Source organism: Zootoca vivipara, chromosome 16 (genome assembly GCF_963506605.1).
Source record: "Zootoca vivipara chromosome 16, rZooViv1.1, whole genome shotgun sequence".
In the NCBI taxonomy this organism is placed as follows: Eukaryota; Metazoa; Chordata; class Lepidosauria; order Squamata; family Lacertidae; genus Zootoca; species Zootoca vivipara.
The window spans coordinates 27,001,717-27,072,520 of NC_083291.1; the positions used below are offsets into that span (position 1 = coordinate 27,001,717).

The 70,804-nt window shown below is 44.7% G+C and overlaps 3 protein-coding genes across 6 annotated transcripts; 1 reads left to right on the plus strand and 2 right to left on the minus strand.

Annotated features, from left to right (window-relative positions):
* The first annotated feature begins 5,264 nt into the window (after positions 1-5,264).
* On the plus strand, positions 5,265-18,054 carry ZNF697 (zinc finger protein 697). Of its 2 annotated transcripts, none has more exons than XM_060268802.1 (5): positions 5,265-9,848; positions 11,692-13,129; positions 15,207-15,289; positions 15,672-15,759; positions 16,512-18,054. In XM_060268802.1, the coding sequence occupies exons 4-5, from the start codon at positions 15,696-15,698 to the stop codon at positions 17,351-17,353; spliced, it is 906 nt and encodes a 301-aa protein (XP_060124785.1). In that variant the 5' UTR covers positions 5,265-9,848; positions 11,692-13,129; positions 15,207-15,289; positions 15,672-15,695; the 3' UTR covers positions 17,354-18,054. The 2 variants fall into 2 exon arrangements, with proteins under 2 accessions (XP_060124785.1, XP_034953009.1); XM_035097118.2 differs by having other exon boundaries at positions 11,692-11,757.
* Positions 18,055-18,505: 451 nt separating this feature from the next.
* LOC118075222 (3 beta-hydroxysteroid dehydrogenase/Delta 5-->4-isomerase) lies at positions 18,506-31,024 on the minus strand. Of its 2 annotated transcripts, none has more exons than XM_035097113.2 (4): positions 24,717-31,024; positions 23,971-24,168; positions 20,975-21,139; positions 18,506-19,662 (listed from the first exon to the last, which is right to left on the minus strand). In XM_035097113.2, exons 2-4 carry the CDS (start codon positions 24,122-24,124, stop codon positions 18,848-18,850), a joined length of 1,134 nt encoding a protein of 377 aa, XP_034953004.1. In that variant the 5' UTR covers positions 24,125-24,168; positions 24,717-31,024; the 3' UTR covers positions 18,506-18,847. The 2 variants fall into 2 exon arrangements, with proteins under 2 accessions (XP_034953004.1, XP_034953005.1); XM_035097114.2 differs by lacking the exon at positions 24,717-31,024 and adding an exon at positions 24,389-24,549.
* Positions 31,025-31,955: 931 nt separating this feature from the next.
* HAO2 (hydroxyacid oxidase 2) lies at positions 31,956-52,086 on the minus strand. Of its 2 annotated transcripts, XM_035097292.2 has the most exons (8): positions 51,963-52,086; positions 49,263-49,405; positions 45,705-45,856; positions 44,077-44,360; positions 41,563-41,778; positions 39,708-39,866; positions 36,228-36,297; positions 31,959-34,364 (listed from the first exon to the last, which is right to left on the minus strand). In XM_035097292.2, the coding sequence occupies exons 2-8, from the start codon at positions 49,391-49,393 to the stop codon at positions 34,309-34,311; spliced, it is 1,068 nt and encodes a 355-aa protein (XP_034953183.1). In that variant the 5' UTR covers positions 49,394-49,405; positions 51,963-52,086; the 3' UTR covers positions 31,959-34,308. The 2 variants fall into 2 exon arrangements, with proteins under 2 accessions (XP_034953184.1, XP_034953183.1); XM_035097293.2 differs by lacking the exons at positions 45,705-45,856; positions 51,963-52,086 and having other exon boundaries at positions 31,956-34,364; positions 49,263-49,394.
* Positions 52,087-70,804: the final 18,718 nt, after the last annotated feature.

Genomic DNA, 70,804 nt, shown 5'->3' on the forward strand with positions numbered 1-70,804 from the left:
TTCTTTTTCAGGAATTAATAAAATCCGAGGGATGAATTCATACGCTGCTACATGTGAAGTGTCACTTGTTAATGTTAAAAATGTGAAAGACATCACAGATTGACAGGCCATAATGAAAGGCTCATAATCACAGCAATTGTTTAAACTATGTGTTGAATCCATTAAAATATAGCTGCAACAATGGTACATGAATGCACTGAGTTCTTGTTTTAAAGAAGAAAAAGGATAAAAGTAATAATTAAAAATAAATACATTAGAATTAGTAGGATTTTGAAAACATTTTGTTGCTCCTGTTCTACTTTGCTTCAGACATGTTAGATTTAGTTATTTACAAGTCCTACATTCTAACAACACACAATTCCGGTTTATCCAGTATTTTTGCAACATGCTCACTTTTCTCCTCCAAACAAAATTTTAATAATGGACAACACCCATTTTCTCTGTACTAGGTTATTTATGCACATGCCTGGCAACTGATGTGTGACCTGACTCCATACTTTTTATGTGGAATGCAAAAGCTTTCTGTGGTCACATGTGCAAGTCATCACTTGCTGTTGTAGACATAAAAATGCTGAACATACAAATATTCGATTCTATACGTTTACTCACAAGTAAGTCTCACTCAGATTGCAGTGATGACTCTTCCATTGAACTCAAAGGGGCTTACGTCTGAGTAGACATGCCTATGATTCTGCCTGTGCCTATGAGTAGACATACCTACGTCTGCTGCATAGTCTTTCCCCCCTGCTAGACCAAGAACGTGTGATTTAGACTCAAATATTTTAAATTATTTTTTTAACATGGAGTACTAAAGCTCCATTTTCTGAATGAATACTCTCAATGAAGGAAAAATCCTCTAATTGACTTCAGCTGGTTGTTTTTTTTTAAATGAATATATTCTCTCAAAGATCCTGGGCTCTTTTAAACAACAACAAAATCTCTCTTTGATTGTCCACTCTAGATGTTTATACATTTACAAATATACTCCTTATATTTTTCTTCCTTGAAAATATTTGGCTGGTTGAAATAATTCATCCCACCACCTCCACAGGCAACTTTCCTATATGTTTAAAAGCCGTAAATATCTAGGGCAGAATCCTTCTAAGAGAACCAGAGCCAATCAGCAGGTTTTTTTTTTTAAGCACGGCATTTGAGCTATTTATATGATCTCTATATGCATACACTTTTGGATTGCTTGTATAGTTCAGTTTTTACACCGTTGAAAACGAGGAGATAACAAAGAACAATTCAGTTAGTGTAGGAACTGGGAACCTGTGACCTGCCAGATGTTATGACTGCAACATCCAGTTTCCCTGCCCCTTAGCATAGCTGCCAAGTTCTCCCTTTTTTAAAGGGAAATTCCCTTATGCTGAATAGGCTTCCTCGCGAGAAAAGGGAAAACTTGGCAGCTATGCCCCTTAGCTATGTTGGCTCAGCGTGAGAGTTTAGTCAGACAACATCAGGAGAGCTACTAGTTCCTTATCCCTGGGCTTCATGTATCAGGTTGGTGACCATTTTTGGCTTTTGGACTGCCATTAATACACATGAAGGGCGCTTGGCTCATTCATTATTGTGATGTCAATCTGTAGTGGTGCAATTGTTTATAACCACAGGCCTAGGGGCACCTCTGCTTGATTTCGTCAATCTACCATGAAACACTTATTCATAGTGGATGTTGGCTGTCATCCTGCCTCTTATTTCACTTTCCTAAAGTTTATATTTTTCTTCTGAAATATTAAAAAGGGCAAGAGTCAGCCTTGTGAACTGGGGAGCTTCTGGCTGTCTCTGAGCTGGCATCCTGCATATGTAATTTTTAAAAGTTTAAAAAGAATATTGTATATAAAAAATAAATAATGTCTTTAAAAGAAAGTGCTGTGAGCGTATCTTGTTTGCCTGGGAGTAAAAGAACTAGACAGCAGGTGGGATTAGCTTCATTCAGCTAATGAAGTTACTGTTATTTTGCATCCTTTTATAAGCTGCTCAAGATGTGTGAAACTCGTGGGTGCAGGGTGCTTTCTTAGTAAAAAAAAGTTCCCTTGAATCAGTTGTAGCCGCCTGGATTGCCTTTCATTGTCAGAGGGAGGAGAGCTGCATTGCACTAATGAGACTTGGCTCCTGCTAAGGAGGTAGTTGGACAGCAAGGGAGTTAAAGATGTGCTAAAGGAGGAAGATGAGATTGCAAAGAAGCTGAATGAATTATTTGCATCTGTTTTCACTGTGGGGAAATGGGCAGATCCCTGTGCCTGAACTAACTTTCCCAAGAAGGGAGTCTGGAAATTAAAAATGGGCAAATCACCAGGTCCAAATGACACCCACCCAAGAATTTTTACCTCGAATGTGAAACTGCTGATCTTCTAACAAAGAAATGTGAAATATATAAACTTATGCTGCAGGACTGGAAACTGGCCAATGTAACTGGCCAACGTAACACCAATTTTTAAAAGGGGTCCAGGGAGTATCAAGGAACTTGCAGACCAGTTAGCCTAATGTCTGTTTCAGGAAAACTGGTGGAAAGGCATTATTAAGATAGAATTACGGTACCATAGATAGTATAACAATGCCTTTTGGAAAGCATCCATTAAAAATAAGAAACAATAACATGGATTTGTTAAATTCCTTGATTCCCCATCAGGTGACACTTTAGACACAGCCAGTTAATAGATTTTTCATCATCATCATGACACCCACATGGGTCACCCAGTAACACGGCTCACTAGTTGGCTCAGAAGCACAAAATAGTAAAATACAGTATTAAAACTCCATAAACATGGCAAAACCTACAGACTAATAAAAATGCACTAACTCTTTATGGATGGCACAAATAAAGAGATGTTGAAGATGCCTCAAGCAGTCCTGAAAAAATTACCGGTATGTATGGAGGAAAAGGAGTAAAAAAAAAACTTTTAAAAAGGATACATTTCAAAGGAAGCTACAAACAAGCAGCAGCCCAAATTAGCCAGTTAAAGACAAGCTTTCATTACCACCAAGAGATTGCTTTGGGAGGGAAACTACTATGGTCGCTCACAGCCCAGTTGCACTTTCTTCCTTTCAACAAGTTTTTAGTGTTTTGCCATCTTTTCTGGTCCCTGGACAGAAAAGATGTGGAGATAAATAAATATAGATTCTCCTGTCAAATAAACTGCATCTCACTCAGAGATGTAGGTTGCACTATAACCAGACTAGCAGCACTGGCACTACAGGTGCCATATAAATAACACCCATTCCACATTTGCAAGAAACTGATGTTTTTGGTGTGGCAGCGCTACCACTTTGCCAAGCAGGCACCTTCGCCGTACTCTTTGGCAACTGCTAAAACCTATCCCTGTTTTGGACAAGTCTACCCAGATGCTTAGAAAGTTGAGGCAATTCTAATCCGCTCCAGTATTTTCAACTTTTGTTCATAGAATCAGAATTGTAGAGTTGGATGGGACCACAAGGAATATCTAATACAATCCCCCTGCAATGCAATAATCTTTTTCCCAACACAGGGCTCGAACCCACAACTCTTATGCTTTACTGACTGAGTAAAGGTAAAGGTACCCCTGACTGTTAGGTCCAGTTGCGGACGACTCTGGGTTTGCAGCGCTCATCTCACTTTAAAGGCCGAGGGAGCCAGCATTTGTCCGCAGACAGCTTCCGGGTCATGACTAAACCGCTTCTGGCGAAACCAGAGCAGTGCACAGAAACGGCGTTTACCTTCCCGCTGGAGCAGTACCTATTTATCTACTTGCACTTTTGACGTGCTTTCAAGCTGCTAGGTTGGCAGGAGCTGAGACCGAACAACCGGAGCTCACACTGTCGCAGGGATTTGAACCGCCGACCTTCTGATCAGCAAGCCTTAGGCTCAGTGGTTTAGGGTTGTGGATTTTCCCTTGGCTTTACTGCTTTATCTTTTCATAAGCCGCTTTTTATGTTTGCTTTTAAACTACCAAGCGGTGTATAAATTTCATAAAATAAAACAATATATTTTTTGTGCTGCTGCCACAGAGAGCAACTTTCGCTGTACTCTTTTGGGTGCCTGATGAAAACCATCCGTTTTAGACAAGCCTAACCAGATGTTTAGAAAGTTGAAGCAATTCTATTCCACTTTAGTACTGTATTTTCAACTTTCATTATGCCTTAAAAGTTGGGTTGAGGATTTTCCCTCGGTTTTACTTTCGTAACCTGTTTTGGGTGCTGTTGTTTTTTTAACTATCAAGCGATGTATACATTTTATGAGAGAAAAGCAGAATAAATCAGTGGTTCTTACAGGGCGTGGCAGGAGAGGATGCCAAACATGGTGGGAGGAAGATTCAAGGACAATCCAAGAAACATTTAAACGTGCAGTGCTGTAGTGCCATTTCATTTGCAGAATATGGACAGATGTCTTTTCAAAAAGAGCACCGAGGGATATTGAGGACAATCCTAGTTAGCAATAATAATAATAATAATAATAATAATAATAATTCGGTGCGGGCGCGAATAAATTTGCATTTTGAAATTGCGACGGGGGGTGTTGAGAACCCCTGAAATAAATTTCGTGCCGTCGCTGCGAGCCACTTCTTCTTCCAGGGCGCCGACACATCGTGCCCGCGCGCCAAAAATAATAAAATAAAAAATTGAGAAGGAAACCGTCGTCGAGATGCCGCCGGGAGTTGGGGGCGGCAGAGGGGAGTCTCCTTGGGTTACCTCAGGCGGAGGCGGAGCGGGGGGCGACGACAGCCGCTTCCCTCAGGGCCAGCAGTAGGCCAGCCGGGCCAAGGAGGAACCCGGCGGCAGCGGCGGTGTTGGCGAGTGGGGCAGGCGGGCCAAGGAGGCGAGGCGAGAGGCCTTTGTCTCGCCTCGGGGCCTGCGGCGTCGGGGCGGAGCCGAGGAGGAGGAAAGAGGTAGGGAGGCGCGGGCCGCCGCCGCCACGGAGAACGCGTGCGAGAAGGCGCCCGGCTCTCCGCCACAGACGGGTTTGGAGCTCGAGGAGTCCGGCTGAAGGGGATGGGCGAGGCTCGGCGGTCGCCCTGGGTGCCGGCAGAGAGAGGGATATTTCAACGTTGCCTGGAGGAGGCCCTCCCGCCGGGGCTCTTTCCAGCCCTCCGTAGCATTTCCAAGCAGGCATCTCTGCACGTGGGGGCTTCTTCCCCTACCCGCAAAACCCAGGGGGGTTGGCAGGCTTTCCCCCACCCCGGGGGGTGGGTTTCACTTCTTCATTTTAGCCCCCTAGGGTGCCCAGGGGAGAGGGCGGTGTTCTGGGGGAAGGGGGTGGTTGGTTGGTTGGTTGGTTGGTTGGTTGATTCACTCCTCTGCGCCCATTTTCCATCAAGATCCACCCTGGTTCCCTGTTGCATACCCTCCAGCATTTCTCCAATGAAAATAGGGACGTCCTGTTCAACAACAAGTGCTTTAAAAATTGTTTAGGGGCACTGTCATTTTGACTCCAGAAAAATCACCATTTTACAGTTCAAATCTGGAAAAATAATTACAGTAAATGGACAAAAGTATAAAGATTCACAAAATGTTTAGGTGTATGTGTCCCCCCCCCCCGGATAAAAGCACTGATGATAATAATAATATTTATACCCCACCCATCATACATAAAAGCTTAACATTAAGCATAAAAAAACAACAAGTTCCCCGTACAGGGCTGCCTTCAGACACCTTCTAAAGGTTGTATAAGTTACTTCTCTCCTTGGCTCAGGGGTCACATAACTCGATACTGTCCAAATTTCCATACCCTCCACAACATTTCTCCAGTGAAAATAGGGATATCCTGTTCCATAGCAATGATAATAATTCTCTGTGTGGCTTCCAACACATATAAAAACAATGAAACTATATCGGGCTGCCTTCAGATGCCTTCTACAGGTTACTTAACTCCTTGGTTGAAGAGTCACACAACTCCCTGCCGTACAACATTTCTCCAGTGAAAATAGGGACGTCCTAAGGAAAAGCGGTACATTCCAGGATCAAATCAGACACTGGGACGGCTTTTATAAATCCAGGACTGTCCCTGGAAAATAGGAACACTTGGATGGTCTGCTGTTCTCTCAGCTTGATCCAACAGGATAATGCACTACCACCACCAGCAGCCATTTAATAAGGTTTTAGGCTGCACCCCCTGTGTCTCAAGACCAGGCCATTCAAACGTTATTCATTTATGTCCCCATTTTTCCTCCAAAGGAGCTCAAGGTGGCATAATCAGGAGGAGGCCAAGCGGGGCTGGTGGTTTCTCCTCCTTCTCCAGCCATGGAGGGGAAAGAGGAGGGCAATGGCAGTAGCAGGAGAGGAGCCACCAGCCATTGAAGCTGAACTGCCACTGCGTTCAGCTCCGTCCCCTGGTTCCTCCTGATATCCCTTTATCACACACATGTCATGCGTGTATCATCACACACACCATCTTCTGCTCAGGTTGGCACCTCCGCGCTGAACTGCCTATAATTATTCAATATTTGTCCCACAAGTAACAGTATCTGGTCACTCCTGTTCTACACCACACTTGAGGCTATTGCTTTGTGGGCCCTTCCTCTACAGCAGAGCTTTCCAAACTCTGTGTTGCGACACATTAGTGTGTCGGCTGCAGTGTGTAGGTGTGTTGCACGAACACTCCCCGCACTCCTCTCAGGTGTGGAAGGGGGTTTAGTTTAACCTCCACTTTCCTAGTGATACTGAAGTAAAGGTAAAGGGACCCCTGGCCATTTGGTCCAGTCGTGACCGACTCTGGGGTTGCGGCGCTCACCTCGGCCAAGGGAGCCGGCGTACAGCTTCTAGGTCGTGTGGCCAGCATGACAAAGCCCCTTCTGGCGAACCAGAGCAGCACACAGAAACACCATTTACCTTCCCACTTGGAGTGGTACCTATTTATCTGCTTGCACTTTGATGTGCTTTCGAACTGCTAGGTTGGCAGGAGCTGGGACCGAGCAACGGGAACTCACCCCATCACTGGCATTCGAACCGCCGACCTTCTGATCGGCAAGCCCTAGGCTCTGTGATTTAATCCACAGCACCACCTGCGTTACTGAATTACTGTGTCACAAAATGATGCATGTCTGAAAAGTGAGTCACCAACATGAAAAGTTTAGAAAGCTCTGATCTACAAGGAAGAGGGATGATGATAATTTGCTTAATGCTGAAATTGCACAGTTGTGGCAGTGGGTTTGTATATACAGAAAAGAGTCTCATGGTGCTTTTAATAACACATTTATTTATGCTTTTTTTATTGTGAAAACCAACAAACAAACTAACAAACAAACAAACAAACCACAAGGTGGTTTACAAAAAGACTTAATAACCTTACAGTACTTTGAAACCACTGGAAATGACCACTGGGCACAAAGAGAAGAATTAACATCATGCATCTGCACCAGCAAAACCAGACACCGCCATGTGCCCCACCTGCAATAAAACATGTCTCTCCTGTATTTATATCTACCGTATAGCGACAGTAGGTGCTGTAACTCTCCAGTGGTTTAAATTACCTCAATTTTCTAACAATCTGAGTAGGCTTCTGAACAAGAATGTTTATCATGGCATAAATCTACCTGGACGAGTGTCCCTTTTATCAGATACATGAAATGCTATCCTTACTTGGCAGACACAGAAGAAAATATGTAAAAAGTGAGTTCTGAGGAAAAGGGAGGCAAGGACACCAGGCTGTGACAATTACATTAAAACCTAAATGGATGTAAAATAAGTACAGCAACCATTCAAAAATGAAATATCCTGGTATTGGTAGATTACAGCATAATCCATTCCTAACCATGTCTGCTCAGAAATTAAGGCTTAGTCTGAAGTAAATGAGATTATAATTGCAGTCTTAATTAGCACCTGTAATGGGATAAAAACGTGTTATCGTGATTCAGGCTGTGTGTGTGTGCGCGCACACACACACACACACACACACACAAGTACCCATATCTGTTGTAACAATGTGCATTGTGTTTTGCAGGGCAAAAAGGAGGTAAGTTGAAGGGACTGAAAATTTAATAATCAAATTTGCATTATTTCTACTAGCAGATTCAATTAGCAAAATGTCCAGGCAATTGAGTGCAGGTCTTGTTCTCTGTCCCTCTCTCACACTTTTAAAAGAAAGCAATTGTGATACAAAAACTTGTACAATTCTGCACTTGCCTACCTGGGAGTAAGTCCTATTGAATACAGTGGAACTTATTTCTGAGTACTGTAGACATGAACAGGATTCTGCTGTGAACAGGGATTTTTAAAAAGCATGCTAGTATACCAGTGAATTCATTTATGATGAAAAATACACCGGATAATTATAAAGCTGCATTGTGGCCACAGGAATACAGCTTTATATTTGACAGAATGAATAAAATACGGAATTAGTGAAGTGATGTCCACAGTATTTAATACATAAGAAATCCACAGTTTTCTTCATATTTGGACAAATGCAAGTTTCCTCCAAAGAGCTCAAGGCAGCGTACATTGTTCTCCTTCATTTTATCCTCGCCTTAAAGCTATTGCATGGGAAAATGGTGGTGTTAACCTAGGTCTCCCAGTTAAAGTAATGGATTACTTTGTGTATGAACATCAGCAGGTGAATCCATACAGTCTTTTCTCACTGCTAAGTAATTTTTGCAGCCACCTTGTGGGGAATATCTGTATTAACATACCCTTTGTTTAGCAGGAAATGGGATCTAAGTAAGGAATCGTCGACACTGTTAGGCAAATGCAGCCATAATCTTTGACTGTTGGTGATCTATCTTCATGTTCTGCTACCTACATAGTGCTGCTTCAAACAAAGAGATATATGAATCTGCCCTGAACTGAGTCAGAACATTGATCCATAGGGCGGTGTAGTATTTTCTACTCTGATGGTGGGTGGAGAGGAGACTGTAGAGAGGCCTGGGTCTACAACTGCCTTCCCACAATGGAAAAAGATTTGCATCTGTCTGTCTTGGGAGGTAAAGGTAAAGGGACCCCTGACCATTAGGTCCAGTCGTGACCGACTCTGGGGTTGCGGCACTCATCTCACATTATTGGCCGAGGGAGCCGGCGTACAGCCTCCGGGTCATGTGGCCAGCATAACAAAGCCGCTTCTGGTGAACCAGAGCAGCACACGGAAACGCCGTTTACCTTACCTATTTATCTACTTGCACTTTGACGTGCTTTCGAACTGCTAGGTGGGCAGGAGCAGGGACCGAGCAACGGGAGCTCACCCCGTCGCAGGGATTCGAACCACCGACCTTCTGATCGACAAGCCCTAGGCTCTGTGGTTTAACCCACAGCGTCACCCGCTCTTGGGAGATAAGTGGATACACACCCCACCTAAGTCCCAGTATATCCTTCAAGCTGCCAAGAATGCCCTTGGCAATAGAGGCTCTCACTTCCCTCCATTTAAATGCAGAACTCCTTAGGGCCAGACTTCAGTGGAGTAATAATAATAATAATAATAATAATTATTATTATTATTATTATTATTATTGTATTTGTTCTCAAGACATGACCTGGATGGGAATGGGATTTGAGTGAAGGGCAAAGAGCACAACAGTTTCAAGCCAAACCCCAGACAGCTTACCCTGGTTAGCCTCCTTGCCGCAGCTGCTTTCTCCTACTGAAAACTAGGAGGAAGTGCTTTTTGGTGGGTTCTTTCCTAATCAAACCACTCTCTCAAAGGCATTTCCTCTCAGTTCCAGGCATGCTGAGAGAAGGGGAAAATGCAACTGTGGGTAGCGTAGATTGGGGGGGGGGGGGAGGTGCTTCCTTCTTTCTTATGTCCCTTCCACCCTGCTGTGAATTTTTGATGGACACCACTAGTATCTCTTGATGTGCAGGGCGGCCTGTTCAATGATCCTGGAATGCAGAAGATGCACGTCGGCAGGACACCCTGACTGAAAACCTGTGTGGTTTGCAACAGCAAAGTAAGTCAACCCATAGACTGGATTAAAATTAAATTACCTGCTTATCCTGCTGCTTTTCCAGGAGACACAAGTCAGTGTCCCATAAACTTCACAAATTGAAGGGAGTTGGGTGAAGAGAAAAATACTTATTTATTGCCGTTATATCCCACCTCTATCTCTAAGGAGCTCGAGGTGGCGTGCATGATTTCCCCCCCCCCCCTTATTTAATCCCCACAGCAACCCTGTGAGGTAGGTTAGCTGAGAGGCAGTGACCAGCCTTGGGTTACCCAGTAAGCTTCATGGCCAAGTGGGGATTTGAACAATGGTCCGTCAGGTCCTAGTCTGACACTCTAACCACTACACCACACTGTGCACATTTGCACAGTGATGCTGTCGCCTGAGTGTGGATTTAAGCATTAGTATCAGATCAGCAAATGCAGCCGTCAGAGGTATAGTGTTACTTCCTTCCACATCATTAGCATTCAATAGCAATGATCAGCCCAGCTTGGAACCACATACTGAATGATGTATGACAATGAAACTGGGAGACTTGAGCACTCAGGCCTTATCATAAACAAGAGATGGCCGTGAGCTGAGAAGTGATATTGAATATTTTATTCAATAGGGGAGACCAGCAGTCCCGATACTGCTAATCTCCACAATTTCATTTTTTTTAAAAAAAATCCAACGCAATAAATCATGAGTGGTTAGAACGCAATGGTCTTCTCTTCCTTGACCTCCGGTTCCTGCATCTTTCCAGCTTAAATATGAGCTTTTATAAAGGAGATAAGTAAGACATGGTGTCCCCCATAGAGCTGTCTTTAGACTGTTGCTTTTTAATGTCTTCATAAAATGAACTGGAATTAGGGCAGAGCAGTGAAGTGGCCAGCTTTGCAGAGGACATAAAACAATTTACGTTACATAAAGCAAACAAACAATTCAGAAAGGTGACAAACAAAGTTTGCAAATAGTTAGCAGTACAGTCGTACCTCCGCTTACGTATCCCTCTGGTTACGTAAACTTCGGGATGCGAACACAGCAAACCTGGAAGTATTTTTCTGAGTTTCGCTGCATGCACAGAAGCGCTCTATGCGCCGCACACATGCGCAGAAGCGGTTCTCCAGGTTGCGAAAACCTCGGGATGCAGCCGGACCTCTGGAATGGATTCTGTTCGCAACCGGAGGTACCACTGTAATGGACTTCAGGCCAGAGAAATAATCTCTCCAGCTCAGTGAAATGAGAGCAGGAGGAGCCCCAAGCACAGGCCCAGCAGAAGCATGGCTTTCTCAGATTACAACACACAGCAAAATGCCCAAGATGCAAACACCCCCCGCAAGTACAGTAGACCCACAACTTGCATGTGATTTATTTACACGATTGCAGCTTTGTGCAGGTGGCACTGGCAGCTCACACTCACACAAACACCCTACAGCCTTTGGGACCCTTTTCCCCAGGGAGGCTTGCCAGTTTGTTGTTACTCCAAGTTCAGATCCTTCTCTCAAATATGCAAAGGTTTGAAATAACACCGAATATGATTTTGCTGAAGAAAATATGTATTTTCAGGGAAAGTCTTTTCTCTAAAGGATTTGAATGTTCGGTTCAACCTTGCGTGGCAAATTTTGATAGATGCTAAAGGGAACAACCTGGCTGATCCTCAAACAGCCATGAGCATTAATGCGTTTAGTTAGCTGGTTCCATTTCTGCCCCACCTTTTCCGAAGGATATCTGTATTTTAATAGCACATATGTGTGAAGTGGGGGGAGGATTCTGTTAGCTGTCTAGGACCATCTTGTTCTCGGCACATTTCCTAAGTTTTTCCTGAGTCATCCAGGAAAAGACTAAAACATTGCTGATTCATTTCCAGATGGCAAAAGTTGACGGCGTGATAAATGAGGACGCTGCCAGATTGGAAATTCTTTGTCACTGCTTGGTAAGATGTGTCCATTCCAACCTTGTACGCCTGCTATCATCAGATAAAGAATGTACAGCCTTGCCCTATGCATTACCCAAAGCTCTCTTGGAGTCTGGCACTTTGAAAAGGGCTTTGTGGTTTTCTAGGGTTCTAGGTGGCTAAAGGTAAAGGGACCCCTGACCATTAGGTCCGGTTGCAGACGACTCTGGGGTTGCAGCACTCATCTCGCGTTATTGGCCGAGGGAGCCGGTGTACAGCTTCCAGGTCATGTGGCCAGCATGACTAAGCTGCTTCTGGTGAACCAGAGCAGCTCACGGAAACGCCGTTTACCTTCCCGCTGGAGCGGTACCTATTTATCTACTTGCACTTTGCCGTGCTTTCGAACTGCTAGGTGGGCAAAATGAGCCCAATGTGGACAAGAATAGGCCAGAGTTTTGACCTTTGCATGTAAATAGCATTGATTATAAAACAACATTTGTGAGAGTATTGTTTTTAAAGGATAGAAAAGGGGTAATACCAGAAAAATCCAGTCTGCCTAAAAGCATCATTGTTAATTATTGTAGAAGGTTAAACAAACCTTGTCTTTGCTTCCAAGTTTAAGCTGCAGAGGATGGATAATACCTAAACAATATATCATCTCCTAGTGTCTAAATCCATTGCTACAAATGCTATTCCACCCAATGTATCTCCAGAAATGTATATCTGAGGGTAAAAGGCATACAATAATATGTATAATGTAATATGTTTTCTGTGAACCGCCCTGAGACCTCCAGGTATAGGGCGGTATATACATTCAATAAATAATAATAATAATAATAATAATAATAATAATAATTACACTTAACATTAAAAACCCATTTCCATCTTGTGAAAACAATGTGGAAAGCTATAAAAAGGGTAAAAACAGAAGTGAGGAGGAGGCAAAGAAACTCATTGTAAACCTTCTTTGAGAGTCAGGTAGCCGTGTTGGTCTGACACAGTAGAAATATATATAAAAATAATAATAATAAATTGACCAGTAGCACCTTAGAGACCAACTAAGTTTGTTCTTGGTGTGAGCTTTCGTGTGCACTTCTTTGAGAGACTGCTGTTAATTTATAATTTTGAGGCATACAATGTGGGCATGTCTTGTGTTATTTTCTTTTTGGTTACTGTCTGCATTAATTTTGTATCTAACGAATCCTTGATATTTACAGGGCCCATGACTTTAAAAATATTTTCCTGTGGTAATGGCAGGACTGAAAAAGTGGATTTTGCAAGGCCTTATGGTTTCCAAGAGCCTGGAAGGGCAAGCACCTGTTACACAATGATTCAAGGACCTTGCTACATTTGAACGTATTTCTTATAAACATCAATTTTGTTTGGATATCTGTCAGGAAATTTTGACGGGGTATGTTGACTTATGGTTGTAGCCAAGGCAGCACTAAAGTAACAATCCTGGCAGCACAAGGATATCTGCTTGTACAAAAGGATTTCCCTCTCCTCTCCCAGGCACCCCTTAATCTGTTCTAGGGGGTCTCCCAACCTTCCAGAGCAAATCTGGGGAGGGCATGGGGTGCACATGGGATGGGGGCCATTGCACAAGCAGAAATATTTGCACTAAAGGGGTGTGCTAATGGAATACTACTCATCACATATGTTCAAACTGAGATTGCTATATTGATGGTTACTAGATTAATAATATGAACTGATGTTTTCTTCTTTTCTTTTGCCTCGTTTCCCCCATTTATTTTATGTTGTTAAATTTGCTATAAAAATATCCCATTAAATATTTCATCATTAAAGAAGTAGGCTTTAATAGTATACTAAGTGATTTATTTATTTATTATTACATACTGTACCAATGTTATATTGCAGATAAGCAGCTCCATAGAGACATTAACATTAAACCAGGGTTGGCATACTGTAAACCAGGCATCCCCAAACTGCGGCCCTCCAGATGTTTTGTCCTACAACTCCCATGATCCCTAGCTAACAGGACCAGTGGTCGGGGAAGATGGGAATTGTAGTCCAAAACATCTGGAGGGCCGAAGTTTGGGGATGCCTGCTGTAAACCACTATTTCAACCTCAGATTATGGTTTGGGTTTACAGGCAGATGAAATAACCACGATTTGGAGCTGCAAGTCTTCTCTTGTTTCCATCTGTTCAACAGCCCTAGTTTAAAAGAAAAGGAAAAAAATTGGGGGTGCAGGTGCCTGTAATTAGTCTATCAGTTTCAACATGGCTGGACATATATGCACATCACACAAAGTGAAACCCATGGTTTAGTGGAAATGCACAATATATTACTTAATCCTTCAGAAAGGAGACTTCACAGGCTTTTCAGCTCAGCATTGCTTAGCTGCTTAGCAGTTAAGCAAAGGTTTTGCATCATATGTAGCTGATTGTGGTTCAGGTCTCTCTTCCTCATCACAATTGTAACTGAGCCAAAGTAGATAGGAGCTGCTCTTAAGAAGCCAGCACATTTATGTGGTCACAGTAAGCCATACTCCAGCTTATTGGCTGTGCGAACCGGGCCACAGCTAGCACCAGCTGTGGCTTGTAACTTCCTTTCAAATTGTGGTTACTGATTCTGTTTTGCTCATGCAAACCTTGACTTGTCCATTCAGACATCACAGCAAACCAGGGCCGGCGTGTCCATTAAGGCGATCTAGGCAGTTGCCTAGGGCGCCAAAATGGAGGGGGCGCTGGCCAGCCTGCTGGGGGAGGGGGAAGGAAGCCTGCTCTTGCGAGAGGCGACATCTGGGCCACTTTCCCTCCCACCGCCCCACAGTGAGCCAGAGAGGAGGGAGACGCGGCCGCCCCTGCGAGAGGTGGCGACAGGATCAGCGCCCCGAAAGCGCTACTTTCGGGGCACTCATCCCGCTGCCTCCTCTTGCAAGAGCAGGCTTCCCCCCTATTTTTCTCTCTCCTTTCTTTCTTTCTCTCCCCCCTCTCTCTCTTACCCACCCCTTCCTTCCTTCCTTCCTTTTTTCCTTTTTTCCTTCCTTCCTTCCTTCCTTCTGTCTCTCTTCCCTCCCTCCCTCTCTCTCGCTATTTCCCTCCCTCCCTCTCTCTCGCTATTTCCCTCTCACCCCCTCCTCCCTCCCTCCCGCCCCTACACTCACTCTCTCACTTTCCCTCCCTCCCTCTCACCCCCTGGGGGGCGCCAGAAGGTGATCTTGCCTAGGGCACAAAAAACCCTAGCACCGGCCTTGCAGTAAACAATTGCTTTGGTGTGCTGCCTGAATATAGTTACAATAAAACCAGTTATATCATGTATTGTTTGGTCTAGCTGTGTACATAAATCCACATGCATTTCCATACTTCTCAAGTAGAACATTGACAGGTTGGGGGGGGGGGAGTGGCAGGAAAAGTATTTCTGAGGAGATTCTTGCAATCTATTCCCAAGGTTCTGCTGCTACGAAATGTAAAGATGCATAATAACATTGTTCCCCCCCTTGTCCCTGTATTTTGTTTTAAACAGACTTTGGGGCAAAGTGGAAGAGATTCGAAAGCATCACACTCAGGGTCTTGAGTCATTTTCCAGTTTTTGCATGAAGGCACTAGGTGAAAGTTTAATTGTTTTCATGTGTAAATTGGATAAACCGATTATTTTCTCTCTCTGAATGTACGAGGTGAACCATTCTTTCATCTGAGGAAGCGTGTATAGGCATCGTGCTATATAGGGATGGTGCTATATAGATACTGCTAACAATAATTTCAGACAGGTGCATGTTGGGAATGAGTTTGTGGTGAGCTCAGAAGGCAATGTTGAAGGTGGATTCTGACCTGGTAGACGGATAAAGTCTCAGTAAAGTTTCTGTTACTGTGCTAGTGAAGGTGTGTGTGTGTGGTTTATTATGTTGATTAATGTATTACACTTGGAAGAGATTTTACAGACAGCTGCAGCATTGTCTCCCCATCTTTCTATATGTCTTGCCATGAGCAGGATTCCTTAGCGTGACATCTGTGGATGGAACCAGTCGAAGAATTGTGTGCATCTGTGCTCTCCAATTCTACAGAAAGAGAATTTATAGGTGAGATAGAACAGTCCAAAAAAGAAAGTGATTTCCATCAAATATCTCATCCTGGTCTCGCTTTATGCACGGTGTGGCTGGAAGTACACTTTCTAGCTGGTCTTTACTAATCTTCATCACTAATGGCAGTATAGATAGCCTCACTTTCTCCTTCCTCCTCTTCTGCATCTTTGTCTCAGGTGACTGACTGTGTAGTTGTGCTTTCCTTACGAGGCAACACTGGGGTGGGCAAGAAGGAGCACTGAGTAGCATGAGCTTCTTGCCAGGCCCTTCCACTGAGAAAGACAGAGGAGCTGGACAGGGAGGGGAGTGGGCAACTCTAGTTTCAAATCCATGTTTCTTTGGTGGGGAAGGATTAGCCCCCTCCTTTCCACTTCTCACCTTCATGGGGTGATTGCCAGCAAGAATTGCCTCTTTCTTTGGGTGTTAACTTGCCTGTGCCTGCCTCACACCCATCTCCCCAAAGTCATGCCATGAAGTGTCTTCTAGTTATTCCGCCCTAGTCTGTAGGACAGGCATCCCCAAACTGTGGCCCTCCAGATGTTTTGGCCTACAGCTCCCATGATCCCTAGCTAAGAGGACTAGTGGGCAGGGATGATGGGAATTGTAGTCCAAAACATCTGGAGGGCCGAAGTATGGGGATGCCTGCTGTAGGATCTTAAAGCCCTCAGGGGCCATGCCATAACCCACGTTTCAGGCTATTATTAATATTATTGGTCTAAATCCTCCTATCTGATGCTTCTGTTTTCTAGGAAACTATGAGATCCCAAGTGAGTACGAGGAAGAGATTCCTCCTGGAGATGATCCAGAGAAGGTGCAGCAAGATGAGCTTCTACCAAGACAAAATGAAGAAAATGCGTCTCAGAGTGAGGGAGGAGGCATTACAGCTGAGCAGATGCAAAGCAATTGTCCTGATCAGCAGCATAATGAACCTGCAGATCGAGATGGTTGCCTGGGACTCCGCCAAGACACCGTGTCTCCACCTGGGATTCCCTTGGGAGTAGATCCTTTTCGTTACACTGAAGGTGGGGAGAGCGTCCAATATAATTCAAGCCTTAATGTCCAACCTGAGATCTCTCCAGTGGGAGAGAAGCCTCATAAGTGTATTGAATGTAGCAAGAGCTTTAGCTGGCGCTCTGACCTTATTAAACACCAGAGAATTCACACAGGAGAGAAGCCCTACATATGCAGTGAATGTGGGGAAAACTTCACTGTGAGTTCTCACCTTTTTACACATAAAAGAATCCATACCGGAGAGAAGCCTTTCCTTTGTCCCGAGTGTGGGAAATGCTTCAGTCGGAACGCGCACCTTGTGAACCACCAAAGAACCCACACGGGGGAGAAACCCTTTGAGTGTAGCGAGTGCGGGAAAAGCTTCAGCGATTTCTCAACCCTGACTCAGCACCAGAGAACGCACACAGGCGAAAAGCCCTATATATGTGTTGAATGTGGGAAAGGCTTTATACAGAGTTCACATCTCGCAAGGCACCGGAAAACCCACATGGGAGAGAAACCCTACAAGTGTGCTGAGTGTGGCAAAGGCTTCCGATACAAGACGCATCTTGTACAACACCACAGACTTCACATAGGATAGGAAAGCAGGGGGAAGACGACTGCCTTGCCTATAAAAGCTAATGAATGTTTTAAGTTTCATGGGGAAATGAAATAAAGGAACCTTAAGAAAAGTAGTGTTTTTAACTGTAGTGATAAGAGGCCAGAGCTGTACTTTAAGTAGGAAACATGTTTGCTGTGTATAAACCATTGCTTGCCAAGTCAGTGTTTAAACTATGGGTGGCATGTGTGTCTGGAAAGCCTGGCCAAACTTATGTGGAAGGACTTGTGCGGCACTGGGGCAATGTAGGCTGAAGCTTCCCCAAGTAACAGGGAGGGAAGCTGGATGTTGCAAGTCAGGTAATTTGGGGAGGTGGGTGAGTATAGTTGCTGGATTGATGAGAATGGGAACTTTGGACCTGTAGGGATACAGTCACCAAGACATCAGCTGATGTGCAGTAAGTGAGAGGAACACTTTGTTTGTCCTTATTTAGAGAGCAGAAAGCATGTTGTGTTGTGTTGTTGATTCCAAATGGTGGATTTGGAAACCCCTTCCTTTTTCATCTGCAGGTGGGAAAATTCCCCTTCGTCTTTCACGCAATATCTCCCCTGATTGCATTGATGTGTGTATGCGCGCACATGCTGCTCTAGGGGCTCAGCCAAACCTGGTGTGTTGGGGAAGAGGAAGTGGAAGAGGTTTTGAACATGTTAACAATGTTAACTCTACTTTTCTCTGAAATAAAACCTTGGGTTGTTTTTTTTTAAATAAAAAAGAATTACCCATTCTTCCTTTTTTAACCTGTACTTGGATTTCTGGTTGAAATTGCATTTGGGTATCTGGAAAGTGTTCAGATGCACTTAACTGACAGTGAAAATCTTGCACTCTATACAGTCCCTAGGGTGAAGAGGCACCCCAGGGTAGAAGGATTTGTTAGCTGGCATGACTTGGGGGCCAGAGTATAGAATCAGGTGGTAACTATTTTATGGACCATACCAGAGAAAAATAGGAAATTGAGAAGAGAACCAGGCTAAACCCTTCTTTGCACCATATTTTTTAAGAATGTAGTTTTTCCTCACCCGCCCTTTTTTTGGCATCACACCTCATCACCCTTATCACAAAAACCATTGCCACTTGATCATGCTGATTCTATTAAATGGCCCTCAAACTCAATTAAAAAAAAACCCCACACAACACTTGTTGCACAGGCCATGCATGTCCTGTTGATTTTATATATGCATTGCTATTATTAACATTTCTCTGCTAGGTGCTTGCAAGTAACCTGTATGTGACAAATCACTGCTGTCCTTGCAGTTCTGAATGGTGACAGAAGCAGGTGGCGGCCCATGAGAGCTGGTGAAGAACTTGGGGGGGGGGACTGGTTGATCATTAATGTCCACAGTGAATGAAAGAGTTCTTGTACTTCATTCAGGCATTTCAGAAAGTGGGTTCCACACTTTGGCTGCTCTGTTGCCTCCCTGCTGACCGCCCACCCTCCTTACTTCCTGCCTCCTCTTCATCCTGCCACAGAGGTCAACCTTAGAGGGTCTTCTTTTTCAGGTAGGCTCTTCTTAGTGGAGCTACTTTGGCAATCCACTGGCTTGTAAGCTCCTTGGCTTCTTCCCATTTGTAGCGAGGTGTGTAGCCAAAATCCCTTTGAGCTTTTCTGGAAGAAAAGCTAAACGGGGTATTGACCAAGGTCACAAGGTGAGTATTGGTGCGGGGAATGTATCTGACAAAAGGCCGGAGTAAGAAACTCACAATCTCCAGCAGCAGAGCATAGTAATAGAAGATTGTCAAGGGCATCGGTAGTTTGGGTTCAACACCAAACCCCAGCTCCTTGCTCAGCTCGTAATTTAAGTCCGAATAGCTCATGTGGGGAGTGTCATCTGTGATGTAATAGAATTTTCCTCGGATCCGCTTGACCTTTTCTGGATCCCTCATGGCTTTCGCCACTTGAATGTGAGCCGAAGCAATGTTCCCTACATAGATGGGATTTACGAGAGCCTCCTTCCTAGATAGCCTTATAAAGACATTATTGTTTCGGATGCTTTCATCGAGATGGCCCAGAAGGAAAGGACTTCCTTCTCCAAAGATGTACGGGGACCTCAAAGCGCAGGTCACAAGACTGCTGCCATCTTTCAGTGGCTGGCCATCCAGCTCCTGCACAAATTTCTCCGCCGCTTTCTTTGATTCAGCGTAAGGGAATTTTCTGTTATCGCGATACACTGTGTCTTCATCACCATCAACAATGGGGTCCCCTCTTCTGTTTGGACCCATCACTTCAATGCTGCTGGTGAAGACAAAATACTGGACGTTGTTGTGGAGGCAGGCATCCAGGAGCAGCTGTGTACCTTTGCCAAAAAGAAATACGTTAGCAAGGCTGGCTCAAGTTTTGCTACCAGAGGTGGGAAAATGAAAAGAACATTTCCCCGCTCTCTCACACACATGTGCCTTCTGCCATTTTTAGCGATGACCCAAACCCACCAGCTCACATTGCATTGTGCCAGGCGTATCTTTGTAATGAACTGCCTGCATGAAGCGAAGGTGGCAGGTGTTCCCTGTGAAACGGGCACCTGCTAGAAAGCTGAAAGCTCTGTAGCTCTGTAAGCTCTCTCCTCCCCCCCCCAAAGCGCCAGCATTGCTGGAAATTTTGACCTGAGGCTTAATTTGAGCCCCTTGCCAGTTCAGTGTTGTCCTACCACTCATTCAGCATAACGTCATACATCAGTGCATAAAAATCCCTCACGTGTACTAAACAAACACACCAGGGAAAGGACTGTACTAAACCATTCTCCCTGATGCACTGGTCTTCTACATGCAGGGAGGTTTCTTTTTTTAAAAAAAAGGGGTTCTTCAAACATGCAGTCCTGTCCACAATTCATCGACTTCAGACTAGTCCCTCATTTTGTAACAGGAAACTCTTACACAGACGGGCCTATGGGAGCATTTCATATCAACGTTTAAATGCAGAACATTGTGCAGTAAGCATTTGTAGCTGAAACTGCAGTGTGAAGTGGAAGAGTCCATTCTCCCATCTCAGGACTCTGCCTCTGTCTCCCTACCTCATTCTGCGCTGTATGCCACTCTAGCTTACCAAGAACAGCTCTGACAGGCTGGGGTGTGGCTGTGCATTCCTGACAGTGCCATGGAAAGGAGACAACAGAGGCCATATTGCGTTGTAGTACATCAGCAGGTGGTTGAAGGAGGTAGGAAGCAGGAGGACTTGTGGCAAAAGGTTGAAACTGAATATTTTGCCTGTGTGTATGGCTTGTGATACCAGGCCACCCTCTCCTAGAGATTGCTGCTGCTGCTGCTGCAACAGAAACCACCTTCCTGGCTCTGAATTTCAGCTCCCTGGGGACAGGCTGTGGTTGGTCAGCAGTGAAGGAAAGACATGTTCAATAAACGGCACAATGACCGTTCCCCACCATCAAATGGAGGGCGACTTTTGCGTGGTCGCGCACAGCCCCCTGATCCCAGAGCGGCTCCCTGATAGTTCGGAGCTGGCACTGCCTTCCCAGGCAGGATGCCTGGGGTCTCCGCCTACCCCAGCCAATCGACCAATCCTGCCTGGGGAGGGGTTGCCAGGGGACTGGCCAGGTAAGGGGAGGGACTGTCCAGATCACACAATAGAATTAGAATCTCTGCGCAGCCGAGTCTTACCTTTTGTGTTGACATCCCAGAGTGTCTGTCGGTCTATATATCCCAAGATGTCGATGATGCAAGCCGTGTGGATGACAAGGGAGACACCTTGGACAGCTGTGCAGAGGAATGCTGCATCCCGGATATCCCCTTGCATGATTGTCAGGAGAGTTTTGGTCTTCAGTTCTGGAAATTATGACATCAGATAAAGGGGTGATCAGTTGTTTGCCTCTGTGGTTCACTAAAGAGCAGGAGAATCCCTACTGTTTAATTTATATTAAGGAGCAGCCAAAACGACACATTTCTCAAGACCGGATTTAGGTCTGATGAGGCCCTAAGCTACTGAAGGTAATGGGCCCTTTATATGAGCAAACCAGTGATATTTTAGGGAGCAGGCTAGCAGGCCTTTACTCACGTTATTCACATCATAGGAGCCTACACAACACAAAACACTCTTGCTGTATGTAGGTTTTATTTTATTTGTTTTTTTTATCTTATATTTTGGAAATGTACATCCAGGGTTTTTTCCCCTTTAATTTTTTGGGGGCCCCCTAAGAGAATGGGGCCCTAAGCTATAGCTTGTTTAGCTTATACGTAAATCTGGCACATATACTATACCTTGAAAGCACATTGTTTTCCTCAAAGAATTCTGGGTGCTGTAGTTTGTTAAAAGTTGCTGGAAATTGTCACTCTGCAAAAGCTAAACTACAGTGCCAAGAATTCTTTTTTTAAAAAACTTTTATTGATACATTTCAATAATTTTACAATAATTTTAACCTTTTTAACTCGACTTCCTTCAATGTTGACCAGTTATAATATTTTTATTAAAGTTTTTCACAATACAGATACAGTTGTACCTTGGAAGTCGAATGGAATCCATTCCGGAAGTCTGTTCAACTTCCAAAACGTTCAGAAACCAAAGCATGACTTCTGATTGGCTGCAGGAAGCCCCGTCGGATGTTCAGGTTCCAAAGAACGTTTGCAAACTGAAACACTCACTTCCAGGTTTGCAGTGTTCAGGAGCCAGAATGTCAGTACCAAGGCGTTCGGGATCCAAGATGCGACTGTACAATATGATAAGGACTACCAAAAATACAGGCAACTCCCCATTTGCATGGGGGTTGTGTTCCAGTATTGTGCATGTCAGCAGTTATGCATAAGCCCATTACACCCCCACCCTGTTCTGTCCCCTTTTGGTGCCAAGAGTGGCACACATATTGGCAGTCACACATCTCCTAAAGGCAATTCTCTGCCCCCACCTCCCACAGAAGGTAGCAGCCACACACACACCCCAGCTCTCATCTGATATCCTTCCTTTCTCCTCCCAGCCTCTCACCCTGGGAGACCGAAATTACCCTGTCCACCACCCAGAGCCCTCCACCAACCATCTACTGTACCACCTCTTTGAGTACACAATCCCTAGATTTTAACAAACGTATGACTTCACAGAAAAGAAGAAAAAGAAGACAAACAGAAAAGGGAAAGAAGCAAGAAGTGAGGAAAGACACGCAGAAATTGTCAACACCCTGAACCTCAAATTGTCTACAACAAAAACGTCTCAAACTGACTGTAATTGACCTGTATGAAGGATTTGAAAGAGACCCTGAATGTGCTTTTGTTAATTACAGAAAACCTTTTAATATTTCCTGAACTGTACTGCTAGGCATGTTGCTGCTGCTATCCTGGATATTCAAGGGACAAAGGGAAACTAGTCCGCCAACGCTCTGAAGTCAATTAGTTTTTAAACTGAAGGTTTCTCTATAGAGAAATATATGAACAGCAGCCACAGGAGGTTCTCCCTGCTCATTCTTAAAAGCTGGTGAGACTGATTTTGAGCTTTTGATAATAGATGCCCATGCTTTTCCTAGAACATACCATACCGGTAGTTAACCAAAGGAGCAGTTGTCCCTTATTTAAACCTAACTTCTGAGGTTTTAATTTGTTGCCCTTGCACCTAATGCCCCTGGTTTTTATTTTTCACTCTGGATTGGTCCCCATGCATGCATGCCTGCCATCTCCTAGAGACCACCAGCCCTGCTCCTAGCACAAGCACACATGCTGGCCAAACTCGCATGGCATCTGCACATTCAGCTGCGCATGTAAAAAGTGCCCTACATCCCATGGAGACATGATTCAATTCCAGTTTCATTTGTTCATCTGAATACATGAAATGTATTACATAATAATACATAATAATTTATGAATACATAATAATTTATGATTTATACCCAGTCCATCTGGCTGGGTTTCCCCAGCCACTCTGGACGGCTTCCAACAAACATTAAAATACAACAATCTATTCAACATTAAAAGCTTCCCTAAACAGGGCTGCCTTCAGATGTCTGGTAGTTAAAGTCTGGTAGTTGTTTTTCTCTTAAGTTGTGGTGATACGGCCCACTCAGGTGTTTGCTGGAGACAGTGTTTCCGATGAGGCTAAAGGCAGTCTGCAGGGAGCGCCCAGGTTTGCCAAGAGACGATTGCATCCTTATGCCAAAGTATTCCTGTTCCACAGTACAACTGCTGCCCCTCTGCTACCCCATTCATTCAAGCTGCACAGAGCAGACACATTCTACCATCGCAGAGCAGTATAAAACAGACAACGTCAACGACCCTCACATTAAACCAAATCACACCGTCAAAATATTACCATGAAACAAATTTAACCATCCCCAGACAGAAAACTAAACCAGTGAAGAAACAGCAGGCCTTTTAAAGAGCCACCTCCTTCGTCAACAGCCTGAGGCACCTTGCCTGGTGATGGGCAAACACCCTGCTGCACAAAACGCATTCCCTGCAGGTAGAAAAGTGGCCTGTCAGTCTTTTCCTGGGCATGCTACCTTTCTATGTGCATCCGAGCTCCCACCTGTGTTCTGAAATGTTGCAGCTCATGCAACACCTCAGTAAATGAGGCCACTTTCCCAAAATGAGATAACCTTACAATTTGGATCCTAGTCGCACAGCTTCTTTAAACTCCAGATCTTCCCCTCCCTTCAGAAAACAAACACAGAGGAACTTACTTCCAAAACGCTGCAGTGTCTCAGGGCTGAGGGCTTTGTCCGTGGCGCGGACCTCGGCCGGTCCTTCCTCTTCCTCCAGCAACTGGCAGACGATCCTTTGACCAAGGAACCCCCCAGCTCCGGTCACCAGGCATTTCATTCCTGCCAAAGACATGGTGGAAAAGCTGCAGCAGTTGACCCAGGGGCAGCTCTCTCCTTCTGAAAGGGAAGGAGAAGGGAACAGCACAGCTGAATAAATAAACTCAAAAGGAATAATAAAAATAAAAAATTCCTTCCAGTAGCACCTTAGAGACCAACTAAGTTTGTCATTGGTATGAGCTTTCGTGTGCGCATGCACACTCAAAAGGGATGACCGGATCCTGTGTCAGGTGCCACTATTACTAGAAAACTTGGCAACTCAGCAAAGAATAGCCCTCACCTCTAAGAAGTTAACTGCTCAAAGAGACAGTAATGATTAATTACAATCTCCTCCCTTGTCTGGATTCCTCAGGACAGAGGCAGCAAGCAGCTCAGGGTTGTTGCTGTTATTGCCTTCTCGTCTGAACCTCCTTTTATCCTCCCCCGCTCTTCTCTTTGCCTCCCCCAGATTGGGTAGCACACTCATGACGTTCCCTCTTCCTCCACCCACTTGGGGGCGGGGGGGGGGTTTGAATCCTCAAATTTATTGATTTTTAGAAAAAGCTCGCACAGCTGGTATTGCTTGTGTCTGGGGTTTTTCCCATGCGTTTGTCCCATTCGAGAATTACCTGGTGGCCTCTCGAATGGATGGCAGGAGAAGAGTTACTTCCAGTCTGGCAGAAGAGGGCTGGCACCCACTGAAAGCAGATAACAACTCCGGCTTCATCAATTGGATGAGCAGAAAAAATAGCACTGGGGAAAAGTTCGCAACACCTGCAGCAGAATCAGGCAGTAAGAAGCCTTTCCAAGGCAGAATCCAAGGATGTAACGCTTGAATATCCGCCCTTGTTTTTCCAACAGACAAAAGGAAGCACTGGTTTCACTACTAGCACGTCCTGGAGAAAGGTTCACCCTAGCTTTCTCCCAAACAATTTTTGGGATTTCCTTCAACAAAAAAACCAGAGAGTGTTTGCTACCCTCCACCTGACACACAGCTGCTGTTGTTTAAAAATGGCACAATGGAGTAAACATTTCACCATTTCAGTTCAGCAGATGGTATAAACGGCCCTCTTATTTTAAAGACTGCTCCTTTTTTTGTCTGCTGCTTTGGCAAAATCAAAGCAATGCTAGCATGTAGCTCCATTTGTAACAAAAACTTTAAATAATACATTTAATTATTGACTGAATAACCTGTACTTTTAATACAGGTGACATGATAATTCAATCCAAAACTAATGCATTCCCCATCCTCAAAAAAATATTTTTTTTCTGGAATAATTGCCTCTTTTTAGTTAGTTTGTAGGATTGCCATCTTAGCCTTATTGAATTGTGAATTGAACTATGGGCAAGGAAATAATGACACACACAAACACCCCATCACAACTGCTATGTTAATTCAAAATTGTTTATACCATTCGCACCTGAAGACTGAATTTTAGCTGCTTTGAAAATGAACTTCTATTGCTGTAAGCCACCCAGAGTGGTTAGGGAAACCCAGCCAGATGGGTGGGGGTATAAATATTATTATTATTATTATTATTATTATTATTATTATTATTATTATTACTCCACAGAAGCAACAATACGGTAGTCAGTTTTGTATTTAGAAATGTAGTGATAGCAGGGATGTTTCCATACCCCCCTCAAAAAAAAAAATTATGCAGGCTTCATGGATACTTTTTTAATCGCTTCTTGAAAATATGTGTTTCGAAGCTTGAAATATAGGTGTGAACAGGGATAGAAAAAATAACAGTAAATAGTGAATCTGGTTCTGCAGAGGCTTCAAGGGTTGAGTTGAGCCTTGTAATACCTTTATCACAAGACTAAAGGGTCGGAATTGTTTTACTCCTTACCAATATATTAGCATTTCCTATTGTTTTAGATACAGTGGTACCTTGGTTTAAGTACACAATTGGTTCTGGAAGTCCATACTTAACCTGAAGCGTACTTAACCTGCAGCAAACTTTCCCATTGAAAGTAATGGAAAGTGGATTAATCCATTCCAGATGGGTCCGCTGAGTACTTAAACTGAAGCGTACTTAAGCTGAAGCGAACTTTCCCATCGAAAGTAATGGAAAGTGGATTAATCCTTTCCAGACGGGTCCGCGGAGTACTCAACCTGAAGCGTACTTAACCCGAAGTATGAGTGTAATTGGTTCTGGAAGTCCATACTTAACCTGAAGCGTACTTAACCTGAAGCAAACTTTCCCATTGAAAGCAATGGAAAGTGGATTAATCCATTCCAGATGGGTCCGCAGAGTACTTAAACTGAAAGTACTCAAACCGAAGCGTATTTAAACCGAGGTATGACTGTAACCTACTTTTTTCATCTGTTGCTGGAAAGATGCAAGTGTCATTTTGAACTGAGGAATGATTAAACAGATAGCACTTCCTTCAGACAGTTGCTGCCTCCCATGGGCTGCCTTGGGTTAAAAACAAGAGCAAGAACTGCAAACAAAAGGATCGTCTGCGTAAGCAGCTTGTTCATATCATCCTTGCTCACTATCTCGCATGTCAAGACCTCACTAACTTTCCTTCATACCCTTGACTTCTGGTAAGCATTGCAATAAAACAAATTAAATTAAATTAATAAAATAAAGATCATTTGCTTTTTCCATGCCAGTCAAAGTGCATCACAATTTAGCAGTGGAAATTGGAGATCTTGGGAAAGTCCAGAAATAAACGATAAATTGCAAGAACTCAGGCCAAAATAAGATGATTTCAAAAAAATCTTCACAAGGTTTCATTGATTTGATGCGGAGTTTAAATGGGAATCAATCCCAATGTTGAAGGCAAATAAGGATAAATTCCAGTAAACATCAGGACAAGGCCCTGTTTCGACTATTCTTCATCAGCAAAGATTCACAGGTCAAAGTGTACCAAGTACTTGGTACACTTTGACCTGCGAATCTTTATTGGGATACCCTTGGGAGCCCTCCACTTATGACTTTATTTTCTCCGCCATGTTGAGAATATTATAGCCCCACTGGCATGTTGCTGGGAAAAGTCGCTGCTTCCCCAGAATTACCTTTTTGCTTGAAGGCAGTTTGGCACTTTTAAGGACACCTGGTCTTCAACTGTAGGGAGGTTTTTAAGGCGCTTCACTGAACTCACGAAGAAGATCTGATGAGAAGCTCCCACATTTAGGAAAGTCAGGAAAGTCAGTCTTTATGGACTTAAAATCCTGACACACACACACACACACACAGGCACCTTTTTGTTACCCCAATAAAGGACAGAGAGAGGATACAAAAGCAAGGAAAACAGTCTTACTATGCAAAATCAAGTAACAATGATAGAATCATAGGATTTTTTTAGAGTTGGAAGGGATCCTGAGCATCATCTAGTCCACCCCCCTGCAATGCAGGAATATGCAGCTGTCCCATAAGGGGATTGAACCTGCAACCTTGACGTTATTAGCACCACGCTCTAACCAACTGAGCCATGTTTACGTTATAATCAGAGTTGCAGACCTGTGTCCTCATTCATGGGAGCCAGCCCCATTAGAACTTACTTCTGAGTGGGTAGGCATGCGTAGGATTACATGGGTAATTTCAAAAATCCAATTTATGAACACCATATGTTTTTCTGCGAAACAAATCCCTCTCTGGTTTTGACCTTTAAAGCCCTTCATGGCCTAGGACCCTCGTACCTGCGGGACCGCCTCTTCCAGTATGCCCCACGGAGGACCTTAAGGTCCATAAATAGCAACACCTTAGAGATCCCAGGCCCTAAGGAAGGCAGATTAGCCTCAACCAGAGCCAGGGCCTTTTCAACATTGGCTCCGGCCTGGGGGAACGCTCTGTCTCATGAGACCAGGGCCCTGCGGGATTTGATTTCTTTCCGCAGGGCCTGTAAGACAGAGTTGTTCCGCCTGGCCTTTGGCCTGGAATCAACTTGATCCCCTCCCCCTTTTTCTTTTTCTGATGAGGCTGCATTTTCAATGTTGTCTTTAATCTTGTTCTTAAGCTGTATTTTAATTAACTGTTTTATATTTGGTGTTAGCCGCCCTGAGCCCGATCCTGGCTGGGGAGGGCGGGGTATAAATAAAATTTATTACTATTATTTATTATTATTAACTCTAAATTTTGGCACCTTTGCAGTATGCGCAATCCAGCAAAGCATTGGTTGTACAGTGCGGATGTGATCAGAAAAATAAAGTTCAATCTTATGTATATTTCCTCTGAAGCAGGCATGTCAAACAAGTGGCCTTCCAGATGTTTTGGACTACAATCCCCATCTTCCCCAACCACTGGTCCTGCTAGCTAGGGATCATAGGAGTTGTAGGCCAAAACATTTGGAGGGCCGCATGTTTGACATGCCTGCTGAAGCAAGCGCCGTTTTGTTCAATGGGTTTACTCCCTTGGAAATGGGATTGCGGTTGTTGGGTTTATGGGCTCCCCCCCCCCCCGCCTCCTTGTGATGCTTTCTCTGCATCAACCTTGAACTGTCTGCTGGTGACTTATCTGACAACTGTGGAAGACATCCAAAACTCCTGCTTGTGTACTGCCTTTCAGAATGAACATTTCCTCCCCCGCTTGAAAATACATGGAATTGGGTATCAGATGGCACATTTTTCATGAAGTGCGCACCCGTTTGGCTCACTCCTAACACTGACGCAATGTGAATCCAGTACCCGGCCTTCTTCGCTGCATTGGCATCGTCTGGCTACAGTCAATTCAGCTCCAAAGTTCCTTATAGAGATCAGAAACAACCAAGGATAAGGGATACCTTTTCAGCCCAAAGGTGGCATTTCCTTATGGGCAGTTGTGTGCGGTCAGTGGACTAAGGGGACTAGGCTAGTCTCCTATATGTTCCTCTGGTGCCTCCTTCCCAAAGGATGGGAAGTTTCTGCCCAGCTTAGGGAGGGAGATGCAATGCTCCGATGTAACTTTACTTCTTGCATTGAGGGAACTGATAGAAGGCTCTTGGAACTGGACCTCAGTGTCAAGGCTGAACGATGGGGGTTAAACCAGGTGCGGGTAGCCGATAGATCTCAAACCCTCAGCGAGTAAGGGCCTTCCCCTGCAGGTGAAGACAGGATTCAGCGGATTGAGTAGGCAAGACCAAGAGTGGGTTCAACAGCCAAGAAGACAGTTTCTGCACATGCTGTAGAGCAGGCATCCCCAAACTTCGACCCTCCACGTGTTTTGGACTACAATTCACATCATCCCTCACCACTGGTCCTGTTAGCTAGGGATCATGGGAGTTGTAGGCCAAAACATATGGAGGGCCACAGTTTGGGGGTGTCTGTTGTAGAGGGAAGTGAGGGGCAGATGGGGCTTGTCAACCTGGGAAGGATGTCCATCTAGAAGGAAAAATCTGATCCTAAACCTCTGCTGCCTTGCATGATATCTTCAGGAGAAAAAAGGGCTAGAGAGTAAACTCTACACAAATCTGGAGTGGAGTCCCACAGGTGGTTGGATGGTGGCTTGTACGCCTCCTTCCAGCATTTCTTGCAGCCAAGCCGATGTCAAACCATTGCTCTGCTTTCCTTTGGGCCATATCAGTGAGGCCGAGAGGGGTGGTCTTGTCATCTGGGCAGCCCAGGACCTCCACACACACTGCCCAGGCTTGTGCCCTGGGGAGGTCGCTCTGACGCTGCTAACCCAGCGGTTTGACGTCACCTTGGAGGCACGCTCCATTGTCTCTCGAGACAGACGGGTGCCAAAACAAGGGATATTTGTGCTCCTGTTTAGAGTCTCCAGCATGTTCCCTCATGACTTAAGGAAATTCTGCTGAACCAGGAAAACAACTCCCGTCATTGTGACGCAGTATTGCTACGCTGCTGAGTGAGCGGCCTTGAAAGCTGTCATATTGGTTGATGTAGTGTTATTTCATGTCTTATCTACAGGACCATGAGTCTCTCCACAAGATCAGTACATTCAGAAAGGGCCCAAGGGAAGGACATGGAAGATCAGGACAAACAAGAGTGATCTCAGAGAGAAGCTCACGTACAAAATGGACTAGTTCTCAAGAGCCGCCGGTGGATTTTCACTTCCTGCTGGCTAAAACACGGGTCACTGAAGCAGGACGTGAGGCCACTCAACCCATTTTTCTGTAACATGCTATGAATGTACCCGGGGGGGGGGCAGGGGGATAGCTGCCCCCCAGATCAAGTAACAACCCTTCTACCAAACACTAAAGCGAGCAGCTTAACAAAGCTTATGTGCTAGGAAGTCGTTTTGTGCATGCCCCATTGGCATGAACCATGAGGCATGGGAGCATCACTGCGTTCTTGCACAGTGCACATCCACGTCAATGGGGCATCTTTGGGAAATTTTTCTGGAGTGTTGTGTGCTCTGCGAATTGTTGTTGTTTAGTCGTTTAGTCGTGTCCGACTCTTCGTGACCCCATGGACCATAGCACGCCAGGCACTCCTGTCTTCCACTGCCTCCCGCAGTTTGGTCAAACTCATGTTCGTAGCTCCGAGAACACTGTCCAACCATCTCATCCTCTGTCATCCCCTTCTCCTAGTGCCCTCAATCTTTCCCAACATCAGGGTCTTTTCCAAGGATTCTTCTCTTCTCATGAGGTGGCCAAAGTATTGGAGCCTCAGCTTCACAATCTGTCCTTCCAGTGAGCCCTCAAGGCTGATTTCCTTAAGAATGGATAGGTTTGATCTTCTTGCAGTCCATGGGACTCTCAAGAGTCTCCTCCAGCACCATAATTCAAAAGCATCAATTCTTCGGCGATCAACCTTCTTTATGGTCCAGCTCTCACTTCCATACATCACTACTGGGAAAACCATAGCTTTAACTATACGGGCCTTTGTCGGCAAGGTGATGTCTCTGCTTTTTAAGATGCTGTCTAGGTTTGTCATTGCTTTTCTGCCAAGAAGCAGGCGTCTTTTAATTTCGTGACTGCTGTCACCATCTGTAGTGATCAAGGAGCCCAAGAAAGTAAAATCTCTCACTGCCTCCATTTCTTCCCCTTCTATTTGCCAGGAGGTGATGGGACCAGTGGCCATGATCTTGGTTTTTTTGATGTTGAGCTTCAGACCATATTTTGCACTCTCCTCTTTCACCCTCATTAAAAGGTTATTTAATTCCTCCTCACTTTCTGCCATCAAGGTTGTGTCATCTGCATATCTGAGGTTGTTGCTCTGCGAATTAACTAGCTCCAAAGAGCGGAGAGGCCTTGTTAGCTTTCGTTTGATATTGGGCAGTTCAGGGTCTATACAATTCATCTAACATACTGTATTTATATCCCAAATACCCTTCAACTCTGAAGGGCCCCCAGGCCAGTTAAAAAAACAGTGAAAACAAAAAAATTGAAATAACTGCAGACAATATTAAACAAAAAAAGAGCAGAATAATGAAAGCAGGTGCAATTCTAAAACCACGTAAGCACAGAGGCAAAGAGCATAGAAACAAAACAAAAAAAAAGCTAAAAACTGGGACAGTGTTCTCGAAGCTACGAACAGGAGTTTGACCAAACTGCAGGAGGCAGTGGAAGACAGGAGTGCCTGGCGTGCTATGGTCCATGGGGTCACAAAGAGTCGGACACGACTAAACGACTAAACAACAACAACAAAAACTGGGAAACTGCAGAAATGCCGACATGGAATTCTGGGTACAGTGCACTGTGGCAAATAGCCATGGCAGAATAATTGACATACGGATTATGACAAAGGGGAGATGCCTAGGAGAGACTCTCGGTGCATCCGGGGGTCGAAAGGCCAGCTGCCAACCTCCAGCTGGATCGTCTCCCTCTTAGCCGTCATATTGCAGAGATTCATCTACCTCTGGCTCCGACGGAAATCAGCGACTCAAGCTTGCTGCCTTGAGCACACTATATGTAGCAGTGTAAACTGCACAACAGAAGAGGCTGAGGCTGTGGATACATACTAAAACTACAGATTTATTTTACATAAATCAGAACAAAGAAACATGTCATCTCTCCTTGCCGTCTTCTCAGAGAGAGACTCAAAACAAAAGCAATACACAGAGCGGAAGTTCCGTTTATGGGGCCCAGCAATCTGTGCTGGAATGTAAACAGACATGGGACACGCAACAATCCCATGTCTGCAATAAAAGGTGGAATGGAATCTCCCAACACTCACACCCTTCCTTGTCCAACTGCAACACAACAGCCCTGCAGTGATGCCAGTGGGCCCTACTCTCTACTATTTGCAGTCACCAACCCTCCCACTTACTCTTGCAGCCCAGATGGAAGGGGACCTGACATGAACCACAGAATTACTTTTAACAAGGCGAGCACACCCTGTACTCCTTTGGTTCAGGCTATACACAAATTGCTGGGGAAAGCAGGGCTTGCTTCCAACTGCCTTAGCAAAGTCCAAGGGTGGATCTACACTTGTGGTTTACAGGTGAAACTCGAAAAATTAGAATATCATCGAAAAGTGCATTTATTTCAGTAATGCAATTTCTTCTTCTTCTTCTTCTTCTTCTTCTTCTTCTTCTTCTTCTTCTTCTTCTTCTTCTTCTTCTTCTTCTTTACAAATGCTTTCTTTTGGAAATTCCACAGTAATAAAACAAATAGTTACAATAATACAAAAATAAACATCGCTATTACATTTCATTAATTACATTCCATTTATAACTGACCCACCAACGACAAATAATTACAATTACAACAAATAAAGGCTTGGCATATCTTGCTTTGCATGTCATGCATCTATCTCATATATTGGTTTCACCTTGTAAGTTGCATTACTGAAATAAATGCACTTTTTGACGATATTCTAATTTTCTGAGTTTCACCTGTATAACGTTTAAAAAGTGTTATTGAAATGTGACACCAGAGGGCGCTGCAGAGCAGTGAGCCACTGCCAATGGGAAACTGCCCTTAAACGTTATAAAACATTTTATTTAATAATGTTTAAACAATCAATATAGATCTGCTCCAAGATCAATTAGCTGGCTTATTTCTCTGGCAGCCCCCCCCCCAAAAAAACCTTTGTGAAACCTAGGAACTCGGAGAACAACTGCATTTCATAGCTGAAGAAAACTTGTTTGCTTTCTCTTCTGAAGTATTTTTTTATTGGATTTTGCAATATGCGCACAAATGAGAACAGCAACACCATTGCAGGTCTTTCATTCCAAAATATAGACCTCAAAATAAAACCCTTAAAATCCTATATAATAAAGTCCCTGTGTCTCTGCGTCCAGTTTTCCCGTGTGTCCCTGGGTTACTGCGCATGTGCCCCAGGGACACAGGGATTGGACAGCAGACACTGCACGCGCGCACTCTCCCCCCGCCTCCTCCAACTGCCACTCCCGGCCGGACACTGCCTCACTGCAGGGCACGTCAGGGAAGCGAGGGTGGAGGCCGGCGGAGGCCTCCTCCTCATAACCCTCCCTGGCCCGTGAGAGGAGCAGCGGGAGGCCGTGAAGCAGCGGTGGCGAGGTAGGCGTTTGTGTCCCGCGTCCTTCCTGTCGGCGGCTGGGGGAGAGGAAGGAAGGAGGAGAATCCGTTCCTGTCCCCCTGCCGCCGACAGCAAGGACAGGTCCCAGGGTTCGGAGAAGCACTGCGCAAGCGCTTCTCCGAACCCCAGGATGTTCTAGCGCCCGTTATTGAACGGGCTGAAATACACTAGTAAGTATAATAATAAAATGGAAAAGAAAACCATACCAAAGAGAATAAATTTAATACAATATGCCAGGTAAAAATCAGGCTAAATTGGAAGTAAATTGGCTAGCTAATATATTCTGATTGTGGAAGGAAAGTGTGCCTACAAATGAAAATAATAGTAAAATTAATCTATCACCTCAGGGGAAACTGCTTGCAAAATGCATACATTGGTCAGAACCTCAAACAAAAGTGTGTTTATTCAGAGGAATTGACATTAAATGCTGTTGAATTGTCATGGGTGGTGTTTTTTTTTTTAATTGCAGATTGCTGCAGAAATGTGTAAAACTGAATTTAAGATTGGAAAAAATGAGAAACAGAGAGGAGGGAAATTGCCAGATGCTTCCACCCCTTGTCATGTGACCAAACAGCCCCATCACTGCATAAACTGCATTGGCCCCTTATTTCCCTCTAGGCCCAATAGATGGTATTTGAAGGACTGCCTCCTCCTGTACTTCCCACAAACATATCGGGGGGGGGGGCTGTAACATTGCCAGAGATTAATTGGGGGAGGGGGGTGCGTGTGTTTCTGACATGCAGCTGATTCGTTCTTTCCAGTTGCTCTGACCATGCTTGTCCAGGGCCGTAGTCACTTACTGGAACTGATGAACAGGGCAGGAGGGTTCTTCACAACTTGGAATATTGAACAACGTGGCGGCCAATCTCTGAGACATTTCTACAGCCTGCATGAAATAAAAACAGGCAAACTGTTTAAAAAAATGTGCTGTTGGCAAATAGAACCACAGAGTCCTCTACTCCAAAGCCTACTGATCTAGGAAACCCCCAACTTTAGCACTTCTGGGAGCAAAGGGTTGGCCAACATGGACGCATGTATATCCTGAAGTTCGCATAGAAAGAGATATGGCTTGGTGACCCATTTCCTCTCAAGGAGGGAAGTGGTGACAGGGGTGCCACAGTCAAAACTGTGTCATTGAAATTCTACTCAATATTGATCCAGAGTAGATTCCAATGTATAGTTAGCAGAGTAAAAACCTAAACACGGTGCAGGATTCCCCCCAAAATAGACCAGAGGCAATAAATGTTCCATCCAGCAGAGCTTTACAGCTACTGAAGGCAAATAAGCATAATGGTCACAAATCCAATACATTCAGGATTGGCACTGTCCATAAGAAATCCAGTTGCAGTAGACTTAACTTAAACTTACAATAACTTATAATAAGTCCAAACCTTGACACTACATACAGAACACCAGACGGAAAAGAGATAAAAAGAGAATGTGAAACCCAGGCTCCTTCTGGCCTCACTATTATAATCAGCATGACCTTGACAGAAGCAGATAACAGAACCAGTTTAAGCCAGCTGTACTCAGCTTCTCAGAAGGAATAACCCAAACATCACGAACCTACTGCCTGCTTCTTTCACACAGAGAGGCTTCCAGAACCCGCCTGAATGAACTAGAACAGGAAAGATCTCTACACATCAGATCAATACTTTCTGCACTAAGAAATGCAAACTGACAAACTGGCCTCTGTCCCTCTTTCCTTCTTTCCTTCCTCTAATGCCCTCTTGTCTCTGCCTCCCAAAGTCTTGCACAGCTGTTTGTTGCAGCAGCCCGGGTACAAGCTCCCCAGGTGAATGGTGCCTCTGGGGTTGGCCAGGGGGTGCTGGTTGCCAGGAGCTGAGGCAACCTCGGAGTAAGGAAGCAAGCAGGTGAGGGAGCCCAGCCAGCCAGTCCTACAGCCCTTGCTGTTGGGAATGGACAGACAAGTCCTAGGCCCCTGTGGGGCAGTGTGAGATGGCACCTCTCTTTGGGGCAGAGGGGGCAACTCAGAGACCAGGGGCAGCAACAGTCCTGAGGACTCCGAAGGAGAGTGGAGAGCAGGGGCGGCTTGCCCATTGACTCTAGTGGTGCGGGGCACCAGGGCGCTTGGGCGCCGAGGGGCACCCCAGCAAGTGGGGAAGGTGTGCAGCAGCCTCCTTTTCACTCCTCCTGCACGCCGTGCCGCTCAGGGCTCAGGGGAGAGCAGGGAGGTAAGCGAGTGGAGCAGGGGCACTAGGACCCTGTTCCGCTCTGCAGCGACAGGGTCATCCCTCACCCCGGCGCTGTGTTTCATTGGTAGAGGCAATGCCACATGGCAGCACCTCTACCAATGAAACGCAGCGCCCTGTTGGCGGGAAGGAAACGGCCGTGGACCCAGCAAGCGCCAGAGTCACGGGAGACGGCCGGGAAGGCCCTGGCGCGGCGCAGCCTGCCCAGGCACCCGGCCCACTGGGAGAAGGGAGGAAGGCCGCGCGGAGCAGCGCCGCCCCCTCCCCCACTCAATCCGGCATTGGACAGGCGGGCGTCCTCCGGCACAGCGTGGCCCCGCTGTGAGGTGTGGGGGCCGCCGAGAGGCTCCCGCCGGTCAGCACACCAGGTAAGAGCTTTCCTTTAAAAAAATTAATAGTGGGGGGACGCCCGAGGGATCCCTGCACCAGGGCACCCGATGACCTTAAGACGGTAGTGGGGGAGAGAAGAGGAGGCTGAGGGAACACTCCACAAGAGAAGGTGTTCGAAAAAGGGTGAGAGAAGGGGGAGGATTTACCAGCAAGAGCCATCGACAAACGAAATTCCTCCTTTAAAATCTCCAAAACTTTCCGAAGTCCTTCTTCGCCCTGTTCCAAGAAACAGTGATATTGTAAATCATGGATCCAGCATAGACTGAATATGGACAACAGCTTTTGAGAGTTGAAAAGGATCTCAGAATTATTTTCCAACTAGGTTGTACGTATGCTATACTTTTGCCTCACTGTTGTCTCTGTTCAAACGGATTTTGCCGGCATTTGAAACGCTATGAAAGCCTATACAGAAACCGTTTGAACAAAATGTTAGCAGGGTGGCTGCGGCGTGGAAGGCAGGCTTCCACTTTCTCTTTTCTGCCACCTTCAGTTCTCTGAAACAAATTGTTGCATGGCTCCAGATATCTAAGGTTCAGACATAATAATTATGTTTACTGATACGACAAAATAGAGGGAACAACAAAGAAGTGAGCCTTGTATGTACATATCCATATTGCTAAAGGCCAAAACAGACATAATCAAGAGATATGTAAGAGCCACAGTATTAGTATAATACCTCTTCCCTTACTTGTGTATGAACCACATTTTATTCTAGAATGGAGACTACGGTACTTTTTTCTACATAGTTCACACACAGTCTAGAGCAGGCACCCCCAAACTTCGGCCCTCCAGATGTTTTGGACTACACTTCCCATCTTCCCCGACCACTGGTCCTGTTAGCTAGGGATCATGGGAGTTGTAGGCCAAAACATCTGGAGGGCCACCGTTTGGGGATGCCTGGTCTAGAGCTATTGCATATTTTAGCTTGAGAAGAGCTTCTGGAGAAACTGGTTTTGTTCTGAAAATAAAAGATCATTGCAGATTGATTGTGCGTTGCCCCTCAGTGTATCCATTTGAAGACAGATTAAAACAGATGTGTGTGTTCCCAGTAATGATGGCTCTATCCATACCTGCCCAATGGCATTGTGGGTGGGTGCAGACCCAGACACAACCACTACTTCATTCTTCGCTCTCCTGGGTCATGTGCAGGGAGGAAAAGGCATGCAGAACCGAATCAAGGGGCTGGTTTTCAAATGTGTGTTAAGCACAGACCCTCCAAGTGTCCCTATTTTTCAGGGACAGTCCTGGATTTACAGAAGCCGTCCTGGTTTCTGATTTGATCCTGGAATGTCCTGCTTTTCCCTGGGATGTCCCTATTTCCATCAGAGAAATGTTGGAGGGTATGGAGTTATGTAACCCCCAAGCGAAGGAGATAAGTAATTGTACAACCTTTAGAAAACATCTGAAGGCAGCCCATATAGGTTAGTTTTTTAATGTTCATTTTTTAAAAAAATATGTTTTTATATATGTTGGAAGCTGCCGAGAGTGGCTGGGGCAACCCAGTCAGACGGGTGGGGTATAAATAATGATGATGATGATGATGATGAACATGGAATAGGACATCCCTATTTGCATCGGGAAAATGTCGCAGGGTACACAATGACCACACCTGGCCTTGTGGACGGCAGGATCTATACTCAATCTAGACTGGAAGCAGAATGTTGAGGACGAATCCGAATGATACTGGACTGAGAAAAGCCTTTGCACTACAAATGTGTTGGTGTGTGTGCAGCCTTAGTAACAGAAATTCAAGCCAGCGTGGCAAAAGAAGGGAGGACAATGAATTCCTAGTTTGTGAATAGTAGGGAGGTCCTAAGTAAAGACAAAAGTATGCCTATGGGCCACATATGCAAAAGATTAAATGCTCTTCTGTACAGTGTGCCAGACTCAACTAACTGGTCCTGCTAGCGCAAGCTCATGCAAGGACTTCCATTAGCACAATGGGGCCTCCTCTTCTCCCCCTGCACCCCCAAATTGCCAGGAGGGGGGGAGAGGCGGTTGTTCCATCAGGCAAGAGGATGTGCTGGCGCTGACCGAATGTTCCTAACAGGCGACCTTGAATTCCTCCCACTGGTTCTCATCCTTCACTGAAGGAACTATTCACGTTATCTTGACTTTGAGAACAGCCTGTATGTCTGTCTCACCCTCTTGCAGCTGGCTTTCGATTACGTTTTTTTCCACAACTCCTGAAGATCAAGGAATCAGTGCAACAAAACAATATTGCCACTTTTTTGCTGGGGAAGAAGGCTAAATGCTCTGTTTAAATAATAATAATAAAAAGCCACAGAGAAGAGCTATGGTGCATGAGAAACCAGAGCCGCAATGAGAACCTGCCTTCAGCCTCAGTTATTGTCTGCTGCCTCGTGCTTTGCCCCTTTAAAGAAAAACAAAATGGAACCTTTGCATCTCCCTGGATAACCCATGTTCCGGGTGGAATGAATAAATGCAGTAGCCCTTGAGGGGGAAATAGTCTATGAGCCTATGAGACTAGTAAAATGATTAGCTATGATTATGCTTTTATATACAGTGGTACCTCGGTTTACAAACACAATTGGTTCCGGAAGTCTGTACTTAACCTGAAGCGTACTTAACCTGAAGCAAACTTTCCCATTGAAAGTAATGGAAAGTGGATTAATCCGTTCCAGATGGTCCGTGGAGTACTTAAACTGAAGCGTACTTAACTCGAGGTATGAGTGTAATTGGTTCCGGAAGTCCGTACTAAACCTGAAGCGTACTTAACCTGAAGCAAACTTTCCCATTGAAAGTAATGGAAAGGGGATAAATCCATTCCAGACAGGTCCACGGAGTACTTAAACTGAAAATACTCAAACCAAAGCGTACTTAAACCGAGGAATGACTGTATTTATCTATATCCCCATCTTTTTTCCTAACAGGGATTCAAGGTGGCTTACAGATAAGATAAGAACAGTTAAAAACATAGAGTAAAATAATTCCATCACTACTGATGGTGATGGCTGTCCCCTCTGATCCGTAGACTAGAGTGTAGCCTGTACACAGAGCGGGGCCTTCATTTTGCAACACAAGTGTCCTATGTTGTTTTGCAAGTTGGTTTGGAAGCTGCTACAGTGGCATCTCGGTTTGCGAACGCAATCCGTTCCGCGGAGGCGTTCGCTCACCGAGGTATTCGCTCGCTGAAGGCACGCTTCTGCGCATGCGCGAAGCACCGATAGAGCGCTGCTGCATAGATCGCACCTGCGCATCCGACGCTGAGGAACCCGGATGTAAACACTTTTGGGTCTGCAGCGTTCGTAAACGGAGGTTTTCGTAAACCGAGGTTCCACTGTATTTTGCAAACAGATCTCCCAGCCTTATGGGCTTTATTGTGACATGTGGCTTCAGAGTAACAACCAGAATTATGAAGTAGATTGAGAAAGTGGTGTTATAGCACACATACCTAGACTGAAGCTTATTGGATAAATCAAGATTGCACTGGCAGAACGATGCACCACGCTGGAGCCCAAAACATGCATGCAATATAAAACCAAAGGCAAGATGTGATGGACCATGTGTGTAAAGGGCAATGCAGAAAGCCCTGTTTAGGTCACTTGCTTTATCTTATAAGCCCTAAACAGTTGCCCAGGCATACAAACTGTATATTTATTCACCTTATAGGCCAGACCCCATATAGCAGGCCTTCCGATGAAGACGCATTTTGCCCCGAGCGCCAGCGCTTTCAATACATCACTTCCTGTTCGTATCCCGCCATCCAAATAAACGTCTATTTTGTCTTGGACTGTGGCTACAATTTCAACTAGCGCATCAATCTGCAAAGAAGCAAACGTGAAACACATAGATGGGAACTGAGGCATAAATGTTCGAGAACCAAGACTTGCCCTCTGTTATTTCACAAATATCCTTGGAACATGGATCTCTCTTGGAAATCCTATCTGCCACCATCACACCAATGCACTGCTACACATTAATGAAGTCTCTACTCCGCCTAGTGTCTGCTGTTTCTATTTATCTTATTAATAGTCTGTCCAGCAAGGCTATTTAAAAGCCAAGAGTATTCTTTTGGGGGGCTGGTCCACACCAGTGTATACTGTGTGTTTGCAGCTGTTTGTGTTGTCATTTAATTTGTGCAATCCACACAACATTACCCTCAATCAACACCAATGCTTCCTCCTGCAAAATTCAAGTTTGTGTGATATGAGGATAACCCAAACGTCAGAGAAAATTGATTCCAAACTGCTCCACTCAGTCTCACAGATTATTATTATTTGTCTGTTTTTGGATGGGTGGATCAACCATCAATTTCTGCTACTCCTTTTTTCTATGGCCATCAGGGCCGGATTTAGATGAAGAGAGGCCCTAGGCTACTCCACTTGTGAGGCCCCTCCCCACCCCCCACTCTCACAACTAGAAGAAAATGGAAGAGTTATAAACAAAAATGAGTACAGCCAAGGATGATGACGGGTATTTAAAATTCTGCAATTCACAATTTCTCCTCTAAAGGACATAAGATATTATTGTTAAATACCATGGTGATTTTAAAAAGGCATAAAATTAACACTGAAAAACTTTTGCAAGAACTGAACTTTGTAAACCTTTTCAGGCCTGGAACTAGTTACCATGTCCTTTTCCTCTCTAAGGAATCAATTTCAGCCTTCATGGCATTTAACCATGGCTCAGCATCCTCTGAGGTTAAATTTTGGACCTATTGGAAGCTTGAAAGTTCCCAAACCTTCTCTGAGTTGCTAACAACAGCTGTATCTGCTATGACTGTTTTAGCAAACTCTTCAGCATACCATTTGGGTGGTTTACCCTTTGTGGCCCTTTCAGATCTGCATACTGTACTATACACAAGTCTTCTTCAGGTCGTCCTCTTATATACCTGCTGGGATTGACAAGGCATCTGACCTCACCTGAATCTCATAGCTCTCCTGTAGCTGCCTCTGATTAGTTATCATTTAACTCTTGGGGGAAATAATTAGCATCACACGTCATGTGCATGGAAGTTGCCGAACCAATGAACCAACTCGAAGGATTACTGTTAATAGCACCAGTTTCCCTATAACTTGATATCGCTGGATAGTTTCGATGAACTGCAAAAGCATTTTTCGTTTGCTTTCTGTTGACACCCTGGAACTTTTCTTTATTAGTGCTACTTTGTTTTCTACGATTCCTTGCAAATGAGGGAAACCACTTTTCATTAGACTTAAGCATGTGGGTTATATGAGGCTGGGTTATCCCACATATGCAACATTCTTTTGTGCACTCTGTGGGCCTTGAACCTGCTCTAATAAAGGAGCTTGTTCTCCACCTTCATACTGCTCAGACACAAATGATTCCATTCAACTTGTTTCCCCTGCCCTGATTTTCTCCTCCTAGCTGTTTCTGCATTCATTTATCTTTTGCCTGATTCAGTTTATATCCGCGCACACAGCCAAGTAAACCACAGCTGCGGACATGAACAGTTCTGCACATGTTAAGTGTGATAGGTGATGACCTATCCCTTACACTTGTAGGTGCCCCATCCAGCTGTCTTCCTCCATGGTTGGACACAATAATCCCTTGAACGCCATGGCTCATGGCCAGCTCTGCATCTTCCTTTGTCAGAATTCCCTTGACGATGAGAGGTAGGTGTGTCACACTCCGTAGCCAGAAGATGTCATCCCAAGTGACAGAGGGGTCCATGCTGCCAGGAGGCACCCCATACTCTGAACGGTCTTTACCCTGAAGGGGAGGAGCAAAAGGGAGTGTCACTGTTGCTCCCAATGTTGGCGCAACTCTTAAACTTATCCCTGTCCTGCTAGGCTTTCTTATCGACATTTTGTGGTTTTGTTACAATCAAGCACTATGTAAAGGCTCTGAAACAAATATACAGTCATACCTCGGTTTACAACCGCCTCGGTTTACAAACACTGCGGACCCATCTGGAACGGATTAATCCACTTTCCATTACTTTAAATGGGAAAGTTCGTTTCAGGTTAAGTACGCTTCAGGTTAAGTACAGTGGAACCTCGGTTTATGAACACCTCGGTTTATGAATTTTCGGTTTATGAACACCGCGGACCCATCTGGAACGGATTAATTCATTTTCCATTACTTTCAATGGGAAAGTTCGCTTCAGTTTATGAACGCTTCAGTTTATGAACAGACTTCCGGAACCAATTACACCCATGCTTCAGTTTATGAACGCTTTAGTTTAAGTACTCTGCGGACTGTCTGGAACAGATTAATCCACTTTCCATTACTTTCAATGGGAAAGTTCGCTTCAGTTTATGAACGCTTCAGTTTAAGTACTCCGCGGACTGTCTGGAACAGATTAATCCACTTTCCATTACTTTCGATGGGAAAGTTCACTTCAGTTTATGAACGCTTCAGTTTATGAACAGACTTCCGGAACCAATTGTGTTCATAAACCGAGGTACCACTGTATAGACTTCCGGAACCAATTGTGGTTGTAAACCGAGGTACCACTGTATACCATATTGGCCCGAATATAAGCCGTACTTTCCCCCCAAATTCTGACCATGAAAAGTTAAAGTGTAGCTTATATCCGTGACCTTACGGTATGCATCCAGGAGCGCGGCAAAGCGGTGCCCGCCCTGTGCGTAGTTCTCCGTCCTCTCCTCCAAGGCTGGGAAGGGAGAGAGCAAGGAAGGGAAAAGCCGACAGCAACACAATGCCCCCCCCCCAGTATGCAGCCAGGAACAGCGAGGAAGGAAGTGGCTTATATCTGGGTATTTTTTCTCTCCCCCCCCTCCAGTTTTAAAGCTGCGGCTTATATTCAGGTGAGACATATTCGGGCCAATATGGTATATATATTGAACAAATACTGTATGGAGCTTTTTGCTGTATGGCCTCTTATTACCCCTCTGGTAGTGAGGTCAGACTTGGCTATACAGTCGTACCTTGGAAGTCGAACGGAATCCGTTCTTGAAGTCCGTTCGACTTCCAAAATGTTCAGAAACCAAAGCGCAGCTTCTGATTGGCTGCAGGAAGCTCAAAAATATTTGATTGTTTTTCTTTCCCTTGTCCGTCCTCCAGTGGACGCCAGCAAGAGTGCAGCAACTCCAAGGCCTGATAGAGCCAAGAAGGCTTCTATTTGTTTTGGGTTGCATAACCCTTGCCTTCAGCGGGTGAGACCATTAGTGGGTCCAATGGTCCAAAAGGCCATTTCTGCATGTGGTGTAGAGGGAAGTGAGGGGCAGATGGGGCTTGTCAACTTTAGAAAGCTAGCCCATCTTGGAGTAGGAAAACTCTGATGCTCAACCTCTGCTGCCTTGCAGGATATCTTCGGGAGAAGAAAAGGCTCAGGAAGAGCCAGTGTGGTGTAGTGGTTAAGAGCGGTAGACTCGTAATCTGGGTAACCGAGTTCGCGTCTCCGCTCCTCCACATGCAGCTGCTGGGTGACCTTGGGCTAGTCACACTTCTTTGAAGTCTCCCAGCCCCACTCACCTCACAGAGTGTTTGTTGTGGGGAGGAAGGGAAAGGAGATTGTTAGCTGCTTTGAGACTCCTTCGGGTAATGAAGCGGGATATCAAATCCAAATCCAAGGAACAAGCCCTACACATATCCGGAGTGGAGTCCCTAAGACGGTTGGATGGTGCCTTGTACGCCTCCTTACCGCAACTCCTGCATCCCAAGCTGGTGCTAAAAATATTGCTCTGCTTTCCTTTGGACCACGTCTGTGAGGCTGTCATCTGGGCAGCCCAGGACTTCCATACTTGCGCTCTGTGGAGGTCACTTTGGTTCTGCTAATGCAGCGGTTCGACTTCACCCCCAGAAGCACACTCCATTGACTCTCAAGTTAGACAGAGGCCAACAAACCTCTGTTTCCCCCCCTTTTACCACTGTTTGTGCCATCCCCAAACACACCCGTCCCCCCCCTGCTGCCTTGTCCTGATGTCCAGCTTGGCACTGCCCACACCTTCCTGGCTGTCTCTCCACCATGGTGTGGGTGTCCTGAGTAACTCTACCCATTCCCTAGACAGCTTTTGTATGGAATTCTGCTAAAGCTTTACAAACCTCGAAGGTGCCTTCAAAGTTCTTTAGCTTAACGACAGACAAGAACCGGAAGTCGTTGCGGATGTCGTTGCGCCTCTTGCCCGTGTAGGGCACGTCAGCCGTGAGCACCAGGGCCCGGAAACCGGCTGCTTCTGCCCTTCGCACCAGTTGCTCCGAGGCGGTTCTGTCCCGGTGGATGTAGAGCTGGAACCATCGGAGGGCAGCCGGCGCAGCAGCAGCAATCTCATCCACAGAGCAAGAGGAGTAGGAGCTGGCAATGTAGCATGTATTCATAGCTTCTGCCGCTTCGGAAAAATATGGGGATGGGGGAAGGAAAATCTGAGCCCAGTATGCTGGCTTTGGCTGCTTTGGCTCCTAGAATTATTGAACTGTTGATTGGAAGGGACCGCAAGGGTTTTCTAATCCCTGCTATGCAGGAATCTCAGCTAAAGCAGCTATGATTAGTGGGTCAGTTCACTAATTCCTGTTATTTGTTTATTTTATTTTATTACAGAGCACGAATGGTGGAATGGTACCGTTGACGGAGAAAAGAGGTAATTTAAAAAAAAGGTTTTTTATGTATGGCACTACTGTGGCCTGTGTTTTGTTAGCGCCAAAATGGAAAACGAGTGAGGTCCCAACTAAAGAAGAATGGCAACTTAAGTTGACAGAACATGCACAACTCACAGACTTAACATATAGAACAAGAAGAACATGTGTTTAAAGATGATTGGAAAACGTTTATTGAATATATATGGGAAATAACTGTGTACAGCTGAAAGCGCTGGCAGCTTTAAGGTAAATTCAACAGCGTAAACAAGTTTTGATGGATGCAATGACGGAATACTGAATGGTATAGTTTTTGTAAAATATACGGAGATTTATGAGATGTAAAATGAACCATGAAAAGAGAAGAAGGGGAGTCATTGATATCTTAAGGATGTAAAATGAGTATTTTAAACTGTAAAACAGAAAATTTAATAAATATATATATATTAAAAAAGAGAGAGAAAAGAGGGAATTACATGTTCTCAGACATGTGGAAGTATCAGCACCCAAGCCTCTGCTAAACGGCACTCACTCTGTCTTCTCCATCTTTTGTAATATAGCGCCCTGTGCAAGGCCAAAATTTGGCTCCCCTAACTCAATCTTCTCCATTATGGATTTTCTCAATTTTGTGCCCCCTTGGCTCGGTGCCCTGTGCAGGGGAACCGCCCCCCCCCTAAATCTGGCACTGTGGGTGCCATCTTTGCATTGCTGAAGAGGGCTACAATCTTCCCTAAAGATTCAGCTGTACACATTGCTGACTGATTTCCCTGTTGTGCTCTCATGAGGCCCTCTCCGGACCTCTCCAAAGCGGAATTTCAGGCTAGCAGAAACTTTGCAGAGCGTTTTAAAAGCCTTAACATGATCCGATAAACTTGAAAGGCACTTGATTCTAAGGCAAGGCAGCCAGCTTGAGGGGAAGGGGGAAACTAGGGTTGTATTCAGAGGCAGGTCTGTGTGTGGCACAGCTGCCGCTTGGATAAGGACCGTGCTGTGTGGATGACATGAAATACATGCACACACGGGATGATGCACTAAATCCACTTTCAGCTGCCCTGTGCGCCCAACCTTTGTTTCTCAGCAAGAAGGAGATCCCGGCATACCTCTAGCTGTGCTCAGCTCTCCATCTGGCCAAGCCAACATATGGAAGCCGGTGGGAGCGATTCCCACAGGAAAGCTGATTTCAGTGCCGAGGATGGTGGTCCTTGTATCCATTGCAGACATGTCGCGAAGAACGCGTGGGCGAAAACGAATCCTGAAGGAAGAATTAGATGTGGGATGCAATCCACTGGGAGCAGTCAAGTGCAACATTCCTTGTTTTGCTAGAGTGGACATGCAAGGTATTGTTCGGTCCAGCCAGTCGAAACTTCCTGTTCCTCCTGGCCTGGAGCATCCTTCCTTGCATGTGACTAGTGGGTGGGCGTGACCTTTCCAGACCTGGTAAAAGGCCAAGTCATGCTGCTACCTTCCTCTCTTCGATCTTCTTTGTCGTCCTGCAAACATCCTGATTCACCTGCTAGCCAGCAGTCCCCCAGGTTATTTGCCAAATGGGGTAAGCCTGTTTGTAACTTTAAGCCTAAAGCCTGCCTTCAGGGATCACACTGTGCTCTGCCTGATTGTGAGTAAACTTCCTTTTTATTGCTTATGAATAAGACCCTGGTGCCTTTATTCTTTTAGGAGGGATTCAAGGGGTCTTACCAGGAAAATTGAGCCAGATTGAATTGCACATTGTCTTAAGAAACTCACACGAGTTTGCAACTAGTTTTCTGCTGTGTAAAGGGGAATGCATTCTGCTAAGTAAAAGAACTTGCTAGCGCAAGTTAGGAAGGACATAAACAATATATCCTCTCCTGCCACCCTGAACATTCCCACACTAGAAAGAGGTGAAACAGCAGAGCTGGCAGGTGTTACTTCTGCCCTGTCAATCTAATCTAATCCTGACAACTAAACAACTCAGGTATCCCTTTCAATGAAGAATATCCTATATTTCCCTTCCCCTATTGATGTGTGTGCGCAGCAGCTGCTGTTGGGTTTTCTTCTTTTGAAAAACTTGCAGCAGAGTTTCCTTTTTAATTGAGTATCTTTATTATGTACAATAAATTACATGGGTCTAATACAAATAAAACAACAGAATTAGGGTTGCCAGACTCAGTAGAGGACAGGACTTCTGTGCTTTTAATTGCCCTGTTCTCTTTTGAGTCTGGAAACCTTAAAGAGAAACCAGCAGACCCTTTGCTTGGAAATTATGCTTTCGCGGCTCCCCGGCCTCCGCAAAGGCATCGGAGCGAAGTCCCGGCTCCGATGCCTTCCGGAGGCTGGGGCTTTGCTCTGATGCCTTTGCGGAGGCCGGGGACCGCTTTCGCGGCTGCAGCCCAGTCGCGGAAACGCTCCCCGGCCTCCGCGAAGGCATCGGAGCAAAGCGGTTAATCCGTTCTAGGGGGTGTTTTTCCTCGTCTAGAACGGATTAATCAACTTCCCATTACTTTCAATGGGAAAGTTCACTTCGGTTTACGAACACTTCGGTTTATGAACAGACTTCTGGAACCAATTGTGTTCGTAAACCAAGGTTCCACTGTAATTACAATTACAACAAATAAAGGCTTGACATATCTTGCTTTGCATGTCATGCATCTATCTCATATATTGGTTTCACCTTTTAAGTTGCGTTACTGAAATAAATGCACTTTTCGACGATATTCTAATTTCCCGAGTTTCACCTGTATAATAAACTGGCTTATAATCAGTGCGTGAACTGCTTTATTCTAAGGACACTGAGCTCAAATATTTCTAGTGTTGGGACGCGTGTCTTGGGCATGCTGCAGGTGAGTGCCGCCCGGCATTATGTCACCTCCCTCAGTGGTGACACCTGGGGCAGACCGCTCCCACCGCCCCTCCCTTCCTCCGCCTCTGGGGGGGGGGAGGCTATTCCTGCAACTGTCTCCAGAAAACACCAGACACTTGGAGAAAGCACTTGTGTGGGTGTTTAGAGGCTTGAAATGCTTGCTATTGTGCCCCCCCTTTGCCCATTGGGTAGACGGCATGAGATTTCTTGGGTGTCTCGATGTGCTCAACACATTTTGTTGCAGTAGAAATGGGATCTGGCTGCAAGGACACGTCTGCAAGGACACATCTGAATACATCTGCAAGTTCAGATCCAGGCACCCTACTGCAATAGCCACTGTTCCACACAAATGTGTGAGAACGGGAATGTAGCACTGAAAACAAAAACTTTGTGGGATACAGAGGCATTCATTCCTCCCAATTTTGGTGCAAATGATTCACTTTCCCAGATCATACTTCTGTTTTGATGTATACCAGATCAGCCATTTGTGACTGAGTTTAACAAAGTCAGTCGGTGGAAAGAGATGCACGTGAATGCTTGCACCCAGTGCCGGATTTAGACATAAGCTAAACAAGCTATAGCTTAGGGCCCCACTCTCTTGAGGCCCCCCCAAAAATTTAAAGGGGAAAAACACTGGATGTACATTTCCAAAATATAAAAGCAAATAAAATAAAACCTACATACAGCAACAGTGTTTTGTGTTGTGTAGGCTCCTATGATGTAAGTCATGGGCCCCGCCTGCTAGACTGCTCCCTAAAATATCACTGGTTTGCTCATTTCCATGCATATAGCCTATATTCAACACACAAAAACAGTGATAATTTGTTGTTGACAAAGGACAGCTAGACATATAAAGGGCCCCATTACCGTCAGTAATTTAGGGCCTCATCAAACCTAAATCCGTTCCTGCTTGCACCTCCAATGTCTGGCGTAAGATTTCAAGCCATCTGGGAGACCCTGAGCCCAGGGGAAGGGGGGGGGGTTGTTAGTCTTAAGTGTTAATATGTTATTATGATACATAGCTGCCAAGTTTTCCCTTTTCTCGCGAGGAAGCCTATTCAGCATAAGGGATGTTGGGAAAGATTGAGGGCACTAGGAGAAGGGGACGTCAGAGGACAAGATGGTTGGACAGTGTTCTTGAAGCTACCAACATGAGTTTGACCAAACTGCGGGAGGCAGTGGAAGACAGGAGTGCCTGGCGTGCTATGGTCCATGGGGTCACGAAGAGTCGGACACGACTAAGCGACTAAACAACAACAACAACAACTTGGCAGCTATGTATATGATATAAGAATTATTATTTGAACTTATGGGAAATCTTTGGTAATAAAATTTAGGCTAAAGGGAGAAATAGAAGATTGAAGGATGGGAAATAATTTTTTGATTGGGATTAATTGATTAAAGATTGGTGGAATATAGTTGATGTTTTTTGAATAGAATAATTGAAAGATAATGATAAAAGGTATTAGTTTGAATTAAGATATAAGATGGAAATCGCTTAAATGGAATTCTAAAATGGACCCAGTGAGAGGGGAATCAAGGAAGTCAACAAGTAAAAATGTAACAAATGATGTTTTTCCTTTTTATGTTTTATTCTTGTTTTATTTTATTTTATTTTATTTGGTTTTTTGTGTTTTTGCTTTTGCAATGTTGTTTTTGTATTTTGGCAATGTTGGAAAACGAATAAAAATTATTTGAAGAAGAAGAAGAAAAAGATTTCAACCCAGCCCAATCTAGCTAGTCCACGATACCTCATGTGAGCGACCATCTTAACATGAGTGCTAACCTTCCACTCGCCAAAGGTGAGCCTTTATCATACCTTTTAAATGCCTTGAGATTTTCTTCCAGGGTACTACATTCATCAGCGCCAGCGGCAACAAAATCCCAGGCATCTTTGGGGAGATGCTTCTTAGCATATGCCTCAAAGTCTGACAAACAGACCAGGGCCATCTTAAATCAAAGCTGCAGTGGAGAGAAGATAAATATGACAAGTACAGGCTATTAATGAGAATCTTGAAGTTGGCTTGATGGGGGAATGTTCTTACAGACATGCGCAGTCTCACAGTCCCCCACCTCTTCTCATCTGATCTGTGCAGATTAGCTGGAAGATATGGGGGTCCCTCTGCTTAACGAAAACATTCAGTCTGCTGACCAGGGAGCAGGAAAACTGTATCCCTGCCAGGGCTCTGGTCTTCACCCACTCTAAGCAGAATGTCTATTTTCATTTTTTTAATTTTTCTTTTTGTTGCTGCCACCAAAACTGATGAGACCTTTCTCCTCCTTCCCCTCTTTTCTTATTTATGTTTCATTAATAAGAATCAAATGGACCTCTTGAATCAATGATGGCCTTTATGTTCACATTGGAAGTCTAGATTTCTTCAACTGGAATGCAACAATCTTGCAGCTGCTTAAATGGTGATCATGTTCCCTATCTCCACCAGCAATTCTGTACCCACTCACCTGAAATTATGCCCTGTTAATCTCTGTGGGGCCTGACTCCGAGTAAATGTAGTATAACATTCATTGATTGCAAGCTTGAAGATCTCAAATAGTTTTCCGTAGCAGCTACCCTAGTTGCTTGGGATGTTGATGATGATGATAATGATGATGATTCCTCCCATCAGATGTCAAACAGCTAAACAAATTCCTTCCAGTAGCACCTTAGGGACCAACTAAGTTTGTCATTGGTATGAGCTTTCGTGTGCATGCACACTTCATCAGATACACATGCGCACGAAAGCTCATACCAATGACAAACTTAGTTGGTCTCTAAGGTGCTACTGGAAGGATTTTTTTTATTTTGTTTCGACTATGGCAGACCAACACGGCTACCTACCTGTAACTAAACAAATACATGACATTTTGAAGACATATGAAGGCAACTCTTCATAGACAAGTTTTTAATGTTTGATGGTTTGTTATGTTTTTATTTTTTGCTGGATTGTTATTATTATAATTATTATTATTATTTTATTATTCCATTCATTGCCCTGATATAAATAATGTTCTCTCTTCTACAGCTCTTGAATCTACCTTGCCAAGGAGAAGGCACACTCCCTCCCCCCCCCAACCTGGCAGCATGTCTGGGCAAGAAAACACATATTCCACTGGAAACCTGTGAACCCACTAGAAACAGAATATTTACAGAAGCACAAGATAAAGAAAATGGAACATATACCTAAGAAATGCACATTGTAATATGCAAAAACAGATTTTTCAAAGCAGTCTTAGCAATGGCGTTATAACATAAAAACTAGGAGAGCTTTTACAGCCCTCTACCTAATCTTTTTCAAATAGCTATGATATTCATTATTTGAACTGTCTCATAGGATTAGCTAACCTTTGGTTTAAACAAAACTAGAGTCTTATTTTGGGGAATTTTACCCCACACTGCGGTGTAGCTTTCAGTTCTTTTCAGAGTGTACAGTTCTTTCTAGTTTTTGATAAGAAAACCTCAGCCCCTAAATATTTTCTTCCTGAGGAAACAGATAGAGATTTTCCAGTGAAACAAGTCACTCAGCTGGCACCTCGTCAAGGTTTACTTTATTTAGAGGTTTCTTTGAGAAATTTATGTTTTTTTCTATATCAAGCTTTCTTTTGGGAGATTTAAGCTAATTTTGTTTTGTTTTTTGAACAATTATTAGTTTAGTTTTAATATCATTCACTTTATCAATATCTCATTTCAGGGATTTATCACGGTATAGTTTTGTTTTTGAGCTGATAAAATGTTCTTTGAGCGGGACATGGCTCTGTTATATTTATTTATGCTAGTCATACCTAACAATGAGGCTATTAAGTTGTGTAAACAAAGGAAAGGGGAGGTATAAATACTGAGCCACACATCTACGTTCATCACATTATTATTATTATTATTATTATTATTATTATTATTATTATTATTATTATTATTTTAATTTCGCTTACCAAAGTAGTGCTCAAGATGACTTCAGGATACAATAAAACCATCAACAATTAAACATTACAGTGAAACAGCAGCAGAGCAGATATTTAGAACAGAGTCCGCTTGGAATACCCAATTTAAAACCCACCTGAACAAAATGGTCTTTCTCTACTAAAACACTGGAAGAATTTAAAATACAACCTTGGAACTAATCACATATGATCAGTGCTTTTTTTTTGGCAGGAGGGGGACGACGACACAGGGGTACATATACGCCCCAAACATTTTGTGAATATTTGTACTTTTGTCCATATACTGTATTCATTTGAACTATAAAATGCTGATTTCTTTGAGTCAAAAAGAGAGTACTCCTAAACATTTTTTGGGGGGGAAAAGCACTGCATATGATGGCAGATAAGGGAATAATTTGCATGTGTGAATTGGTCACATTGTGCATCAATTTACACACATGAAATGTACTGGTGTCTCCTTCCGCTGCAAATCAAATAATTATCAGGAGAAAGCAAATGCTGAATCCAGCCACAGATTTTTTCAATAACAACCTTTATCCACCGCCCACTGACCACAAACAAGCTCAGGAAAAAAATAATTACTTGCCTTTAGTGTGAGCAACTCCAGCTAGCTAGACCATTGCTTCAGAGTGGGTTTTCAACTGAATGTCGTGCTATCCCTTTGTGAACACAGCCACTCCTTGATCTGTGTTTGGCTGAGGGGAGATGGGGGAACGTTTCAAATTTAATACATCACCGCAAAAGATTAAAGCTTAACTTTCTAGTAAACTTTGGACTGTTTGTGCTGGTCTGAATGTGCTCTCATAACAAAACAGTCCTGCCACGCCACACACTAGCTGAGCATTCCATAGTTCTGGAAATTTCACCCCAATGGGGTACAGGAATCTATGGCAGAAGTGGTATGCAGAAGGTGAGGCAACCATCTTGTGCTTTGCAATGCATATCAAAGGCAGGACCCTTTAAAGTTCTAGCACTAGAAGGCGGGCAGGATTCCCCCAGAATTCAGCATGAAGCAAATTTACTGCAGCCTGGTGAATCCTTCTCAGATGGTAAATTGTCAAAACAATTAAGGCCGTAACAAAATCATTTACCACAGATATGCCCCTCCTTCTTCTCCAGTGAGCTCGAGGTCAACAGTGTGATGTAGCAGCTAAAAAAGCCAATGCAATTCTGGGCTGCACCAATAGGAGTATAGCATCTAGATCAAGGGAAGTAATGGTACCACTGTGTTCTGCTCTGGTCAGACCTCACCTGGAGTACTGTGTCCAGTTCTGGGCACCACAGTTCAAGAAGGATACTGACAAGCTGGAACGTGTCCAGAGGAGGGCAACCAAAGTGGTCAAAGGCCTGGAAACGATGCCTTATGAGGAATGGCTTAGGAAGCTGGGCATGTTTAGCCTGGAGAAGAGAAGTTTAAGGGGTGATATGTTAGCCATCAGCACCATGATGCTGGAGGAGACTCTTGAGAGTCCCATGGACTGCAAGAAGATCAAACCTATCCATTCTTAAGGAAATCAGCCCTGAGTGCTCACTGGAAGGACAGATCGTGAAGCTGAGGCTCCAATACTTTGGCCACCTCATGAGAAGAGAATAATCCTTGGAAAAGACCCTGATGTTGGGAAAGATGGAGGGCACTAGGAGAGAAGGGGACGACAGAGGACGAGATGGTTGGACAGTGTTCTCGAAGCTACGAACATGAGTTTGACCAAACTGCGGGAGGCAGTGCAAGACAGGAGTGCCTGGCGTGCTATGGTCCATGGGGTCACGAAGAGTCGGACACGACTAAACGACTAAACAACAACATGTTAGCCATGTTCAAATATATTAAAGGATGCCATATAGAAGAGGGTGAAAGGTTTCTGCTGCTCCAGAGAAGCGGACACAGAGTAATGGATTCAACCTACAAGAAAGAAGATTCCACCTCAACATTAGGAAAAACTTCCTGAGAGTAAGAGCTGTTTGACAGTGGGATTTGCTGCCAAGGAGTGTGGTGGAGTCTCCTTCTTTGGAGGTCTTTAAGCAGAGGCTTGACAGCCATCTGTCAGGAATGCTTTGATGGTGTTTCCTGCTTGGCAGGGGGTTGGACTGGATGGCCCTTGTGGTCTCTTCCAACTCTATGATTCTATGAAAGTTCTAGCACTAGAAGGCGGGCAGGATTCCCCCAGAATTCAGCATGAAGCAAATTTACTGCAGCCTGGTGAATCCTTCTCAGATGGTAAATTGTCAAAATAATTAAGGCTGTAACAAATTTATTTGCCACAGATATGTCCCTCCTTCTTCTCTGGTGAGCTCGAGGTGGCTTATGTGGTTCCCCCCCCCCATATCATTTAATGCCAACAACAGTCCTGAGGTAGGTTAGGCTGAGAGGGAATGATGAGTCCAAGGTCACCCAGTGATCTTCATAGCCGTGTGGGGATATGAACCCAGGTCTCCTGGGTCCTAGTCTGACACTCTAACCACTGCACCCACACTGGAATGCAGTGCAAAGCACACGGAATTTAAACACAAGCATCAGAATAAGAATAAGACCGTTGTTGTTGTTTAGTCATGTCCGACTCTTCGTGACCCCATGGACCAGAGCACGCCAGGCACTCCTGTCTTGCACTGCCTCCCGCAGTTTGGTCAGACTCATGTTGGTGGCTTCGAGAACACTGTCCAACCATTTCGTCCTCTGTCGTCCCCTTCTCCTTGTGCCCTCCATCTTTCCCAACATCAGGGTCTTTCCCTGGGAGTCTTCTCTTCTCATGAGGTGGCCAAAGTATTGGATCCTCAGCTTCATGATCTGTCCTTCCAGTGAGCGCTCAGAGCTGATTTCCTTCAGAATGGATAGGTTTGATTTTCCTGCAGTCCATGGGACTCTCGAGAGTCTCCTCCAGCACCATAATTCAAAAGTGTCAATTCTTTGGCGATCAGCCTTCTTTATGGTCCAGCTCTCACTTTCATATATCACTGCTGGGAAAACCATAGCTTTAACTATACGGACCTTTGTCGGCAAGGTGATGTCTCTGCTTTTTAAAGATGCTGTCTAGGTTTGTCATTGCTTTTCTCCCAAGAAGCAGGCGTCTTTTAATTTTCGTGACTGCTGTCACCATTTGCATAAGACCATAATTCCCCTCTAATAATCCACTTTTGCATGTTATTTTCAGGAATATATGCATTTCATTCCAGCACATACAATTTTGTACACATCACTCAACTTGAAAAATTCAGAGAAGGGCAGATTTCGAAGGATGGTTGTGTTTCAGCTCTCATATTGTTTAGTAAAGTGTGATTTGGGTAGGTTTGCCTATAAATGGGAAACGAATCAAAATTCTCCCCCGTTGCTAGTCTGGTGTATGTAAATCTAACAGTTTATACAACTGCTGGTTCATCTGAACTAAGATTTCATTTCTCTACTACATTTTTATTCTTCCTCTGGCTTGTGGTCTGTGTTATTTGCCTGTCATGCAGCTTCGTTTAATTTCCTGCATCATTAAAGAGGGAATTATTAGGAAAACCCAGGTCTTGCATGCTGCCCCCACTAGATGCCAGTATAGCTCTATAAATCCTTTTGTGAAACTGGCACGACCATGTTCCTTATTCTGGTAAGCATGTGGGGAAGTTAACAGGGTGACCTTTGCCTCATAGTCTGCTTACACCAGGGAAATCACCATCGCAAACCTCTAGTTTAGTTCTTAAAATGGCTGGGGTGGGGAGTAGGTCATAGAATCGTAGAATTGGAGAGCTAGAAGGGACCCTGGGAGTCATCGAGTCCAACCCCCTGCAATGCAGAAATCTCAACTAAATCATACAAGACAGATGGCCCATCCAACCTCTGCTTAAAAGGAAGGAGAGCCCACCACCTCTCATTTAAGTGGCTCACTTTCCAGTTGGGACACTCTAGTTTTAATTTCATCAAAGATTTGGGGAAGAGAAGGACAAAGCAAACCCTTCTTTTAATACTCAATCCCTATACACAATTAAATACTAGGGGGTGTGCTTTGAATTAGCATGATTCCCAAACCATAAGTAGGTCACTTGTCTTAGTCACAGAAGGATCAGTCCAGAGTGGGGACCTCCAAAGTACAGGGGAAACTCGGAAAATTAGAACATCGTCGAAAAGTGCATTTATTTCAGTAATGCAACTTATTATTTTTTTAATTTTCGTTTAATTTCTACAAATGCTTTCTTTTGGAAATTCCACAGTAATAAAACAAATAGTTACAATAATACAAAAATAAACATCGCTATTACATTTCATTAATTACATTCCATTTATAATTGACCCGCCTAACGACAAATAATTACAATTACAACAAATGAAGGCTTGACATATCTTGCTTTGCATGTCATATATTGGTTTCACCTTTTAAGCTGCATTACTGAAATAAGTGCACTTTTCGACAATATTCTAATTTTCCGAGTTTCACCTGTAATTTGGGGAGAGTGTGTCTGTAAATATTTCTCATCAAGGGAAATGCCAGGGTGGGGACAGGGGAAACACTGTTGTTATTGATAGGTCTATCTTCTAACCAGAGGGAATGAATTGATCAGGGCTCACCAATCACATTGTTCTTGTTTGCTCTGTTGACTTTCCTCCTTCTGCTAGTGGAAAATGCTGGACGTTCTAGTTCTTCTGCCTCTGTGCATCCATTCCTGTCTAATCAGTTTTGCATTTATTTTATGACTTTCGGTGCCAACTGAGCAGAAAAGAAACCTGAAGGACCCCACCCCCCAATTTACCATGCTTCCCCAGCACCTGCACTTAGCTCAAGTACCTCTTTGATGTCTGCCATTTTCATAATAAAAACATTACCCACAAAACCACAGGGAAGGAAGAAGTGAATCCCTATAGATTCTCTCCGCACCTGCAAAATCAGCATTGAATGTGCTTTACATACCCGTCTCCTTGAACTTATTTTTCTGTAATTTGGCAGGTTTACTACCTCAGGATACCTCTATGGTGCGTTATTTTCATTCAGAGACTAATTCAGCGTACAATTTCCCTCTGCCCTCTTCTTCCTCTGCGTGTTCTGGGAGACCAGGGAGCATAGCTGCCAAGTCTCCCGTATTCCCCGGGAAACCCCTGTTTTTCTAGCTGTCCCCAACCGAAAAAAATGGATTTTCTTGTTTCCCCCCGGTTTATTCTGGTGCGGTGGCCATTTTGGAACTGGGCGGAGCATGCTCAGAAGCGACTTTTGATGCTGCTTTGCCCAGTTCCAAAATGGCTGCAGTGCGACTTCTGGTGCGGTGGCCATTTTGGAACAGGGCAGAGCAGCATCAAAAGTCGCTTCTGAGCATGCTCCGCCCAGTTCCAAAATGGCGGCAGCGCTACTTCCGATCTGCTACTTCCAGTCCAGTCCCTTATTTCTCAGGCCGGAACTTGGCAGGTATGCCAGGGAGAAGGGGAACGGACCACAGCAGTAGGGGGATCCTCCCTAGATTCTTCAGCAGCCTACCTTATCTCTGTCTTCTGGCCTCGCTCTTCTCCTGCCTCTGAGTCTGAACTGCCCTCTGCCACAGCCTCTTCCTGCTCACTAGACTCTGTTGCCTCTTCTGCTTCTGACACCTCCTCCTCCCAGTCTGCTCCCTCTTCTCCCTCTGACCATTCATCGTCATCCTACCACCAATCTCCTGGCTCTGAATCTTCTTTCCCTGGGGTTTGCTTGGGGGTTCCCCAGCTGCTGCCTCCTGCCACTCCCCTGCATTAAGCCAGTCTATGCCACATGCTTTGAAATGTATTCTGCATTCACATTTTGGTGAAAGCAAAGACCATTCAAATTTGTCAAATGCTTTTGTTGCATCAAGTGAAAATACCACAATAGGTGTTCTGGTTTTGACTCCCGAATGCATTACGTTTACTACTCTGCATATGGAGTCTGCTCTGGAACATTCACAGATGATGTCCATCTGGTTTCCTGCATTTCCCCCAGTCATAGCAGGAAAGGTAGTGCCAGATTTATGTATAGGCTAAGTAGGCTGAAGCCTCGGGCCTCTAAGTCTAGAGGGCCTCACTAGCCTGCCCTCTCCCCAGTGCCGCAGTCTCCCCTCTCCCAAAATTGAAAACCAAAAACTTCATGCAAGGGCAGGGCAACTCAGGCCCAGCAACTATTAGACTCAGGGCTAGCCAGTGGGGTGCAACTTGATTTTTTTTTTTTTTGTACGGACCCAGTTCACAGCCAAAGTCTGCAAAATCTTATAGATATAAATAAAATCCATCTAGATTGCCTGGGTGCAGGGGCCCCCTTAGGAGTGGCCCGTGGAGCCCAATTTGGCCCAATTGCTCCAATTGCCTGAAGGTCAGCCCTGATGAGACTGTGCAGGGGTTGGACTGACAAGCCCTGCACCTTCTAGGTCCCTGGTGTCACTATTCAGAGTACAGACTCAAGGACTTGTTAAGGAAATAAAGGGGAACAGTTATTGGAAATCAGTTTTGTCACCTCTTTCCCCCCCCCCAAACCCTGAGACAATGAACCCAGCCACCTTTCATTCACAGTCACATAACGCTACACTACAGCTTGGCCATAAACTTGTACGTTCAACCGCTGAAATATACACCTAATATGTAGCAATGGAGATTTATGTTACTGCTTTATGAATGAACACTGTGTTTTATGAATGGACTCTGTATTTTGTGAATTACCTAAGAGCCACCAATAGGGAGCACTAGAATCTGACAGCTAACCAATTGGGTACTACCAAACAGCGACCCCTATTGCTGAAAGCAGGTAACCAGCAGGGAATGCTGCAGCTCAGCCTTTCCACTGTTGACTGAACACCCCCTGCTGTGCAGATAATGGAGAAAGCTCATAAACTGTATCCCTTCTGGCATCCTGGCCAACTCCATTACACTGCTGTAAACCCTGGAGCACCAGAAGCCCAGAGAAGCAGCAAATAAAATCCGCTCATACATCAGCAACTGATAAGACTTGTCAACCAGTTCTTCCATAGTCTTCCTCAGTTATAAAGCTCCAAAATACAGGCCCAAAGAGAGCAGGTCTGGGAAGAGAGAGGCATACAATGGGCACCAACATTGAAAAAGCCCTCCTCTGTGTAACTCCTGCCCTGCCATTTGACAGGGTGCCCACTTGCCCTCCTTCTTGACATGGAATGCTCTCTATTGGAGTCTCCAGGTCCAGTACAAAGAACATAAGAAGGGAGAGCAGGGACCTTGAAGTTCCCAACAGCTGTTAATCAAGCAAGCAAGCACACAGGTCACCTTTGTCACAGTCAAGACGCCTATGTCCTGGCCAGGCCTGCACCCAATCTTGTTTTTGTACAATCTTATTTGTCCTCAGTAACCAAAATTATATTATCAACTTATACAAGCAGAAAAGTTGTTTTCCTTCATTTGCAATGAATCGTAGAAAACAAAGTGGCACTGATAAAGAAAAGTTCCAGGGTGGCAACAGAAAGCAAACTAAAAATGTTTTTGCAGTTCCATGAAAACTATCCAGCAATATCAAGTTATAGGAAAACTGGTGCTATTAACAGTAATCCTTCTAGTTGGTTAATTGGTTCGGCAACTTCCATGCACATGACGTGTGATGCTAATTAATTCCCCCAAGAGTTAAATGATAACTAATCAGAGGCAGCTACAGGAGAGCTATGAGATTCAGGTGAGGTCTGATGCTCTTATTGTCATTTTCTTAATAACTTGGGGGGAGGGGCTTGCACTGTAAATTGTTCAATATTTTGCTTCAATCCAATGCGTCCATTTACATTCATGTTCTGGATCTCAATTTAGAAAACAGAGAAGCAAAGGGAACTCTGAATGAAGAGGTTTACAAGTAACTGGCACACATCCCATAAAGGCACACAAAGTGGGTAATCCTCCTTTATGTAAACTGTTTCAAGGTTTTTGTTGGTGAAACTGTTTATAAATCTTGATAGAAAAATAGCTAAGTAGATAGATAAATAAATAAATAAATAAATAAATAAATAAATAAAATATCCATTCCAATTGTTGGTAAGGTAAAAGGTAAAGGGGCCCCTGACCATCAGGTCCAGTCGTGTCCGACTCTGGGGTTGTGGCGCTCATCGGGCTCTATAGGCTGAGGGAGCCGGCGTTTGTCCGCAGACAGCTTCCAGGTCATGTGGCCAGCATGACAAAGCTGCTTCTGGCAAACCAGAGCAGTGCACGGAAGCACCGTTTACCTTCCCGCCGGAGCGGTCCCTATTTATCTACTTGCACTTTGATGTGCTTTCGAACTGCTAGGTGGGCAGGAGCTGGGACGGAGCAACGGGAGCTCACCCCGTTGCAGGGATTCGAACCGCCGACCTTCTGATCAGCAAGCCCTAGACTCTGTGGTTTAACCCACAGTGCCACCACAGAAATTAGCAGGTTTGGACAGGAGGCAGGAGTACTCTGTGCAAGACTGCAGTGGTAGTGTCAAGTTTTTATTTTCCTTTGTAGGCCACCCTGATAATTTTATGAAACGGCTGCCTAAATGATAACATAAAAATATTTTAAATAAATAAACCAGGAATGGCCTCATCAAAGAGAAATTGCTTCAAGATTACCCAGAGAACCATCCATCAACAGAAAAAGGACGCATTAAGCCATTTTCCCTCTGGAGGGAAAAAGCACATTTGGTGTTCCACGTGGAAGCTCCCTTAGCTTTGTATCTTACCTTCCAGGGCTGTATTTGCGTGGTCTGTTTGTTGTAAATAAAAGGATCAGGCTGGAAGAATCCCTTTCCAGTGCTATCCATTTATTCTTGCTTATGCATTTCGAAGAATTATGTCATGGACCAGCATTCTCAACAGGAGAAAGCGCAAAGAGCATCTCGTCCAGCTTGCAAGTGGTCTCCTATGTATTAACAACATACAGTCAAAGGCAGGAGGTAGGAACTCTCCTCTGTTGCACCTTGAAATTAATCATGTTTACATCTGGCTTGAGACAATGTCAAGCAAAGATGTGTTTCCAGTTAAAAGTTTTAAGCTGCATCACAAAGGCAGAATGCCTATTAGTTAATAGCTGGTATCATTTTTCATGCCTTTTAAAGTCATAAATATTTTAAATATCAAAGCATTTTTCTTTGGTGTGTGTACGTATCTCTTTCTTCTAAGTGCCTTCCTGTAACGGCTTCCCTTTTTTCTCCTGCATGACTCTGTTTGCCAGAGTTGATGCATGATGTAGTCTGAAACTTGCCATTTAGCTTTTACCTAGGCAAAATGTTTCTGGCTACACCTACCCATATGTTTGATTGCTATGGCTTTTATTTCCAATTTCTTCCCGTTCTTTAAAAGAGGAGACGTTCCGCAAATTATAGAGCAAACCGATCCTGTGTATGCTTACTTGGAAGTAACTCCTGGTTATTCGGGGAAGCTTTACTTCCAAATAACAGTCTATAGATTGAAGCTTTAATCTGTGTGATTTTTTAAAAAAAAATTAAAAAAAGTTTCCAAGGGGCTATGTTTCCTTAACTACTTGCTAAAGATATACATCCCTTCTTTGAAATTAAACTTCTTTGAAATTAAAGGGAAATGTCCATATTTAAGAGAGACTAGCAGGGATTGGGAGAAATTTGCCCCCACCCCCCCAAAAATTGCTGGACTTCTGTCATGAACATACAGTGGTAGCTCGACTTACGAATTTAATCCATTCTGAATGGACCTTCGTAAGTCGAAAAATTCGTAAGTCGAAGGCAATGGCGGGAAAAATTTTAAAAATTCGTAAGTCGAAAAAATCCTATCTAAACTGCATCCAAAATGGTGGGCGGAACTCTGTTCATAACTCGAAACATTCGTAAGTCGAGTCATTCGTAAGTCGAGGTACCACTGTATACTGTTATTTTTCTTTCAGAGATCTTAACACTTGGAACACAGCCACTTAGAAATATACTTTGCCCCTCCTGTGACCCACCCCCAATTTCCCCCCTGCTGCCACTGCTGTGGGTGTGGTGGAACTTTGCAACCAGAAATGGTAGACCTGGGGAAGCTGCTGTTGGCATTTTTAAACTGAATTACCATGTTTCTCTGAAAATAAGACACCGTCTTATATTTATTTTTCCTTTAAAAAAAACCCAACTATGGCTTATTTTCAGGGGATGTCTTATTGTTTTCCTCCTCCTCCTGCTGCGGCCGGCATTGCTGCTGTGCCTATCACTACAGTGGTGCCTCGACTTACTAATTTACTCCATTCCGAAGGCACCTTCGTAAGTCGCAAAATTCATAAGTCGAAAAACTCCATTGGAAACGCGATTTCCCATAGGAATGCATTGGAAACGGGAAAAAATCGTAACTCTAAAAACTATCTAAAATCGCTGTGGGTTTTTTTTGGGGGGGGGATCTCGAGACATTTGTAAGTGCGCTGCCATTACCCCCATTCGTAAGTCGAAAAAATCGGTTGTTGAGTCGTTCGTAAGTCGATGTACCATGTATGAGTTATTTTCGGGATATGGCTTATATTCCTTGAATGCTTAAAAATCCTGCTACGGCTTATTTTGTGGCTACGTCTTATTTTCGGAGAAACAGGGTATCTTAATAGCCCAATTGGCATTGAATCAGGAGGAGAAACACCCCTTTTAGGTGAGAATAGTGAGAAACATGAGAAGTATCCATTGAACTCTCTCCTATGACGGGATAAGATTTCCCACCCTTCTCCATATGAATTCCAGGGGAGGGAAAACTGAGGAGGATGTGTATTGAAATACAGGTTACAGTGGGACTCCTGTATCAAAGCAGTCTAGAGCCTCTGGGAGCCATTTTGAGTCATGAAACTCAGCACAAAAGGGCTGACTGATTTGTAGTATAAGTGCTAAATTCAGTCCAGTATGTAGCAATAGGACCCAGCCATCTGTTTACCACCTGATGACCACGATGTTGCTCTGCGTTTCCTCCACAAACTTCCCTACTGGGCCAATTTGAAGCTGAATTGGTGACATGTAAACATGTACTGTAGCTACAGTTGAAGAAAAACTTTCCTAGGGCTGGCTGGTGCATGCATTGTAATTTTGCATAAGTATTAAAAACACCTAGTCGTTGCCAGAGTTCCTGTGAAGAATATCGCAAGTTGGGCATGTGAAAATAACAGATAGGGGGTTTGGTTAGTTGAGCAGGAGAGAGTATATATCCTGGCTGCTGCAGCCTGGCCAGAATGTGATCAGATTTATCTGAGCGAGAGGATCGTGAACAATCTGGCACTGATAATCAAAAACATGATTGGGAAACAGATGTTGAGCACTTTGGAGACTCTCCTTGAATATTGAACACAATGGGAAAGGGCTCAAATAATAAAGCGGAGAGGATCCTGGCAAGAAATATAGCGTGCTGACACTTTTACGACCTGAGATGCTTACAATATACAGAAACGGCGTTTTGTTTGCTTTCCATACACAGCTTGATATCACATGCTCAGCTCTCTCCGCTGCCACTTGGAGTCAGGAAGGACAATATATTTTCTTTTCCAAATAGACCTAGTGATTCTAGTCAGGTGCAGAAAGCAAATAAATTACAGGAGACATTTTGTGTCTATTAATCAATGGGTTTGTCATCTTCCAACCCTTGATCCCCTTGAAAGAAAGTGCCAATGGGAAGGGGGAGGCAGGGAATAAGCAAGGAACCAAAGATGAGCTTATGTTCGAGCTTAGTAACTTCCCTTTCAGGCATTGATGCTCCAGAAAGAAGCAAGACCCATATGTACATAACAGTTATCTTTTGTTGCTTTTTTTTTTAAAAAAGATATTGATTATTGGATGGAGGAATAGATAAAATTGGTGTGATGGAGTAGACACGTTCAACAGGTAGATCGTGATCTAACAGTAGATCACTGGATGTCTGTGGTAGATCACTGGTAGATCACTGGCTCCCCTCAAAGAACCTCAACAACTTTGGCTCCCCTAAAAAATGCTCAACATTTTAGCCCTTCACCCCCCCAAAACAGGGCTTTCCCGCTTCAGAAGAGCTCAACAACTCTGACCTGAACCCTTAACAAATGGGCCTTCCTCCTTCCTAAAAAATCTCAACAACTTTGACCTGAACCCCTAAAAAAACAAGGCTTTCCTCCTCCCTAAAAAAAAGCTTAACAACTTTGACCTGAACACCCCAAAGGGGGGTAGATCACTGCCAGTTTTTAACTCTGTGTGTAGATCGCAGTCTCTTCAGAGTTGGCCACTCCTGGAGTAGATGATGCTTTCCACAAGTAACGACTCCCAACTCCACTTCTGTGTATTTGTTGTTGTTGTTTAGTCGTTTAGTCGTGTCCGACTCTTCGTGACCCCATGGACCAGAGCACGCCAGGCACTCCTGTCTTCCACTGCCTCCCGCAGTTTGGTCAAACTCATGTTCGTAGCTTCGAGATCACTGTCCAACCATCTCGTCCTCTGTCATCCCCTTCTCCTAGTGCCCTCCATCTTTCCCAACATCAAGGTCTTTTCCAATGATTCTCCTCTTCTCATGAGGTGGCCAAAGTATTGGAGCCTCAGCTTCACGATCTGTCCTTCCAGTGAGCACTCAGGGCTGATTTCCTTCAGAATGGATAGGTTTGATTTTCCTGCAGTCCATGGGACTCTCGAGAGTCTCCTCCAGCACCATAATTCAAAAGCATCAATTCTTCAGCGATCAGCCTTCTTTATGGTCCAGCTCTCACTTCCGTACATCACTACTGGGGAAACCATAGCTGTAACTATACGGACCTTTGTAGGCAAGGTGGTGTCTCTGCTTTTTAAGATGCTGTCTAGGTTTGTCATTGCTTTTCTCCCAAGAAGCAGGCGTCTTTTAATTTCGTGACTGCTGTCACCATCTGCAGTGATCAAGGAGCCCAAAAAAGTAAAATCTCTCACTGCCTCCATTTCTTCCCCTTGTATTTGCCAGGAGGTGATGGGACCAGTGGCCATGATCTTGGTTTTTTTGATGTATTTACAACGCTTTATTGTACAGCTATGTACATACCCTCCAACTCCGGGTAAGAAAAATCCGGGATCAGCAGCGGCGCAGCACCGGAAGTCGTTTCTACGCATGTCTGGACAGACATGCGTAGAAGCGACTTCCGGTGCCGCTCTGCCCGATTTCCAGTGCCCAGACATGGGTAGAGCGGCACCTGAAATCGGTCCAGACGTGCGCAGAAGGAGCCTCCCTGGCAGGTAGGAAATCCGGGGGATTTATGGGATTTTTCTCTATTCGGGATAATAGCGAGGAAAGGGTTTAAATACAGGGGTTTCCCGCGAAAAACCGAAGACTTGGCAGCTATGGCTATGTACAAGACAGAGCTAAAGTTCTCGTCCAGTCACTTTCAGATCCTGGAAGTGGCGTCTTGCGGGAACGCCTCCAGCAAAGCAGCTTGGGAGCTCCTAATCTCCTCCTCTCTTCCTTACGTTTCTGACCTCTGCGCTGTTGCGGAGATGGAGCTACCACTTCCCCTTCCCCTCCTGAGCTACTCAGGTGATGCTCATGCTCTCTAGCATCTGAAATCCCCTCATCCACAAGACTCTGTGCTTGCCCGTCGCTACTGCATGACGTCATAGAACTGCCCTGGTGCTGCTCTGAAACCTCAGCATCCCAGAGCCCTTGCACCCCTCCGCTGGGCTCTCTGCTGACCTCTGCTGGTCACCTGACAATTGGTCACTGGTTTTAATAATACCGGTACATGTTAAATTTCAAGACCATATGGCATGGTAGGGTGACAGTGCTCACCTGACCTCCAGTCAGTTGTGTTCCTGCTGCTTGCAGGCAAGGCACCAGTGAGGTCAACACAGTGCTAGCGCACCAATAGGAGCACCAGATTTGCTGTATTGGCGTATTTGCACCATGCCAACTTTGCCCCTCCTCCTCTACCTCCTGGTAAGCAGCAGCAGCAACATGACCCACTAGAGATGAAGCATTTTCTAGCCTCATGGGGTGCTGTGAAAAATGTGTTGTGTTTGGGTAGCAGGGAAATAGGCAAGGAGCAGGCAGACAACTTTTCTCTGGTGCTCCACCACTGAGTCAATGAAGTAGGTAAACTACAGCAGCTCAAGAGGTCCAAAAAGCCCTCTTAGCTAGCAGTACCTTTTCATAAGGCTGCCTCTGTGGTTTACTTGTACACATGACTCCACTTCAATTGTTGGTGAGGGCAAGGAAGAATGATGGCTTCTTTCACTTAGGGCTTAACCCACACTTCCCCTTGTCCGAGTTCCGTGCGACACTGGGGAGGCTCGTCATGTACGCGTGACATCACATGTGCGACACACACACGTGACATCATGTATGTCAAAAGGAGAGTGAGAGTCCCAATGAGGCCCTCCACCACCATGAGGAGGCCCAGTGGGGCCCGGCCCACATATTTTGGAGGACATAGAGCTGGCTTGTATACTCTTGTGCCACAGCTTTTGCTTGGGGAAAACCACTCTTTAGTGCTCAACCAGAGCAAACAACAATTTAGGTCATCCCCGGATTTCCCTTTGTTCCCATCTGTCACTAAAGAGCAGGTTTTCCTTTGGAAAGCAGCTGGGCAAGAAGAAAACCTCTTGGACCCATGCCTAGAAAAGGCAGGTCGAGCAGAAAATTGCAGAAGCATGGACCGACCCTTAGTTGCTCTGGTAAGTCAATAGGAGGTGTATCAAGAACACAAACTCCAGATCATTCGAGGGGAGGTGCTTCTGATGCTTCTGCTGTTATCAAATCACTCTGGGAGAAATGTCTTCTCAACTGACCATAGCAAAGCCATGTTGGCCAATCTGCACTCTGGATCTTATAAAGTAGGCCCAGCGGCTTCCATAATAGTAGTCCTGGTCCATAGTTCCTAACTAAAGCTGAGATTTCCTTTTTCACCATGTTTTCCAGGCACAGGCCCGCGCTTTAAAGCTTCCAACTAAGTGGTGGTTTTTTTTGGTCCTGGCGCTTTCCCTAGAAAAAACCTTGTTTGGCAACGTGGGAAACCCAATTGCAGCTTGCTCTGATTCAGTGGTAAAACACAGGTTTTCCTGGGGAAAGTGCCAGGATCCCCCCAAAAAACCACATGCACTTGGGCACAGAGTGTTAAGAAGGATATTGATAAGCTGGAACGTGTGCAGAGGAGGGAGGCCAAAATGACCAAAGGTCTGGAATCTAAGCCTTATGAGGAATGGTTGAGGGAGCTGGGTATGTTTACACATGTGGCGTCAAATCGTGGGTATTGTTTATGGGAAAGAGGAGACAGAGAGGAGTTATAATAGCCATCTTCAAATATCTCAAGGGCCATCACATGAAAGATGGAGCAAGCTTGTTTTCTCTCGCTCTGGAGGGTAGGAATCGAACCAACGGCTTCAAGGTATAAGAAATGAGATTTTGACTAAACATCAGGAAGAACGTTATTACGGGAAGAGCTGTACGGCAGTGAAACAGTCTCCCTTGGGACGTTGCGGACGCCCCTTGCTTGGAGGTTTTTAAGCAGAAGTTGGAGGGCCATCTGTAATGGATGCTTTAGCTGAGATTCCTGCATTGCAGGGAGTTGGACTGGATGACCCTTGGTGTCCCTTCCAACGCTACAGTTCTATGATTCTATGAAAGCCCAGACCTGTGTCTAGGAATGCAGCACAAAAGGCCGTTTGGGTGAGCCTCTCTTTCTTGTGCAAATGAGCAAAGCATAGGTGCTGGCAGAGCAGCATCCAGAGTATGTTTTTGTTTGCCTTGTAAGTTCTCAGCTAAGTCTGGATGAAGAGAGCCAAGGCGAGCCTTGGGATGTTGTCCCATTAGCAGCTCAGCAGGACTGGCTCCTGTTACTGAACATGGAGTGAAATGTTGAGCTATGGGGAAGCTGGCAAGCCTGCTGCAATAATCTGCTTTGGGGCATCATTTGCTGTCTGCACCATATCATGTGCTTTAGATGATGAGGTGCAATGGTGACAGCTTGGATGAAGTTTCGGTCCACAAATTTCTTAAACTCAACTGATGTAAACGCAGACCCATTGTCAGGAACTATAATACCTGGCAATCTATGTGCTGCAAATAACTGGCTTGGTGCTGCAATTGTTGCAACAGATGTTTGTGATGGGACTAGGATTAAAGGTAAAGGGGCCCCTGACCATCAGGTCCAGTCGTGTCCGACTCTGGGGTTGCGGCGCTCATCTCGCTCTATAGGCCGAGGGAGCCGGCGTTTGTCCACAGACAGCTTCCGGGTCATGTGGCCAGCATGACAAAGCTGCTTCTGGCGAACCAGAGCAGCGCACGGAAACGCCGTTTACCTTCCCGCCGGAGCGGTCCCTATTTATCTACTTGCACTTTTGATGTGCTTTCGAACTGCTAGGTGGGCAGGAGCTGGGACCGAGCAACGGGAGCTCACCCCGTTGCAGGGATTCGAACCGCCGACCTTCTGATCAGCAAGCCCTAGACTCTGTGGTTTAACCACAGCGCCACCTGGGTCCCTTAGGGGACTAGGATTACTTCAAGCCAATTTAAGTAGGAGTCATAGTCATCTATAAAATAGGAGTCATCTATAAAAAAAGAAGGGACGCGGGTGGCGCTGTGGGTTAAACCACTGAGCCTAGGGCTTGCCGATCAGAAGGTCGGCGGTTCAAATCCCCGCGACGAGGTGAGCTCCCTTTGCTTGGTCCCAGCTCCTGCCCACCTAGCAGTTCAAAAGCACCTCAAAGTGCAAGTAGATAAATAGGTACCGCTACAGCGGGAAGGTAAACGGCATTTCTGTGCGCTGCTGTGGTTTGCCGGAAGCAGCTTTGTCATGCTGGCCACATGACCTGGAAGCTGTATGCCGGCTCCCTCGGCCAATAATGTGAGATGAGCACCGCAACCCCAGAGTCGTCCGCGACTGGACCTAACGGTCAGGGGTTCCTTTACCTTTATATAAAAAAGAACTGCTTTAAAATGGCAGTTCAATGCCACTGGACCACCTAGAAAAGCAAAATGATTAGTAAAATAGTGAATGGCAAACACTGGATTTGTCCATATGTGGTAGTCATATAGGACGTCAAGAAATTTACTGACAAATGATTTCCTCCAGTAAAGAAATGTTCCAGGTAGAAATATGCATGAATCCATTACTAGGTATTATTAAATTATACACGAGGTAATGCAAGCATTAAAATATATCAAGTGCTAAAATTTATTATAATGACTTTTGCAAGAATATTATTTGCAAAGACTTGGAATTTGAGAGTCATTAAGTTGACTGGTATGTTACAAGCTTCTAAAACAACATGAGGTGGAATGAATAAATAAAATATACAGTTCAGGACATAAAAAGAACTAAATATATGGATTGATTGCATGTTGTAGGATGTAATTAATCTGAAGGAGAAATTTGGTATAATCAGAAAATATTTCAATGACTATATTAAGTTTCCCCCTTCCTTTGGTTGTTGTTTTCAAAATAACTTAATTATTTTTGTAAGTTTCTAAATGTTTTCATGGTGTGCATTTAAAGAACTGAAAGAACATACATTTTGATATTTATCAGAGGGGGGGGGAGAGAGCTAACTGAATACATTAAAAATAGTTTAAAATAAGAATGCATAATTCAATGTGGGTACCATGTTGCACTGAAATGTGGGCCCAAGCTAGAAAAAAATTAAGATGAATTTTCTATGAGATGTTGCCTTCTGGTTCACTGCTAGAACTGCCACCTCCAGAATGGGGGTGGCTGACATCTGGGAGTTCCCCAAGCAGGATTTCCATATGCTCTTAAATTCAAAACAGCATTGCTACATGTGGTGCTGCATCAAATGTATGCGCACGCCATTTTAATAGGTGTGCAGCAGCTGGTGGGACATTATATAAATAGAGTTGCTCTCTGCATTCTAACTCCAGATGAGGAAACAGTCACAGAATACAAGTTTGCTTGTTTAGATTAGAGGTAGCACAGACCTGGCCCCCGAAGCACTTTTACGGGACCAGCAGTATCCCCACAAAATTTTAGTAAAGATCTGCCAATGAAATGTAAATTAGTCTACAAGTGTACTTCATGTGGCTTGTATTGTTTTCTCGCCAGTAGGTTGGAAAGGAAACAGGCCGCTACAAATCTGCCTCTTGAGAGGGTCTTTCAGAAAAAAAGTACATTATTTCCGCAGCCAATTATCTCATGTCATCTGATCACATATGCTCCATATCTTATTTCTAGGTGGTACCAACTTTATACCATCTCCACCCCCCCATCGTTCTGCCCAGACACTGAGGTCCAGCTCCGAGGACCTTCTGGTGGGTTCCTCACTGTGAGAAGTGAAGCTACAGGGAACCAGGCAGAGGGCCTTCTCGGTAGTGGCACCCACCCTGTGGAACACCTTCCCATCAGATGTCAAAGACATAAACAACTATCTGACTTTTAGAAGACATCTGAAGGCAGCCCTGTTTAGGGAAGTTTTTAATATTTGATGCTTTATTGTGTTTTTAATGTTCTGTTGGGAGCCACCCAGAGTGGCTGGGGCAACCCAGTGAGATGGGTGATAGGAGACAGACAGACAGATAGACAGACAGACAGACAGACAAATAGATAGTCCAGGCATCCCCAAACTTCGGCCCTCCAGGTGTTTTGGACTACAATTCCCATCTTCCCCAACCACTGGTCCTGTTAGCTAGGGATCATGGGAGTTGTAGGTCAAAACATCTGGAGGGCTGCAGTTTGGGGATGCCTGAGATAGTCCATGAAGTGGTTGGGTTGTCCCCTTCCCACTTATCCAAGTGTTTGGATAATATAGTAGGCTCTGAGATTATAAAAATTGGTTGTCCTTGTTCTAGATCAAGAGAAAGCAGAATCTATATCAGGATGTACCGGTGATCTCTGGGTACGGTAATTTGTAGCAGATCTTTCTGACTCCCAATTGTTGAACAACCAAATGACCTTTTCTGTTTAAATTAGGCTGCTAAAATAAAGAAAGATGGCCAGGAGCGGGCTTTTGTATGATAGGCCTATGAACTCAGGTCGGTTGTAGTACTGAAACCAGCTCCTAGGCTCAGAAAGTTCACAGAGGCACCCCATTATTTATTTTGAACTGTATGTCTTTTAACTTATATGCAGAATTCATCATGCGAAAGGCTGGACTAGATGAATCCCAAGACGGAATTAAGATTGCCGGAAGAAATATCAACAACCTCAGATATGCAGATGACACAACCTTGATGGCAGAAAGTGAGGAGGAATTAAAGAACCTTTTAATGAGGGTGAAAGAGGAGAGCGCAAAATATGGTCTGAAGCTCAACATAAAAAAAACTAAGATCATGGCCACTGGTCCCATCACTTCCTGGCAAATAGAAGGGGAAGAAATGGAGGCAGTGAGAGATTTCACCTTCTTGGGCTCCTTGATCACTGCAGATGGTGACAGCAGTCACGAAATTAAAAGACGCCTGCTTCTTGGGAGAAAAGCAATGACAAACCTAGACAGCATCTTAAAAAGCAGAGACATCACCTTGCCGACAAAGGTCCATATAGTTAAAGCTATGGTTTTCCCAGTAGTGATGTATGGAAGTGAGAGCTGGACCATAAAGAAGGCTCATCGCCGAAGAATTGATGCTTTTGAATTATGGTGCTGGGGGAGGCTCTCG

Bases quoted from the DNA above. Each gene is read 5' to 3' on its own strand.
- ZNF697 (XM_060268802.1), top strand. From the start codon at position 15,696: ATGGAACCAGTCGAAGAATTGTGTGCATCTGTGCTCTCCAATTCTACA. The intron at 15,760-16,511 runs GTGAGATAGAAC...TCTGTTTTCTAG, and splicing joins TACAGAAAGAGAATTTATAG to GAAACTATGAGATCCCAAGT.
- LOC118075222 (XM_035097113.2), bottom strand. From the start codon at position 24,124: ATGTCTTTGGCAGGAATGAAATGCCTGGTGACCGGAGCTGGGGGGTTC. The intron at 21,140-23,970 runs GTAAGTTCCTCT...CATAATTTCCAG, and splicing joins GACACTGCAGCGTTTTGGAA to AACTGAAGACCAAAACTCTC. The intron at 19,663-20,974 runs GTAAGACTCGGC...TTTTTGGCAAAG, and splicing joins CTGGGATGTCAACACAAAAG to GTACACAGCTGCTCCTGGAT.
- HAO2 (XM_035097292.2), bottom strand. From the start codon at position 49,393: ATGGCCCTGGTCTGTTTGTCAGACTTTGAGGCATATGCTAAGAAGCAT. The intron at 44,361-45,704 runs GTATGCCGGGAT...ATTTTTCCGAAG, and splicing joins AGAGCTGAGCACAGCTAGAG to CGGCAGAAGCTATGAATACA. The intron at 34,365-36,227 runs GTAAATCCTCCC...TATTTCATGCAG, and splicing joins TTTGTCGATGGCTCTTGCTG to GCTGTAGAAATGTCTCAGAG.